Raw genomic sequence first — 65,810 nt, 5'->3', positions numbered from 1 at the left:
GAGCGTTGCCGTCTTCAAAGAACACAACATTAGCAGGCACTTCTCAAGTCAGCATGCTAACTATGCTAGCAACTTGTCTTCACAACAAAGAGAAAGGAGGGCTGCCACATGGGCTGCAAATTGACCAGCCCGCCAGAACATATTCGTCCGACAATCCACCGTTCAAGAAAACTAAACTAAGGCGAGTTACATGCTGTCTCACAAAATCGCAAAGCATAGCAAGCCTTGTTCAGAGGGTGATTTTTTTTAAGGAATGCATTGAGGAGGCTGCTAGCCTGGTCAGCCCGGACAGTAAAGCCCATTTTGAGAACACTAGTCTGTCACGGAGAACAGTTACACGGAGGGTGGAATTAATCGATCAAGATCTTAGTTCCCAGTTGGAGAGGAAAGTGACGATTTCGAGTATTTTTCACTTGACGACAGTACGGACATGAAGAACACTGCACAACTTCTTGTCTTTATCAGGGGGATAAACGAGAACTTTGAAATTACAGAGGAATTTCTTTCCATGGAATCATTAAAAGGGACACGACGACGGGACAAGACTTATTCAACAGCGTTTCTGCTTGCCTCGAACGACAGAATTTGTCATGGGACAAATTGGTACATGTCACTACCAATGGTTCTCCAAATCTTACGGGCACAAACGTGGGCCTTTTGAGGAGAATTCAGGACAAAGTGAGAGATGTTTTCGCAAAACACCGAGGTCACTTTCTTGCACTGCATGATCCGCCAAAAGGCTCTGTGTAAATCTGTACTTGGACTAGTATGGCGTTAAAATAACGCCACAGACCGGAGCATGTTCTTACGAGTGGAAACTTGGTAAACTTCGTCAGAGCTAGAGGACTCAATCGCCGTAAATTCATTCAACTGTTAGAGGACACTGATGCAGAGCATGGTGACTTACTTTATCATTCAAACGTTCGCTAAGTCAAGGATAGAGTATTTAACGTAAAACTACAGGGGAAAATGTGTTTGTGCATGAACTGTACAACCATGTGAAGGCATTCAGAGCCAAGTTGGTGTTGTCCACCAGGCAATTGAGGGACATGTCATTTATTCATTTTCCGACACTGGCTTCTGTGGAGGTGTCGCCACCCAGCGCAGTGAGATACAGCGCATACTGTCAGAGTTGCAGGCCGAGTTTACACGGGGCTTCTCTGACTTCGCCAAGATTGAAGATTCGCAGGAACTTGTGTCTCATACGATTATGAGAAAGCACCACCGAACATGAAGCTGGAGATTATTGATCTCCAGTGTGACACTTAACTCCAGGAGAAGTTTGAAACCGTCACTCTGCCTGAGTTCTGGGCCTCATTGACTGAAACACAGTTCGCTCAGATGCGACAGCTGGCTCAGAGTAGGTTGGTGCTGTTCGGCTCCACTTACATGTGTAAGCAAACCTTTTCGGTGATGAACTACAATAAATCAAATCACAGATCTCGACTTAATGATTAACACTTGTCTGCCTCTTTCAACCTTAAAATAGCACCTGACTTTGATAAGCTTTTAAAACAGGATGGGCAACTTCACTGTGCACATTGACCAGCCAGTAGATTCTGAAGGATAGTAAAGGAAAGGTCTGAGTAAATTAATGTATTTGTGAAAAATGCACTGTTAGTAATGCCAAGAATACCTTTTTCCTGATCAAATGCACTGGAAATGAAAATAGTAAATGTTACATGAAAATGTTACTGAAAGTAATAGGACAAAACTGTGATTAAGAGTATCTGGTGATAATATGTTGACTGTAACACAAATAATGTGCATTATAACTTGAGATAAGGCATTGATGTACTGTAAAATATGAAAGTTATAGCCTATGGTTCTGTACTTCTGTCTTTTGTATTTACTGATACTTATGTCATTGTTAAAAAATAAAAAAACAGGACTTTAAACAGAGGGACATTGTGTTAAAATAGGTCTCTTGAGAGCCAGTCCTTCGGAAAATAATGTGATTCACTTGAACATCAGTGCACATGCACAAATATTTTTGGTTGAATACATTTGTAATTGAGGTACATAGAGCAGTGTGTGTTGAATGCAATGTAACATCAAGTATTTTTTTTAAAAACTGAGGCCCCCCACCTTGTATTCAAGACCAAATGTGGCCCCTGAGCCAAAAAGTTTGCCCACCCCTGACATAGCCCACTGGAAAGTCCCCTTGGGTAAGACAACCAAACGTCAGTTTGACCACTGCTGCTCCACAATGGCCAATGACTTTGGGCCTGCTACCAACTTCTTTTTTTTTTAACATCTTTGGTTTCTTAATTGTTGAGTTTCTTATGTTTGGGGCCTTTCCCCTGAGTGTACTGAACAGACCACAGAGGATGTCTCAACTCAAGAGTGAATAAACACAGTGAACTGTATTAAGATTCAGGAAGAAGAGAGAGAGAGAGTGACTGTGTATGTCGTGTTTGTCCATTTGTGTGTGTGTGTGTGTGCGCGTGTGCATGCCCCAGTCCACAGCTGGGGGAGTAACCCATCACCATGAATGGCAGCATTGTGGAGGGGTCTATCTTCTCAAGAGACTTCAATAAATGGTTATGTGTTTGTGTTCCTAGGCTTTGTCCATTGTGAGGTCCACTACAAACACTCTCTCTGTTCAGGCCTCTGAGGACCTAAGGTCCTACAAGCATAAAGTGCAAGAGCTCTCCACATAATCTGAACACATCGTGCAAAGGGGATGCCTGACAAATGTGATTAAGTTAAGAGTTTATGGTTGACGGTGCAAAAATGTGAAGATGTTGCCAAAATCCAAACGCACGAGTTCGGAAACACTGCAGATCGGTGACATCTTCATTGTGGAGTTAACCCTTTGTCAACTTTCGACCCATAATCGTCCATCACATCGCTTTTTCAAGTATTGTGAGTCATTTGGTAACATCGTTGATAACATACACTGTAGCACTGTCAAAGTCAATGTTAATCCCCCCTCTGATGTGGGGCAAAGTGCTAATCTGACAACCGTTATACCTTCTTGTATATCTTCTATTAGCGTACTTTGCTGTACGTGCGCTACTGAACATTCACCTGCGTAGAAAAGGCAGCAAACAGAGTTGTTGACCTCCAACAGTCACAGAGGAACGTTAATGAGGCTGTTTATAGGGACGCATTTACAACCATGTTAACCGCTGTCATGCTTTTGATTTGATCTAGGCAGCAGTTCAGCATAGGGAGGGAGGGAGGGTGGGTGGATGAGAGACAGAGGGAGAGAAAGAGAGAGAGTGAGTCAGAGTCTGTTCCCCTAACTGGAGCTCTACATGACTCTGTGACAGGACGCCAGGCTGACTGTGGCTCTGAGCTGAGCCTCGTCAGACGGTCCGGCGTGGGGATTTCCACAGTGCTGGTTGCTCCTGGGTCGATAGATACATCCTCCTACTCACTCAGGCCCGGAGGGAGGGAGGGAGGGAGGGAGGGGAAGAGAGAGAGAGAGAGACTGCTTTAATGAGTGGAGGGGCATCAGGTGTGTTGTGTCTTAATTGTCTTTCCTGTCACCTCGTACTGGTCTCTCACATTGAGACCAACGATGGCCCGGTTACTACGGCAACATATCAGGGCCAGATATGGAGAGAGGAGAGATGGAGTGAGAGAGAAAAAGAAAGAGGGTCTAACTGGGAGACATACTGCCCGACCCCCCCCCTCCACTTCACACACAGCCTCAGGACAGTGCTAGCTGGGTACAAAAGAACAGAGAGGGGAGTGATTTTCCAGCAGACCGATTCAAATCTGCCACAGCTCAGCCATGACTAATGCCCCACTCAGCAACTGCACAGCGCTGGAATAACCACTGAAATAACTCTACATGTACATCGCTGTGTGTGTGTGTGTGTGTGTGTGTGTGTGAGAGAGAGAGTGTGTGTGTGTGTGTGTGTGTGTGTGTGTGTGTGTGTGTGTGTGTGTGTGTGCATGAGCAGCACTACAATCTACTTCCAGATCCATATGCTGTGTTTTCTGAGGGATTTAGCGCCTTACAACTGTAGAACCCGATAGGCAGCCTGGTCCAATTCCACCTTTGCCGATCTGAGGAGAAGGGCAGCAGCAGTATTGGAGATAACCATCCGTCTCTCTGTCAGTTCACCTGCCTATCGTTCTCTCCGCCCGGCCTCTGACTCCCACAGATAAGGGTTTCCCTGACATGCTTTATGGATGCTTCAGGCTACACCCTAACACAGTCCCCCCTCACCTACAGGAGTCAGGAGAGGACACACACACACACACACACACACACACACACACAGACACACACATAGACACACACGGACACACACACACACACGGACACACACACAAATAACAACAGGAGCTCCAAAAAAATAACGGAAGGCAGACTGATTTTAATGGACATGAAAAGCAGATTAAAAATGATTATGGCAGAGGGGGGGTGGGGGGGATGAAGCAGATGATTATCCCTCTTTAGTTCTGTTGCCGATTACGACTGGCTTCTGTAAACAGGCGAGCAGGAAGAAAAAAAAAAAGAAAAAAAAAAAACAGCACTTATATTTGTGGCTTGTTGTTGTTTACTCGTAGTGAAATGACCTATGAAAACAAATGGTTACGGGCACAGCAGTACAGTATGGGTGGACTACAACACCCATACAGGTTACATATCGTGCAACAGCTATGTTTTGAAGAACAGACATGCTGCTGTAAACACAAACATGACGCATGACAAGCTTTGTTCGACAACAGTGCGTGTGTACTCAAGATATTAAAAGAGGCAGTCAAGAGCTAGGCTATGTAAGTGCACACTTCATTACTTACACTATGCCCCGAAAGATTAAGCTCGTCAACAGCGGTAAATTCCTCTGGAAAACACCATGTACCAAAAATAAGTACAGTACAGCTAATGTGATTGATGGGAAAGTGGATGGATGGTACAATTTGGGAGCCAAAATAGCTTTACATTCCTGCAGACAGCTATAGTACACGGAACCATCCAGTAGTGTACCGTAGGCCGGTGGTTGTGTGGTTCAGACCCCACAGGAGGAGCAGGAAGGAGAGCAGGAGGCGGTTGGGGTTCAGAGCTGCCATGCACCACCGGTGAGGAATCACAGCAATTATGGAGATGACTAAACTGTGACCTCAGCACAATTACAAATCTGACTCACAACCAACTACAGTCATTTACTGTACCCTTCAACCATAATGACTTTTCCCACACACACCAGTTTTCGTTTTCTCTCTTTCTCTCTCTCTCTCTCCCCCACCCTCTCTCTCTCTCTCTCTCGCTCTCCCCCTCTCTCTCCCCCTCCCCAACCCTCTCTCTTTCGCTCTCCCCCCCCCCCCCCCTCTCTCTCTCCCCCAGACTTATCCTAAACACAATGTTACTACTGGGAATGATATTACTAAAAGAACATGCTTCACAATAACACGGGAACACAACCTCTACACGGGAACACAACCTCTACTGTGCCCCCCCTCCCCCCCTCCTGCCCCTCCCGCCCCAGTCTGGACCTCTGTACAATAATAACATCTGGGTGGCTGAGATATGAGAGGTTGCAGCCGCCAGCTGGTCTTGTGCTCTGCAGTCTCACCACCACCAGGTCACGTCTCCTCCTCCCCATCTCTCCATCTCTCCTCCTCTACCCTGACAACTAAACTGATAATAACACCGGTTATTCTCTTCCTCCGTCTCCACACCAACAGCCTCTGGGCAGATAGAACAGATGAGCTACTGTTGGGAGGAGGAGGGGGGGGGGCACAGCCCTAGCACCCATAAGGCACCGCGTTTGTGTGTCCCTCTTACACCCACCCAACACCAACCACTCCCACAGAGGCAGGCGCTATCCCATGACCTCACTGGCTACCTCATCTCCATCGCCCTAGGCAACCACAACCAGGTCAACGGGCTAGACCGACTCCTCTCTGTGTTCCTAGAGCAGTAGGGTTCAGTCTCACCTGACTGACGTAGTGTCACGTTCACACCACCTGAATATGACACTCTCCGTCTCACAGACCGGCATTTAGGCCAACTGTACAGGATGGCTGTCTTCTTCGGTGCATAAATAGATACGTAGAATACATGGATTGAATGAATTGAAACTTAAATGGACTGAAATGGATTGAATGAATTGAAACTTCAATGGATTCAAACGTATTCTTTGGATTGCGGTCCATTTGGGGTTTTTTTTTTATCGTTTTTTTTTTATCATCATTTCATTCCATATTCGTGACTTGTTCTTCCCACGGTGCCCTGCAACCCGAGTATTACCACCGAGTAGTAATAGAGTACAGTAGCAAAGCAGCTAACAGACAACTCTGTTATGTTACTGTCGTGATTAAGGCTTTACTCCCAAGCAATTTCAGATCCTCACACAGCTGCCCCCCCCCCCCTCCGTGCCTCCCCCCCCCCCCCCCCCTCCCCCATCCTGTCGACTCACTACGTTGGCTGGGATTACAAAGCTACTGATTAATACCCACTTCTGCATAGACTAAAACATTGGCCCCTAAACGACACTGTTGGGTGACCTCGTTTCACCGCTCGCGCCAAACTACGGTGCTTACGTCAGGCCAATTGGAGAAGCCTACTACAATATGGTGACTCGACGTAACACTGTTGATCTGGCCTTTCCTCTTAGTAACACATTCCTCAATCCTATAATACCACAATCCTATAAGACCCCCATGCCTTAAAAAAAAAAAGAAAAAACAACTCACAAACATGAAAAAATAATCAGCCCCGAAAATCCCAAAAGAGCGAGAGACAGAGAGAGAAAGAGAGAGAGAGAGAGTCACACACTCACATGTGCATACGCTTGCACACACAGGTTCAGATACACAGAGACACAGACACGGACACGGACACACACACAAAGACACACACACACACACACACACACACACACACACTTTTGACATATATGTCCTTTGTGTCTATTTGGAATGACTGCTTACAGCAAATGGCCCCTCTGGGTTCAATAAAGACCATTCTCTGCTCTACCATACAGTGCTGGCCGCTCTGGCCCGTGATCCCGCCATGATTAGGATGGGGTTGTCCTTGGTAGTAATCATAACTAATCCTGTGAGGACAGGCATTGGGTGCCCTGCCAGCGTGGTGGAGCCGTGGAAGGGCAACTGCTAGAAGAACAGCTGGTGTTTAGAGTCAGGCAGAGGACTGAATGGGGGACAGAGCGGTCAATGGGCGAGGTGGGGACCGGCCCTGTGACATGGGCGAGGTGAGGGATTGGCCCTGTGACATGGGCGAGGTGAGGGATTGGCCCTGTGACATGCCCGTGGGGACTGAGGTTAGGGATCCTGTAGCTTAGCTTAATACAACTGCTCCATCTCTGCAGCTGGAGGTGGACAGGGTCGTAGGGCTTGGCGGAGGCTAGACTTCTGCAGACATGGTTTAATCCTGGAGTGACCGGCTGGATGGGGGTTGGGGGGGGGGGCTGGTTGTTTGGGACAGAGGGTGGGGGTTACTGAGGTTGCTAATGCCACCATTGGTGTGGGTCAAGACAGAACAATGTCCACAGTTTCCTAATCCTATTATCCATAGCTATCAGGAACGACAGCTGGAGCCACACATATTATTGTGCATGAGATGCAAGCACTTCACAGGACCCCAGTGTGTGTGTGTGTGTGTGTGTGTGTGTGTGTGTGTGTGTGTCGGCATGTGTTTTTCTCTTTTTAATACACGACGCAACAGGTGTCTGGGGCTCAGTCTGGACTGACATGGTCGGGCTGTGAGTGTGGGAGGGGCTGGGTGTCTTGGACGTTGTTACAGAAATGGACCGCCGAAGCAAATGTTTCCACTCTGGAGAGTGATCAATAAAAAGCAATTTGCCAAAAAGCAGGGGGAAAAAGAAGAGGGCAATTGTTTGTAATGACTGGCTGGCTGCAGTCGCTTTACTCTTGAGTATTGACTGCTGGAGACCAGAAGACGTTAAATATTCATGGGAGGACGGCCACAGCGTGGCTCTCTAAGGACCGAGTGTTATCATCTCACTGGCAGAGCCCACATACTCAGAGGGACTTTTGCTTTACATGCACTGAAGCTGTCTGGAGAGGAGAGAGCATAAGCAAATAAACAAGCAGGAGATCAATAAATGTGAGAGCGAGAGTCAGCGGGGGGAGGGAGTTAGAGTGCATTAAGATCTACTACTTGGAAGAAGACGAAAGAGATGTGGTCTCAAAGGAAGAAAGAAATGAAGAAAGGAAGGAAAAAAGAAAGAAAGAAAGAATGAATGAATGAAAAAAAAGTGTAAGGAAGATGTTGCTGTTGCTTTGTTCATTAGTGACACCTCAGACATCCCATTTCTGGGCCCGTAGGGGGAAAGTAGAGCAATCAAGCCCCAATCACTCTGCCGTGCGTCAGTCTGCTCTGCCAGGGTCATGCCATCATCATACACCCTTGATCTCTATCAGCAATCTCTCATCTGTCTGTCTCGCCTGTCTCTCATTATCTATCTAACCACCATATCTGCTGGAGATGGAGGTGACCATTATCCCCCCCCCCCCATGTTAAAACCAGAAATTGGGTTCGCTTGCTGAATAAAACCCATGGAAGTGGCTTGGTTATGTGTACGACTGGGTGTGTACTTCTATGAGCTTAGAGGACAGTGACTTTCTCAAATATCAGTCATGCTGTATGAGGGATCTTCAGAAATCTAAAATCTCTTTGCAAGTGTGTGTAATGTCACTGTACATGAATGGTACAGACCATCGGACCAAAGGACATGATACTAATACAGAACTTCATTGTGTAATAGCCCACATGTTTTCATGTTTTCCCTGCCTCTCACCCTGTGTTGCCCACAGGTGCTGAAGTAGCCTTCCAGGAATCCCAGTGCAGTGTGCACAGCCCTCTCCTTCATGGAAATACAAACCACTAAATGTCAAGCAAGAAGAGGTCACCCCTAGTTTATTGTTAGTTAGTATGATATTAGTATGATATAGTATGATATTTATTGTTAGTTAGTATGATATTAGTATGATATAGTATTAATATGATATAGTATGATATTTATTGTTAGTTAGTATTAGTATGAGTTAGAGAGCTTTTGTAGGCTAAAAATGAACTGCAATGACTTACTGATTTTAAAGGCCTTTGCAAAGAATCAGACTGAGTTTTTTTGAAAACTCAAACAATCTACAAGGTTTGGTGACAAGACTGGAATCTTAAAACTTATTCAGTTCCAAAAACAAGTCTCTGGAGCTAAGAAAAATAGTCAGACATGAGCAGAAACACTGACAAGACCTTGTGATCTTGATACCTGAACACACATCTTGGACCATACTTAACATTAGGTTGCAAAGATAAGACTAAATGGATTTTGTTTTCATATTGCAAATATGTACACACAGTAACTACACTAGTGAGTTTTGTATACTGTACGTGAAGTTAACAGTAATCACATTCTGGTAAAGTGATTTGCGAAAAAATAGTAAATAAAAAAAAGTTGCTGGCTGCTGCTCAGTGTATTTGACTCCTGACTAGACCACTGACCCATGCCTACATTCTTACAGTCTCAACACATTGGGCTCACTGCAGCAGACTGACCAAAGAGCAATGTGCTGGGTTCTGGTTTGGGTTCCACCTATACATGCCCTTTAATGTTTTATAATTCCCTCCTGTGCAGTTCCCTGGGCTGAGGAGACACCTGTGAGACCATAATGTAACACGACCCACTTAATTAGGTTCTGTCACCCTCTACAGTGTCTCACACGACTTCACCAGAGTGGAATAACTCTCTACCATATAGCATAGGGTCCATTCCTTAGGCTTCTACTATACATCAGGTGACCGGCAACAATAAGCCTTTTGAGAGCAATGCGGGTCTAAACGGAAATGGGACTACATTTTCTTGAGGTGAAACACAAATGGTCTGATAAAATGACAACACAACATTTCTAAATGGGTAACAAGGGATGTGAAACTCATCATGACCGACAGAACTTTGAAAGAACTTGTGACGGTTTTGGTTAACCTATCCTCTCTCATATGGCTGGCTCTGTGGTTGACAGGGTAGGCAAAATGTCTCCACTAAAATGTTATGACCATCATTCCGCAATCACAAAATATTCTCTCTGACATAAAAAGTATCCATGCATGTATGTAAGTATTTGTATTGTATATCATCGAAACAAGTCATTGGACCCGCACAGACATGGCAGACTGCTTTGGGTAACAAACCCACTGTAAGCACCTGACATTATTATGCCTGTAACTATTGAAGACATGAGGGAAAACAGGCACAACACCTGAAATGTCAATAACGTAATATAGCAGGGTATTGTGATACTATCTGCATATCTGATAAGCCTACCCACCATGGGTATTGCATTTTTGGCCCATGTAGCCTACCTGTTCACCATCATCAGACACTGTCGTGCGCAATGACATGGATGGAGTCCCACTTGGCGGCAATACAATATGACATTCATGCATTTTCGAATCAGACCAGAAATCAGACACCGGCTAAATTACGTCCAATCCCAGGGGGAAAGTCCTTTGTCCTGTGATAACTTTGAAAACTTACTTGAATCAGGTCGTTGTGGTTCGCCATCTCGTCAGTTGTGTGCCACAGAGGCGAAGGGGGATTCGATGACAATGCAGTTAGGTCTTGTTTCAATGTAACGGGTTTCTCTTTGAAGTGTCAAATCATGTTGGACTGTTCAGCTCCAGTCCATCTGTATGCATTTGCAGTCATACAGCAGACCCGTTATTGACGTGAATCCTCGGCACTTTAAAATAACGCTGAAAATAGAGCGCGCGCTTGACTCTGCCCAGGTGCGCGCGAGAGCATCGAAAAAAGAAACGTTGTATCATTCTGTAGTTCCATGTTCCAGACGAGCACAAAAAGTTACACGTGTAACGGGTTCCATTTGTTCCAAGAGCTCTGTCCGCTGAATCATAGCCTGCCCCGTGTAACCGCAGATCCAAGCTGATGAAATCCTCAGTAGAATTCCGGTTTATTCCATATGTCAATTCCCCAACATCTATCTGCGTTACACCGTTTACGCGGCTAATCCTGGCGGGTTTGAGAAGGCACGGTAGCCCGCCTTTTAGAGGGACAGTCTAAACCTACCTGGGTGTTCGAATACCGTGCTAGTAAACCACTTTCATACTGATTTAGAGAAACATCATGCTGTGGTACTTCCTTAAGTCTGCGCTAAGCGAGCTGTGTTGTGCGTAGTTTCAGTCGCCACCCGACGGAATAACTGATATTGATGCCCGACGGGGGCAGCCAGCCAAACAGTGGGGCAGCAGAGCGCCCTGCACATCATGTGATCCCTATTTATTGTAATAACCTGTTGATAATCTGTCGCCCATCACCCGCCCTCATTAGCTGTTTTCATACTGACTGCTACAAAGTGCAGACAATGTTGATGTTGAATGTCACCTTGAGCCTGACAAATAGTGTCATATTTAATAATAATATATCTGATATAGATTACCTCTGCAGGTTTACTATTTGAACAATTGGATCTAAAGCCAACACTGGCTCAGCAAAATGTTGAGTGGCGTATTAGAAGCCACTAATTCAAACGGTTATTTCTTGCCACATTCTACCGTCAGTAATGTGTGTAAACTCCCATATATTATTAGAGAACCTCTGTGATATTATCAATGCTAAACTCCCGTTGATAATATAAAATGGTAAGCTCCTATTCTTTGTCCAACTACCGCTGACTGAGGCGATGGCGACGCCTAGTGGTAGGGGCTCGTACTGCCGTGTGTTTCACAGTAGAACCGAGAAGCTTATCTGGTAGCTTCATGGCATATTCATACTCATAGGCTGTGTACTTTTTTTCTGTCTGGAGCATAAATATGAAAGAGAAACATTTGTTGAAATTCATTTTATTTCAAAAGTCAGACAAATACTAATTTAGTCAATACAATAAATGTTGCTCACAAGGCTCAAATAAATGGGTAAATTCTCACAACTCAACACAAACTGACACAAATCAAATATCAACAGTTAGAAATCATTATCATCTGAAATGATAACACACCTGTAGAGTCAATGGTATAAGCTTGAACATAATATTACTGTGCATAAGAGTACAAGATGTATGTGGATGGCTGACTCCCTGCTAATTGCCCCTTGGGGTATAGTTAAGTAATACTGAATGGAACTGAGTTAAAGAGTGGTAATGATTGATGATCATTTTCAGGAATTATAATTCCTAATTATAATTATATTATATATTTATAAATATATTTATTTATTTATTATATAAATATATAATTACTAATATAATTATTAGTAAGGAGGTACTACTAATACTACTTAGATGAGTGCATGCCAAGTACAGTAGTAGTAGTAGTAGTAGCAGTAGTAGTAGTAGTAGCTCATTTTGAAAGAAAAGTGATGGGTCACTTTTGAACCACTGTATATTTCCATTTCCCTATGTTGTTCACCAATACTGCACTTAAACTGAGGTCAGTTTTCATGCACATAATCATGGGTGCAATGTTTATAATATCACCATGTGGATACATATAAATATATCCCTTTCAAATATTATAATGCACAGTATCCTAGATTGACAAACAGACATTGGTTAACATAGAAACAAAATGAAGTTGACCTACTAGTCTAAATAGATACAGAGAATAACAATAATTCTTATGCTAGATTGACATTACAATGGGTTATTTATGTACAGTAGTGCATCTCAACCACTAGATGGCAGTGGTTTTCTATCTATATTTACATATACACTGAACTCTGCAAACAAAGAGAACAATAGCATTTTCTGGATAAGTGATGCAATAGAAAGTCTACCATATTCTCTACATTATAACTGACTTGTATTAATAACGTAAATACGTATTTATTAATTGACTTATCAACGTACTAAATATGTGTCTAATAATCTAATGATATCACCAATATTGCACAAGTCACCATAATTCTGATTGCACAAAACATAGTAGATTGATATCAAATGTATAAACAATTGTTTCACATCTCATTTGGTCTCTGTCACATACTGCAGATCAGAACTGGCACAGTGGTCTGACTGTTGGTCTTGACTTGCCCCAGTTCTACTCTGTTCTCCCAGTGTGTCACCGCTTCAGACATCTCCCTTTCTGTTCCATCATGACATCATTGGTAACCTCGGAAACCCATTGTGGACAAGCGGACCCAGGAAATGAGGTTATAGCTTTGGAATGCAGGGAGAGACACCATCACCCCCACCGCCACCCCACCCCCACCCACCCAAGCCCCCACCACTGGCCTCTAACAGATACCCCCTCACCGCCACTGTGTGAAAGGCAGAAAAAGAACAAGGAGGTCCTTCTTCTCTTCCCCTCCCTCTCTCCCTCTGTGATTGACAGCCCAATTCACACTATGGTGGTGCCCTGGTCCTCACAACAGGTTCAATGCAGTCACAGTAACGTGCAGTATACCAGGGTGGAACAAGCTTGCATCACAGTACCATTGTCTCTACATGTCCACAAGCAGTTTTAGACTGAGCTCTGTCCTTGCAGTGTGTTCTCCTGACACACAAAGGATTATTCCCATTTGAAGCAGTTCATTTGGTCCAGGCAGTAGCAGCTGTATTTTGTACACGAACAGCCTCTCTAATGAGGATTTATTTAAAGCTCATGATAATCCATTGACATAACCAAACACTGTACTGACTGCAATATTACAACTTACCTGTCCAACAGTTTCATTGTTCTGTGGCCAATGTGCAATTCAACTAGTGCAATTGTCATAGCTAAACCATCAAATCAGATTTATGGTTTCACATTTTGGTTCCAAGCAATTCATACAGAAATAGGAATGTAAGTGTATACAGTCGGCTTACAATAACATGAGATGCAGTTCACTGGGAGCTGTGCACTGTGAGGGGGAAGTGGTTAGTGCTGACACAGTGTTTCTCTAAAGACAAAAGATAAAAGGTTACGGTGCATTTCTCCGCAGGTTTGAGGTTATAATGAAGAATACACCATTGCATGTAGTGTTAGAGAGAGCATGCTCTTTTGAGGCTCTGTGGTTGAATATTGTATAGTGTCTCTGCTATATTGGTCTATGGTGTACAGTATATGAATTGTAGTGAGGACTGTTCTAAATGGATTGGGTCCCTCAGTGCTGGGTCTCCAGCTCCACCACCGTCCAGTCTCCCTGCCCTGGGGAGCTGCCCTGGCTGTCCGGGGAATAGCTGCTGACGGAGGTGATGGTGGCTGAGGGGGGGCTGAGCGGGGGCAGTAGGCTGGGCCACATGCTGCTCTCCAGGGGGCTCAGGGTGCCACCGCTGCCCACGGGGAGGAGGAGGAGAGGGGGGCAGCCGCCGTCCCCAGACAACAGCAGGGTCTGGTTGATCAGCTGCTGGACGATGTCCACCTTCGTGCTCCAGGTCAGGTCCTGAGGAGGGACGGGGCGCGGCACATGCCTGCGCGAGTCCGCGACTGTCTGGCTAAAGGACGACGGCGACCTCTTCTCTTTCTCCATGTTGTTTGCGTTCATTTCCCCCTCGTCCTCCTCCTCGCTGGTCTCCATGGCCTCGTAGATGGTGCAGAGGCCCGAGGACGGGGAGAGCATGACAGCAGAAGGACTCCTCCTCAGCGGCTGCTGTTGTTGTTGTTGTTTCTGCTGCTGCCTGTGCTGCTGCTCCAGCTCGAGCTGCCACTGCAGCACCTGTCTGCGGTGCCTGTGCTCCTGTTGCTGCTGCTGGAGCTGCAGCTGGAGGAGCTCCCTGCGCTGCTTCTCCAGCTGCCTCTGCTGCTCCAGCCTCAGACGCTCCTCCTCCAGCCACTGCTTCTTCTGCCTCTCCTGCTCCTGGCGCTGCTGCAGCTCACGCAGGTGATGCTGGTGCTGCTCCAGCCTGCGTAGCTGACTGTTGGCGGCCACCGCCGCCTCCGCAGACTGAGGAGAGGCCCTGGAGGTAGAGCTGGACAAGGGGTCGCTGCGGCGTCTGTTGCCTGGGACCTCCGCCAGGTAGTGGCCGTTTGCCACGGGATGAGGAGGGAGCTGGTTCTGGTTGAGGTTCAGGTTGACTTCCTGTAGGCCCGAGGGTAGATCGTCTTCCTGCTTCTGTGGTGAACGCTGGGATTCGTCTGCCCGGGCGTCGTCGTCATCATCATCATCGCTCTTGTGCTCTCCTGCGAGACAGTCAAGATCACTTGGAGATATGCGTTAGAGACGCATGCAACGAACAGGAGGGGTGGAATAGCAACGAGGGCCAGGAACAGGGGGTGTCGAGGGGATTTATTAAAAGAAGCGGAGGGATGACAAAGCAAAAGAAGGGTGCAGATGAGGGATTGAGGCCTACGACAAAGAAAATCATGCATTCACATATCTAAACCCGACATACACGCCTACATTCTTTGTCAGATAAAAAAGCAACAGAAAAATACTGTTGAAGCCAGGCATTATCTGCATAATACCACCCCCAACGGTCCCTCCAATACCGCCATTATTCGTATTAGGCATACATTTGTGCCATCAACGGCAGAGTAGAATCTTCCTGATCAGAGATTCCTGGGGATCACATCATCTTTGTGGCCTGGCTTAACATTCCCCCAAGGCTTAGCTTGACTGGGACGAGAGGGACAGGGGCACAGTGACTAGCATGCATTCTGCCCTCATCTTGAATCAACCCTCAAACGATTACAACAGGGAGTGTCATTTTAAAAACCTCATTATTAACATTACATCAGACAAGGAAAAACACTGCGCACCACTATGACTTAATCTGATCTTTATTACGTAACCAGAACCTCTAGCTATTTTCCTTAGGGGTCAATTAAAAAAAAAAAAAAAAAAAAACATGGTTATATGATTTATGACCATTATATTCTAACTCCTAGACTCTTGATCAGAACATGTATAAATAAAACCGATTTAAGATCAGGCGGCACCAACCCACAAGGTCTCTAGCGTTGCACTAGCTTGTCTTGTGACGCTGAACCACTTCCAGCACCATTCTTACACTGAGTCAAAGAGGCGTGCAAGCTTGTTCTTGGTAATCATTTTGGCTCTGGTTCTTGCCCTCAAGAGATGCGTGTGAGCGTCAGAACAATTAGATATTGTCCCAATAAGTCTAATGCAATGTAGATAGCAATAGAGGTAATTAATCCACCCAGTCTCTCTATGGCCTGGCACCACTGCATTTCCACAGCTGAATGAGAATGAACATGCAAGACTAACAAACCAGGGTTTAAACAGACGAAGACAAAAAGCAAATACATCAAAATAATTGTGTGATGCTGTACACTCCTACATTTAACATGAATTCACCATTAAATGAATACAGGCAATTTATCTGCATGTTGGTCTTCTCATACATCTGACTGTTGTAAGCATTCTATCGGAGTCCTGACACAAACAATACCAAATGAGATTGATGAGAAACTTAACCAAGAAGTGGCGACATGGGTTTCCATAAAAAGCCATTTTGAGCAGGTGTCACCTACCTCAATATCTAACCATACCTTTCTCAAGGGAAGCCATGGTGTCCCAACACACATACATACATACATGCAACATAACATACAGTATCTTTCCCAAGGCATCAGCTTGAGACACCCACAGGGTATTCACATCACTGGGCAAAACACCAAACCTGGCATTTTGGAGGACCATACTTGTGCAGAGGGTGGGAGGAGAGGAGGAACATCTACCAACAGGAGAATCCAAGGGGGGTTTCCTTGTCTGGGATTGAATGAGCAGGAACAGGCAGGAAGGTATCAGAGGCTGGAACTGGAGAGGAGTTCTTGTCCTCCTCGGCTTGTGAAGATTCAACTCCTCCTCCAAAGGATGCATTCAGGTGGTGAATGGGTGTGAGGTTGTGTCAGTGTGTCTAATACCATGTGTGTGTATGTAAGTGTGAGTGGAGCATTCGGGAGAATACAGGCAGGTTTGAGCAGGCTTCACATCACATAGGATGAGGAGCTGTGTGTGTGTGTGTGTGTGTGTGTAAAACTTTACAGACATATAGAGGAAGAGTTGCAGGAGCCTTCCTTGGAGTCTGGTGCGTGCAGTACCACAGTTGAGTGCAGTACCACCTACTGTACCAAGGATGTGTTCAGATCTGAATTTTTTTTGTCAGTGTTGAATCCACAGAGGTTGGAGAGACACATATACATGCTGGAACACAGGGTATGGGACACCACGTGGGTCACCTCTTAACCAAAATTCCATTTTCCATCACCACCTGTTTGGACGTTATTCCCATGGGGACAGTGAATGACGTCAGGACATTCTCTTGTGAACACACTGTATAAACCTTCAACTACAACAACTGACAACCATCTAAACATGCCCCGCTAAAGGGAAATAAGAAACAGGAACAAGGTGCCTTGCAATGATGTTTAATGGAATTTTGAAAAACCTAATTAGTGTGAACCATTCATTTATGAACATCCCTAGTGTATAACGGTTGAAATTCATCAGAGTACACAATTTATTTGTTAGTCGAACATGCAAGTTACCGTGGAAATACCCAACACCCACTAAAAAGCGTTTCAGTGAGCTTCAATCTAAATGTACAGATGCAGGGGAATGCAGGGTTTTCTTCACAAATAATAGTTGTTAGTTAGCTGGTTCTGAAGCACAAATGATCAACTAAGAGAGGAATGAAACATGACCACTTAAAACCAAATGCCTCCACTCCAAACACACACTGTGCGTGTTACTTGCCATGATACTGTAATCTATGCAGTGAGACTTCCTGTAGCGTAGCGCACATTAAAACTCCACAAACTTCTATCTACAGTAACACTCCCATACCCACCTCAACAAAACTGTAAGGGGCAGAAAGCCGTGTTAAATATCTAGCCTTTATTCAACGCTAAAAATGGTAAAGTCTTGAAACAAACACTTTAAAAAAGGAGAGTAGGACTATTTCTATGGTGCAGGAACAGAACATGGAGTGTGTACATAGGGTAGAGGGAGGACCGGGTTTCAACAAAAACAAAAATAAAAACAAACAAAACAGACAAGCAAGTACAAAAAAAAAAGATTCATTGACATTTGTTCGGTAAAAACAGTAGGATAAATACACAGGTAGGTAGAGTCCATTTCATTCCATTCCATGTTTTTTTTCCTTTTCTTTTAAGAGCTCAGTCACAGCGGACCAGTCAGTCTGTACCCCTTCAGGGGCTACGGAGTATGCAGTGTTACTTAAAAAGAACATTCTAATAGAAAATGGTAGTAGCTATTGTACACAAAGGAGTTTAAGCCATACACTCATAACCATGACCATAATAGTAGTATGAAAGAGGGAGGCTTCACTTGAAATCTCTACAGTCTTTTTCATTCCCCTTGTTCTTTTTTTCCCCCCCCCTACCATGTTTTCCTAAGCCATCTATTCCAACTTGAGAGAAAAACGAACAACGACAAGTAAAGGAGGGAGGGGTGCGAGGGAGAAGGTGCATTCCAGGGGGGAGGGGCTTATACGTTACCTGCCAGAAAGCTATCAGTCTTATCGCATATGGCAGAGTAGTAGGGCGCCTGGCCGTCGCTGGCCTCCCCAGCGTGCTGAGACCCCAGACGCAGGTTGGGCTCCAGGGGGTCAACCTCCTCCAGGGCGTCTGCCCCCATCTTCCCTCCCAGCATGTAGTGGTGGTGGTTGTCCTGGTCGTCTCCCGGATGGCCCAAGGGCAGCAGGTCCACGGGTCCCCCCAGCATCAGATCCTCTGCCTGGGCAGCGGCCGCCGGCAGGGTCAGCTCCTTGATGAAGGAGGGGTCCTTGGCCTCCTCGGGCAGCTGGTCCTCGTTCTCCAGGGAGAAGATGCCGGGGCTCTTCCCGCAGCTCTCGGCCGTGGAGTGGGCGTTGGAGTTGGACGTGGTGCAGTCAAAGCCGTATGACGCCACTGAGTTGGCTGACTGGGGCGTGCCGCCACCACCGTCTTCCTCGCCCTCTCCGGCCTGAGCCTCCACCACCTCTTCGTCCTCATCCAGGGCAGGCAGGTTACGGGCTGGGGGCGGGCTGTCGTAGCCAGCGCTGCCATCCATGGTGATGGGGGCATCGGGGTCGTTGATCTGCATCTCGCCCTCTGTGTCGCTGGCCTCGTCTCCCGAGGTGGAGGGGGAAGACGGGGCCGAGGCGGGGGCGGTGGGGGGGCCTGCTCCCAGGACCTCATCCGCAGGGAGGGTCTCGGCCTCCTCCTCCTCTCCGTCCCCTCTCTCCAGGTGGATACCGAGGTCCTGCTCCAAGTCGGGCTGGACAGAGGTGGGGACGGGGGTCTGCAGCTTGTCAGAGCGTGACTCTACCCCAGAGCTGCTGTCGTAGTCACGGAGCTCCTCTGGCGTGCTGGTCTCACTGCTGCTGTGGGCGGCCAGGGCCGTGCCGCTTAGGGTGCTGGACTGGGACATGCCCACGGCAGGGGGTGCTGGGGGGGCAGAGGCCTCCACTGGGGCTGAGCTCTCCATCTCCCATTGAGCAGATTGGTGCTCATAGGGCTGCTCTGACTGGGGGACCAGGGCAGGGTTGCTGAGGTCCAGCCAGGCTTGGGCTGGGGACTGGGTGGGCGTCTCAGGGTCGGCAGCCCCGTGGTCAGAGAGGGGGCTGGAGGCGCTGTGGGTGGTGACCATGTGGGCTGGTGGTGTCCAGGGGTCGGCGAAGGGGTTGAGCTGACCGCCCCAGGCAGACACGGGTGGGATGGGAGGCTGTGGCCCACGGTTGAGGTTATCAAGGCGATCCTCCTCGTCCAAGTCATCCTCATCAACATAGCCAACGCTCTCCAGACCGCTCTCAGTCACCCCTTCACTGGGCATCTCCTCATCCTCATCCTCCTCCTCCTCCTCCTGTTGGCACACCTTACGGTGGTCCTCGGCGCGCTCCGAGCTCACGTCCATGTCGTGTTCGTCCTCTTCGTCCTCCTCTTCTTCCTCGTTGGCCAGGGTCTCCACGTTGGGGGAGTTCATGAAGTTGCCGTCTCCCTCGGAGCCCCGGAGGCTGGAGTCGACCAGGGCGTCAGAGCTCTGGGTGCCCTCCAACAGGCCAGTGTTCTGGGTGCTGCTCATCTCAGACACCCCTGGCTGGCCCCGGCTGCTGCTCATGCTGCTGACGTCCTCGGAGTCCATCCCCGACAGCAGGTCCTCTCCCTGCCAGCCGGCGCCAGCCCCACCGAACCCTGCAGGCTTGGCCTGGAACTCCTCAGAGGGCTGAGGGCTGCTCATGTTGAACAACGGCGACTGCTGCTGCTGCTTGCCCACCTTCCTCTCCTCCTCTTCCTCGTCGTAATCATCATCGTCATCCTCGTTGATCTCCTCGTCGGCCTTCTCCACTGCCTCCTCTCGCTCCTGAGAGGGAGATATCAGTGACCCTGTGGTGAAGTCGTCCATGGGGGAGGACCCCAGCAGGTTGGGCTGAGGCAGCAGGCTGAAGGGCTCCTCAGTGGCTGCTGACGGGGCTGTGGAGGTGGGAAGTTGATGATCCTCCTGCTCCTCATCCTCCTCCTCCTCCTCCTCCTCTTCCACCTTTGTCTCTTTCGTCTCCGCTTTTTCCATCTCCTTCTCCTTTTTCTCTTCTTCCTCTTCCTCCTCCTCCTCCTCTCCTGCTTGCTGGAAACTCACCTCCACTTTGGTTGGGCTCTGTGGTTCAATAGCAGAGGGTACCAGGGGCTGGGTGTGGCTCCAGGGGTCTGGCTGAACATGCATGCCCAGCAGATGGGAGGCGTTCTGGGGCTCCCTGACCGGGGACATGGGGCCTGGAGGGGAGCGTGGAGGGGAGCATGGAGGGGACATGACTGTGGTACCCAGGGGAGACACCAAGTCGTCCGCAGGCTCCCCCAGGTGGACCAGGTCGAGCTGAGCAGAGAGCTGGGGAATGGAGGCCTCTGGAGCTGCCTCCTCTGCCTGGCTGGTCTGGGTGGTAGACACCAGCTCCATCTCCTCTGCCGAGGGGGAAGCAGAGGTTGCCATGGTGACGGCAGCTGCCGTAGCAGCAGCGACCACACCGACAGCAGCAGCAGCGACAGCCGGAGCAGCAACAGCCGGCGCAGCAACAGCCGGCGCAGCTTCCTCTTTGGCCGCGGGCTCGCCAGCCGTCGTGGGTTTGGGGCCTCGCTTCACGGGCATCGGGGTGCTACTACCCACCGCCTTCTTGGGACTAGAAGCCTTCGCTGCTGGCTTGGGTTTGGGGCTAGCAGTGGCATCCTTGGAAGGCGTGGGCTTGCTCTCCTGTGTTTTAGCCTTGGTGGTCTTGGTGTCTGGGGCCTTGCTGCTGGCAGCTGGCTTCTTGACGGCAGAGTCTGACTTGGGTGCCGGGGCAGACTTGGGAGTGTCGGGTTTGGTGGTCTTGGTGGCTGTAGAGGGGCGGGTGAGAGGGGACGCTGCAGGCTTCTTGGCTGCTGGAGTAGCAGGTTTGGTAACATCTATGGAGAAAGCAGAACACAAGTGCGGTGCAGACGTTATTATGAGGAAGAAGACAAATGTCAAACAATACAGATAAAGCATCCTAACCAGGGAATATCAGGGCAAACAAAACCAAACAAATAATTGCAAACATATACCTAGATGTATAGAACATTGCATTGTCTGCAGTGGACCTAACCCTAAAATGTTGAAAATATATTGTTCTCTCTTGCATTAACTAAGGCTGTGCAAAAAAAAAAAAACTATATAGCTCAGTATCACCATATTATAAGATTATGTAGCCCTAGCTATACTACTCAATATGCAAAATGTTCAGTTACATTCGAAATTTTCAGTAAACATATGTAGAGCGTTGCAATGTATCGCCATAAGTGATGTATTGCAAAGGTATTGCATTGTGAACCATGTATTTTGATACATATTGTATCGTGAGGTCCTTGCCAATACCCAGCCCTAGTATCAACCACATCTAATGTCTTTGTTACCTTTCTTGACGGGAGTTGTGGTTTTTGCAGCTTGCGGTGTCGGGGTCCGACCAGCAGAGGGTGTTGTGGAGCTGGGTTTCGCAGCGGCAGGTTTGGGGGTGGTGGGGGTGGTTTTGGACGCGGGGGTGGCAGGCTTGGCCGTGGATGTGGAGCTCTTAGCTGTGCTGGCGGTGGCTGGGCGAGACCCTGGAGCAGTGGCAGGCCTGGGAGAGAGGGAAGGGCAGAATGGTGGGTTAAGAAGAAGAAGAATCACTAGGCAGACTCATTCACACAGTCTGACTGGATGGTCATTTTCCAAACACTACTAAACAGCACTTTCTCACGCAAAAGAAACTATTTCTCACAATCTCCCTATAGAGAAGAGACAATCAAAAACACAGGCTCATGAAACGTCTTAAATGGACACGTCTGCTAAACGCTGTACGCAAACACAAACGTAAGTAGACATGACAGGCACTGTTTAAACAGCACCATTGGCGTCTACGGGCGAACGTGAGATCTCTCATAAGCTCGACATTCCACGTCGTGCCGCCTGGTGAACCCGTGGGCTGCGGGTTTCAGAGCGGTTGTGACAGGGAGCGAGCGGACCTGTCGGCCGCGGGCACTCGTCATCCTGCTCACTGATTAGTCACTTCTACAGCCCCGCTGCGGAGGCTCAGGCCTGGCACAGGAACGCCTCAGGAACACAACACACCAGGGAGCGCGAGGGGAGAGGGAGGGAGGGAGGGAGGGAGGGAGGAGACATGAGGGGATGGAGAGAACACCACAACAACATGAAGAGGAGGGAGAGAGAGAGATTTGAGAATGAGTCAAGTCTTCTCAGGCCTTCTGTTTCCTTCTCTTCTCCCCGGCTTCACCTCGCCCAACCCCTCGCCCAACCCCTCCTTCCCCCCCCCCCCCCTTGGCACTGTCCACCTACATCGCCACAACCCCCCAGAGGGCTCTGAAGCAGAGCAGTCTGGGTAATTAGTCACACACCCACACACACCACACCCCCTCCACACACACACTTCTCTATTCACAAGGCCGGACAGAGGACAGCACACCCCTAATAATACTCATCTGCCTGGCAGGCCACTGAGTAGCTTCTATGCCTAGTAGCTTCTACATCAGGTCTGAGCTAACTAGCCTACATCCAGTGGCCCTGACGCGGCCGTGTGATCCCCTTAGCCCACGCTACACTGCCTGCCCGTCGCCCTCCCGCCTCTAAATAAAGAACTGAGTTAGCAGGCAGGGAGGGAGGGAGTTGAGGGAGGGAGGAAGGAAGAGACACAGAAAGAGGGGGGGGAAGGGAGAGAAGATCACTGGGGCCATGTTAATCTTTAATTCAGAAAGGAGAACAGAAATAACCCGTTCAAATCCCCTGTTGGAACTCTGTGGAGGGAGTTAAAAGCACATTCATTGTGCAAGTCCACCGCTGCTGTTTTTACCCTGCAAGGGAGCACAGAGTTCCTCACACACACACACGGCTGCCAAGGGTAATGGAACATTAAAAATGCAATAATGCCCCTTGCCCACTAGCAACGGGTGGCAGACTGCAGTGTCACTGGGTTGTTGGGGAGACGGTGCGGTCTGGTCACATTGAGAAAGTGTCTGTGAAAACTCGCCTGTGTCACCACATCTTCCTTCCCTAAACACGTCGCCTCGCGTTAAGTAAGCAGAGAATGAAGAGAGAGTGTGGCGTTGAGGGAAGTGCCTGATCTTGTTTGTACCGAAACAAAGACGGACTCCTATTTAGTGTGTCACGCAGAGAGATTACAACGCTTACTTGGCAGTCCAACACAAGTTAAAAGATATCGCTGTGTGAAGTCCAGTCGAGAATAAGGCTTCTTATGAAGCATTATCAACAGCCGAGGTCACGGCTCACAACAGCCCATTGTTTGCTACCCTCATATATCGGCAACGCATTGAAAACACTGGATCACTCTCTTGAATGGATGAATTGTGTGAGTGAAGGTCCAGAAGGGGGTACTTAGCTAGTCTGCCGTTGTTAATTATAGCTGAGCCCTCAACTGATTAGCTCCTGTTAGATCATGTTTGAAATTCCGGCTAGTTTCGGATCGTTCGGTGACGACTCACCAAACGCAACCGACATCAGCATCGCCGGCTAAAAAAAGCACCCCGTTAAAACCCAGTGGCTCCGAAAGCAGCGGATGAAAGAGCAGTGACTAATCAGCTGATGAGGATCGAGACAGGGGAATAAAAAAAACGACGGGATTAAAATGGAGGAGAAATTGGGGAGATTTAAAAACAGAGAAAGAGAATGAGAGATAGGGAAAGGAAGAGAATAGAGGGAGAGAATAGAGGGATAACTAGAGGGGTGCGGGAGAGAGCATTCATCTTAATCTGTGTGATGAAAGGAATATGGATAATCTAAAAGGACGGGACGACTCTATTTAGGAAGGGAAGCCGAGGCGATTAGAGGGGCCAATGAAAAAGGGAGTAGGAGAGAGAGAGAGAGAGAGGGAAGGAGAGAGAGGGAAGGAGAAAGAGCGAGAAGTAGAACTCTTAAGCACTCGTCCGATTCCACACCATTAACCTTATATCGACGTCTCTTCTCACAAGGTCTCAACGAGGTCCTCATCTCAGTGTTGTAAGGAGCCCGTGTGGCCATTGGAGAGAGGCCTAATATGGCACGGTCCAACAGCTCAACACAGAGGGATGCGTTGTAAAATTAATAGATGCTTGTCCGCGGTCTAGGCACAATGGCGACGCTAATATCGCAGCAGTGCTTGAATCGTTTTAATACCGTTTGTAATTCTGTAATTAAGATCACTGTCAGCAGAAGGACTGAGGCACTGTGCTGATCACTCTAGCCTTCGTGTTACCCACCTCCACAATGGAGTCTGATGGGTTTGGAGTGTTAATGAGGGGGGAAAGGCTGTGCATTGCTTTTCTAACTTTCCCTGCAGGCCACACAGTGTGAGGAACGACGTCACAAATTGGGGTTAAAGCAAATTCAGAGTAAAAAGGCCTCGAAAGGCACTGAAGCTGAAAAATGAGGTGACTCTTGTTGGTCGCTGCGAACGCTATCAGGCGCACACTTAAAGTTCACCACAGTCGCCTGGGGATGTGAAACAACACACACACACAAAAAAGACAGTTACATTATGCATTCCACCCAATGAGCAACTTTGCGGTGATGATTAACATAAAAAAGAAATGAAAATTAGGTCACCTGGTGTTTCCTTCTCGCGGCAGATCAAAATCATGCTATGATTAAGTCAACGACGCACACGCACACACACGCGCACGCACATGCAAAGCCAGCTAACAGGAGGAGGAAGGACCTTTTCCAAAGGAGACAACTGGCAGATTAAAGATGATGCAATTTTAATTAAGTAGAAGGGCCGGGAGAGAGTCTTCACCCTGGTTACAGAAAGGGTTGTTCTTCCTCCAGGACATCCATGGAGGGGCGGAGAACATCTACGGGAGCGTGGCAGCACCACGGGAACCTCACCATGCACTGACTCTGATCAGTGCTACCTGCCTCCTCCTAGCTGTGTTTCCCAATGGAAGACAGCAGGTAGGGAGGCAGGCACCATGAGAAGAAGAGGAGGAGGGAGCCTTGCCCTTGGGCCAGGGAGATGCCTCAACAACATACTGCTGCATCAGCAGTATTCACAGGCATAGACAGTACAGACAGGCGTTCTGGAACCTTCCCAGGGTTCCGCCCAGACTTGATAAACCAGCCACAGTTGGCTTTTTAACCGACGCATAAAAACATGAGGATCAAACAAATAAAAAACATGTGCACTTTAAAAGTACAGGTAACCAAAATAGGGCATCCGGTATCCAGTAAAATCACTGCACACATCTCCAGTCAGTGAGGACGCAAACGGAGAGAAATAAAGAGGTAGAGGCAGAGCTGATGGACCTGCATGAGAGTGTGGTCGTGCAGAGGCCCATAAACCACCGCTTTCCACAGAGTGCTCTCCAACATCCATCACATGTCACATCTGGAGCAGGGGCGGTGCGTGTGCGCACACACACACACACACACACTTTCCTGCCAGATCCATCAGATCCATTTGGTGATTAGGTCTGCGGTAGCACTTCCAATAAAACAGCGGCTATGGAAGACCGCATCAGAGAGTAAGCTGCCACACCCGCAGCAGCAGGGGAGATTTACAGTCTGCAGAACTGCACTGACTGTACCACGGCTACAGCTCTTTTACACCATGACTACTACTGTTACACCGTGACTAGGACTACACCTTGATAACTGCTGTTACACCGTGACTAGGACTACACCTTGATTACTGCTGTTACACCGTGACTAGGACTACACCTTGATTACTGCTGCTACACCTTGACTAGGACTACACCTTGATTACTGCTGTTACACCGTGACTAAGACGACACCATGTCATGGTGTAACAGCAGTAATCATGGTGTAGTCTTAGTCATGTGACAGTGCACCGTGACTAGGACTAGGTATCATTCGGGAAACCACCTGATAATCGAACAGCATCTTGCCTTCTCCGACGCATCCCCTAAATCCCCACCGTATATTAAGCTGCTTTGCCTACTCAGTATAGGTCTGCCCTACCAGCGCCATCTGTTCACCAGTGGTGTTATAGACTGGAGCCTCGCCTTTCTCCCCCCCTCATCCTTTCAGCCCCAATCTCCCACACACCTGTCTGCGTGCACACCCCCTCACACTCTGTATGCACTCTGAGCAGCGCCAGGGCTCAGCAGGAACACATGACTTATTCAGACGTGTGGATTCCATCCACCTCAGCCCTTTGTTGGTTTAGTATTCACTCTGCTGCATGCACAGACCTCGGGCCAGTAGGGAGGCTCAGGCAGCACGTGCACATGTACCGCATGTTCCACACACACACACACACACTGATATACCCACCACATTACTAAACACACAGCATGCTAATTACATACTAGCCATCCAGTGAAAGAGGATTACATGCATATTCGTGCAAACCACACATACTGTGTGCTGAATAATTTGTCTATGCTAACATGGACAATCAATGATCAATGACAAGCACAACATGACAACATATAAACACATCCAGGCTGAGTCTGACCCTCCTACACATTCACCGTCACATGCAGATCGCGCTAACACCATAACGGTATCTTCTGTTTCACATGCATGCTAATCAGACTCAGTGGTGAGCTGTCACAAGTGCTGTACCAGCAGGCAACCAGATTCAGACCAGCAGGCAGGCACATGGTGAATACAAACATACCATTGCATGCACAGTAGTACACACACACACACAATTGTTAATTTAGACAAATGTGTATACACCTCATTACACAAAACTAGTACCAAACTGGTTCTGCAAAAGCAGCGTCACATCATGCACTACTTCACACCGCAATACCAGAGCAATAGTGGCAGGTTAGGGAACGGTTTCTGTGAAGGGGGTTTGACCTTTGCAGATAGTACTGAAGACTGCATTCAATTTGTAAACTAAAGTGCATTTTTCAGCTGTTAGCCTGTTTCACAATATCATTTTTCAGAGTGAACTTTCAAATCTGAAGGAGTCTACACCCGAAAGCAGAGAGTCAGAACAGTGTGACGAAAATAGACAAGTACATTAAAACAAACACTGTTGAGCGCTGTGACAAACAGAACGCACAGTGACCTCACTAAATGTCAGGAGAAACAAAGCACCCATGCAGCTCATTATAATTAGATTTGGGGTATTTGCAGGATAATAAAAATACTATATTTGCGTTGCAATTGTTTCCAACTGATAACAAAACCCTCAGGAGAGTGAAATTGAGTAAATGGAGAGACAAAGTTAGTCTTGTGTTTGTGTGTGTGTGTGTGTGACAGGCTGTGTTTGATATGCCAGTGTATCCATCCTGCACTCAGCCACTGATCTGATACAAGCATGAATTAACAGGGGGAGCGGGAAGGAAAAAGGGAAAAAATCTAATTAAAGCAGAGATTTATGGCTCTGTCACAGCCTATCACACACAAGCTGACAGAGGCTGGTTGAACGGGTACACGGCGCTCCCTAGGGAGCCCATCAGCATTGCTTTCTACCTGTCTCTCTCTCACACTACCTGTCTCTCTCTCACACTACCTGTCTCTCTCTCTCACACTACCTGTCTCTCTCTCTCACACTACCTGTCTCTCTCTCTCACACTACCTGTCTCTCTCTCTCACACTACCTGTCTCTCTCTCTCACACTACCTGTCTCTCTCTCACACACACTAAATATAGCTAGTCGATACACTTAGCCACTAACCTACTGTACCTCACCCAAAGTCCACCGGATGACATTTCTAATGCAAAGGACTAGCGTCCCATATCCTGTATGTTAAACACACAGGGCTGTCTAGCTGTGTTCTAAGCAAACTGACTAACATGAGTTTACTGGCAAACAATCCAGTCATGTTTTCAGACTGGGTACACACCCACGGGGGGGGGGGGGGGGGGAGTGAGGCTGGGTTCAAAGAACATCCACCTCAGGACATCGTCCCTCGTCATCGTCCCCTCTCAGACAAAGGGCTCGTTGAGCCACCTCCCAGCAGCCTGTGACTCTCCCCGGAGTTACGTTAGAGAGAGACATAGACACAGACACACACAGCGTGACTCAGGTACTGAGCATAATCTGACCTGATTACGCACTCCGAAACAAAGATGCATTTCTCTCCATGGCCTGCGTCTCAAGACTTTGTTGTGGTTGTTTATTTAGAATTTCTGAGGGGCTGCGTAATTTCGTAATGCGACTTGAAAACCTCAAAAAGCGCTGCGAGGCCTGGCTTTGTCAAGTGGTAGCCTGGCCTACTTCTGAGGGCTCCTTAAAGCCCCTCTCTGTGTGGCGACATTGTCCTCGTTTCTCCGGGGTGTTTTAACCAGGCCCCCTCTGAACCTGCAGCCAAGTCGGCGCCAAAGAGCCAACCGGCTTCTCGGTCTATGAACTGGAGAGCTTCATGCCGAATTTATTCTACAATACATTGCTACTGGTTGAGAGTGCACATGTAGTGCTGCATACTGATTCTGAAGAACGGCTTGTAACAAAAGGCTGTCTTCTGCCCAGCTAGGTACAGACAGTCTTTGCCTCGAGGATGTCTGAAGAGAGGACCAATTATGAACAACAATTGCCTACACTATCTACAGATGGCTGGCCTACCTGGTTGTCTTGGAAACAGGGGGCTTGGGTGCGGCAGCAGTGCTGGGCTTGGTGGTGGCAGCGGAGGCAGGCCTGGGAGCTGCAGGGGAGAGAGGGGGATGAAGGGATGGTGAAGAAGAAGAGAGGAAAGGACAAAGGACAAAGACAAGCTTGAAGGAGAGGGCATTTGAAAGATGCAGCTGATTATTAAAAAAAACAACTTTAGTTTAAATTTCTCAGTGAGGAACTAGGGCAAACGCATTTCTATATTTGTCGCAGGCATTCGAGCATGTCATACATCCTGAACTGAATCCATCTGAATGCACAGCCTATGTATGAGAGGACACATCACATGCTCTACATACTGTTTGCAAGTGTACAAGAGAGAGACAGTTAGCATTTCATGCCATGTTGAAAAAGTGTGACATGGGCTACAAATTCATGGTTTCTAGTTGCTTACAGTGATCAAACCGGGCTACAATTTTAAGACTTTCAGTTGCCATAAGTGATTGGACAAAGAGCTTTCAGCCTCCTGTATTTGGGCCTACCTGCTGGCTTCTTAGCGGCAGTGGCGGGGGCGGTGGTGGTTTTGACACCATTAGTGGGCGCCACTGGTGTCTTCTTCGCTGCTGTCGTTGTTCCTGTCGCCGTCTTCACACCATTGGTCGCAGAGGGAGCCGAGGCAGGGCGGGTGGTTCCTGCAGGCTTCTTATCAGCCACCTTGGTGGCGGGGGCCTTAGAGGCAGGTGCTCCGGCTGTACCTACGGGCCGCTTGGCCGCGGCTGCGGTGGTGCTCTTCTTCTCTGGTGCCCCGGTGGCGGGGGTCTTCTTGGCCACTCCGTTGGTCTGGGGCTTGGCGACCCCGTTGGTCAGGCGGCTCTGGGCAGTGGTGGGCCGCGTTCCTGGTCCGGTGGCAGTCTTTGCTGTGCCGGTGGTCCCTGGCTTCGTCTTGGCGGGGGCCTTGGTGGTGGTCTTAGCTTTGGGGTCTGTGGGGGCCTTGGTGCCCCCGGTCTTGGTGGCAGCCTGCTTGGCTGGCTCTGGCTGAGGCTGGGGTTCACCCTGCCCTATCTCGCCTGGCTGGCCAATCATCGCCTCCGTCTGGGGGGCTGACGCGGGTGCCTGGTTAGGCTCCTCTCCCATGGGCACGGGCTCGTTTAAAGGATTGGCGTCCAGCGCTTCCATTGGCTCCATCGCTGCCGTGGCAACCCCATCCGGTTTCATCTCCCCTCAGTCGTGGCTGTCCGTCTCTGCAGAGGAGGGCTGGAGACTCGTAGATGCACTCAGGCGACGTAGAGACTGATCTGTAGAACAGAGCAGGGGAATATCATCAGACAATGGCAAGACTAAGTTTTCATATCGGCACAAACAGACCCAAGAGGAATCAGATAAAGGCTTACCTACCAGTAGTACAGCACACACACTACACACACACTACACACACACACACTACACACACAAGAGGAGGAGTTGTATCTAAGATTAGAGAGACTAGGGACAGGCAGAGAGAACAGAGTGTGTCATTCTGCAGAACAACCCCTGGAGTGGACTAACTCATGATGTTAGATGTGTGACATCATGGAGACGGGTGACATGACGGCTCTGAGGGGAGGAATAGAGGACAAACACGAACAGCCATGTTGACACATTATCTAATATAAATAACTATGTACAGCCATGTTGACACATTATCTAATATAAATAACTATGTACAGCCATGTTGACACATCATCTAATATAAATAACTATGAACAGCCATGTTGACACATTATCTAATATAAATAACTATGTACAGTCAGATGGCTATAGGCAGTCTCATTCTCTGACATTGAAATGCCAGAAAATACAGGAAGTGTGTATGGGTTATATATAGGCTAGGTTTATGGAGGCTACAGAAGAAGCATCACGCAGGCCCACTAGTGTGGAAGACTTGCCCTCAGGAACCGTACTCTAGGGAATTAACTGCAAAAAGCCTGGGCACTCAACAACCCAACACCACCCGGACTTCAACCAAGTCGGAACACGCAATATCTCTAAAAGTTGCTTCATCAGACCACGGAGGAGCAAAGCCATGAAAGCGCAACACAGACACAGTCAACTGAACTCAACAACAAAAGCTGTGGATGTGAAGGCTGAGGCCACTCAGGAAACTCCAAGGCACGTAGTCTATATAATGATACAAGCACTGCCAAGGAGGGAAATAAGCTGGACCATAAAGTAGCATAAACTCAAGACACTTTGGTGTCCCAAGACATGCAGCCAGGGGGTGCAGATGTGTGACCTGCCTGGCAGAGGGACATATTAACATGGAAATATTGAAAGAGTCTGTGTCAAAACTCCCAAAAATGGCCTCCTCTCCTTGCTTCCTTCCTTTCAAGAACACTGGTGCTGGAAGTAAAAAGATTGACTGTATATGGTTTCCCCCCATTTCACTCTTGTTCACCGACTCCTCTGAGATCAGTGGTCGTGAAGGAAAGGAAACAAGGAAGGGAAGCTCAATAGGACTGTTACGATGCAGCCAAAGGCCCTTTCTCAATTGTTAGGCGTGTCCTATCCCCCATCCTCCACTCACGTCTGACTCAAAAAGCATTGGAGGAGAAGATCTGGGTTCCTCCCCTTACATATACTTCTCCAATGCTTCTTGAGAACGAAGGGAGTGGAGGACGGAGGAGAGGAATCGAGTTTCTAACAATTGAAGAAAGGGCCCCGAGTTGTCAAACAGCTGAATTGGCTGTGCAGTGAGGCGAAATGAAATTGAGGCCGGCACACAGGAAGAGGCGTGGCCTAAGGAGCATGGGAACCGGAGAAGGAGAGAGGGAGACGTTGGCCGAGCCATGGGAGCTCAGTTGGACCGGAGTCCTCTGCTCTCTCTGACTCTGGACTCTATAACCCACCTAGACATCTCTGCTTCCGCTCAGCGGCCCCTCTCTCTCTCTCTCCCACGCCCACACAGCCCTGCGCTGCTCTGCTCCACGTCTTAACGGAGGAGAACTACAGTCTTTTATGCCGTCAGCTTCCTGGAACCGCTCGCCACACAGCCCTCCTTTCTCTCTGCTCTCATCCCCGATCCCTTACTCATCCTCTAAATAAAATACATTACTGTGTCTTCCTTCATTCCCCCCCCCCTCACCCTCCCATTTTCTCTGAGCCTTTTTCCTAGACTCCCCAACCCCCCCCCCCCCCTCCCTTCGCTCCCTCTGTTCTCTGTTTGCATTTGCACAGATGGCCCGAGCAGCTGAGCAAGGCCAGAGGGGAGAAGCAAGAGAGAAGAAGAGAGATGGAAGGAAAAGCCCTGGAGAGAAAATCCATACAACCATCAGATCAGAAAAAACACACAGACAGACAGAGACAGACAGACAGACACACACACACACGGAGAAGAGGGGGCCCTGCCACACCCTTCAGACAGCCAAAGCCACAGACACACAATGTGGGCAATCAGCTTAATTGAGTTACCCACCAGTCACATTTGGAATGAGGGGGGGGGGGGGGGAGTGTGACACTGTCTGTCTGTGTGCGCGCGCGCGTGTTGTGTCTGTTTGTTTGAGTGAAAGCAACCGTGTTTCACACTCACGAGTAGCATTTGAGCCTGCCTCTGTCTCACAGAGACACTCTGTTCTAGAACACCCTGCCCTCACACAAGGCGATATGGGAACACCGCAACAAGCTCTGCCTACAACAGGGCCTCTGTACTAAACACCTATATCACACCCCCAACATCAATAGGAAAATAACTGCCCCCCCCTTGTTTCCCCAAAAAACAAACATGAATGTATGTTGGACAGCAGGGGTTCGCACATAGCCCCAGCTGTGGCCCTCAAACTCCACCAGGACAAGTAAATAAAGCCCAGTTCAAAATCCATTCTGTACCTTCCTCCCAGTCCCTCCCTCCCCCTCCTCTGTTCAGTCCCCGTCCTGTTCCTGCTGTTCCAGGGCCAGAGAGCCGGCCGGCTGGACTGTGCTTTTCCCTTCTCGGCTCTGCTCAGCTGTGTGTGGTGATAAATCTCCTCCACAGCGCAGACTAAGCCAGAGGAACACTGCTTTTTCTCCTCCTCCAGCCAACAGGGAGATTACACAGCTCTGCTCTGCTCTGCCCTGCCTGTCTACTGCCCTCGCCCTGCCTGCGTCACCCAGTATGAGGAATAGGCTATGGATGCGAGTGCCCATCCCAAGTACATAGTTTCGTTTGGCAACATTTTGATCGTCTATGGGTCCAAAACCTTGTAATACTTGGGCATTAGAATACCACCGTAATATTCAATATTCAAACACTACCGTTGTCTTTGGTATAATGCTTTGGTTGTCTCTCTTAATTCCTCAGCATGCAAGACTTTATTCAATGACCTGAGAAAAAATGGCTTTAAGATTGTGTCCATACGGCACGTCTCCTGCTGATTCCTGACAGATGGTGCCGTGTCAGACGCACTCTGTTGACTGGCGTGGCGAATCAAAGGCTCCTCTGTTTCAAAATGGCCAGAGGATGATATGGGTTAATGACAGAGATGTCTGGTTAGTCAGTCTTTAGCCAGCGTTGGAGGGGCCAGAAGGTCAATCAGCTGCATGATAACATGACCCCGTGACCTGGGGGACGGCACGGCCGCGGGCAGCCGAGGGGATCTGGGAGAGAAACAACTTCCTGCCTGTGAGGAGGCTGGAGGAGTCATCAGTGTTCTAAAGTAATGAGAGCAGACTAGCAGAGGTCTCTGGGTGGTTTTTGCCATCATTTAATTACCGGGCCTATATTTATCATTTACCCAATAAAATGTCAATTTTTCTAATGCATCTTGTTTATCTTCAAATGATGAGTCACTGTCCCCCTTTGTTAAAATGTCATTTGGACACGCCTAGTCCTTCCAAATCTCCCAAAACAGCCAGGCTTCACCAAACTGCACCCCACATCACATTCTTCACAAGCCTCACCGATGAGCCACACAGCTAGAGGGAACAAAGAGGGAGGGAGGGAGCACGCGCACGCACGCACGGACACACAGCAGTCGTTTACTTCCACACAGGGTCATGTCAAGGTGAACGCAAACATAAGACTGAAGATGGAGGTCACACACACACACACACACACACACACACACACACACACCAAGCCTTACTGATTGTCTAGACAAGCGTGCGAGTCCTCGATAATCAGGTCACCAGAATATTCTAACAGTAATCTGCACTTTGACCTCTTTTCTTGAACAGTGAAAACAATCTCCCACTGTGTGGGCAATGGGCATGCCTGTACGCCGGGTTGTTCTGGGCATGGCTAAAAGGTCTGTATTTGAATATGCTCCAACACAAAAGCTAATGAGGGCAAAATTATGCAAGTTCAATCTCCTATTGGATAGACCCAGCAGGAGTGGGTGTCTGAGTTAAATGCTAACTTAATGTCAGCCCTGCTGGTGGCCTTGTGTCTGCATGTTTAATCACAGCCTCCCTTAGAGTTTGAAACAAGAGAACGAAGCGCCAAAATCGGAGTGTTCATTCTAGAGCTGTGTCGTTGAGTCAGCACTGCTCGAATCGTAGTATAGAATATATGTGTCCACAATTGTATCTCTCTGCCTGCGGGTCCCCGGGGGCCTGCTGTAAATAGCTGTCAATGGGAGGATTGTCAGGGAAGGTGGAAGCGGGTGATGAGCGAGCAGAAGAGATCAGCCTGCAAAAGTGCTTTTCCTAAGGCTCCTGTAAACCTTCCCAGAACACTCGTGGATGGTGGGGTGGATAAATCTGGCAACAAAGAGAGAGAGAGAGAGAGAGAGACAGAGACAGAGAAAGAGAAAGAGAGAGAGAGACAGAAAGAGAGAGAGACAGAGAAAGACAGAGAAACAGTTGGTGTCCTTATTTGAAGAGGGCTGTTTAACGGCATCTGACCTATAATGAACACACATTCATCACCACACACTGCAGTAGACACACTGGGATCCGGTGTCTCCTCTCCCCTGCCAGTGTTTATACGCCGCGGTGCCTGTGCTGACAGACACATCTCTCAGTGGTGTGGAGACTATGAGGCGTCTTCATCTAGAATTCTCCATTCTCCATTGCTGGGTCAATGTGAGCTCAGCTCTTGGGGGGGGGGGGGGGGGGGGGGACTCAATTGACAAACCTTGGGGGCAAGGATGATGAGAGGCTGTGTGTGTGTGTGTGTCTCCTCCTCTTTACGCATGGGGAGAATGTCAGTTATGCACATTAATGTCTGAGGCGCCATGCGGGGCAGAGGACAAGGAGCCCGCTTTCAATTACAACAACAACAACAAACGCAGCAGCAACCAAAGCTGCCACTTCATACAGACACTGGTCCACCTGAAACACATCTGAGACGCAGAGGTCTGTACACCTGGATAGCAACAAACTACACCAGACCGCAGCCGTCAATCGATGCATGTCAACGGTGGCAGCTGTACCGGTTGTTATTGATCTTCATCAACTGTCCTGCTACAGAGGTTTTTTTTTAAGGTTTTGACGAAATGACATATGTTTGGAGATATGGCAAAATAAGTAAAGTGCAAGTAGTCACATTTTGAGCCCTAAATGAAAACATTTAATTGTTTAATTTAATGACCACAGGCTTTTTGATTGTCATTGTTTGATCGTTTTCCACAAATAAAGTACTAAGCCAATTTCATGAGAACTAGTTCAACACATTATTTAGAAGTTTTACCTAATTTTAATATCTGGTGATGAAGTTAATATACATGAATAACCTAGACAAAAGCAAAATGGAAGAACTAGCAAATCAATAAAGAAAATAAGACACAATACGTGAGTCACTTGGGTGTGGTGGGTGAAATCAGAGTGACATCATCATAGTGCCCCCTATCTCCTATCCAGGTATATAGATCATTGGGTAGAACAGGTAAACGCCTACACACAACAGATTGATTACTGGCTCCCATGAACCGTTTTCATTGAATGACGCACCACGGGAGTCCACAGAGATAACAGAGAATTAAAGAGCTGAAGCCAGAGCAGACCTGAGTGGCCTGTTAGGGGCATAACATCTGCTCTAGGAACAGTCTTTCCGTGAGTAAAGGAGAGGTGAAGACCATGGCAACATTATTGGATTCTAATTGGAGCTGAGGCAGATGGTTGGGTGATAGAAAAAAGAAAAAAGGAAACATGAGTGGAGCTAGAGGGCTGGAGGCGGGGCCAGAGCCGTCCTGAAAATATACAGCAAGTCTTACTGGATGTAAAATGCCCCCCTGCCAGTGATGTGGTATAATGTATCATTTCTCAACAAACCTCTTGGCACCCAACACTGAACAGCTGCTGCGCATTACCAATATCATTACTCACTGTCACATACTATGAATACAGTGTAAAATAATCAGTGTAAAAAAAAAAAACCCCACAAATGTGAGATCCCTTGGACAAATATGAGCACTTGCATAACAGCACATAGACTAGGAGGTAATAGTGTCCCTACCATATACTAAAGATGCCCTCCGCCTCCCCATTAGGTCTCAGGCAATCATCATAAGAGCCTTGCGTAACGCAGCATCATATCCTTCACCTCAGGACCCTTTCAAAGCAACCAACTGCACACCACAACATCAGTGCACCTTCCCCCACTCAATTAGCGGTGTGCTTTCTGAGCATCGTCCCTCCCTGCTTTTACAGAACCCATTATCCAGTTCTAAGGAGGACGGTTAGCCTTAAGGCTGTAGCATCTCTATAAAGAACCCAAGAGACTGATGGAATGATTGTTAGTATTAATACAGAAGAGTACTGCCCAGCAGAAGGAAAGGAAGGGAAGGGAAGGGTCCAGGGAGTCAGAAAGCAGCAGGGTTTGGGAGGGGGTGCATCAGGCACATGACACCGTCCCCAGGTCCAGCAGAGCGAGCTGGGAGCAGCCCGTGTTGCTACTCCCTCTCTGTCACCCTGATATGAATCACTGCTTCACACACACACACACACACACATTCTCCAAAACACCCCCAGGCCCCGGCCAAAGATCAGGAGACCGCCCCGGCCCAGCACACAAACAAAGCCGACTGACTCTCCACCCCGCCACGGAATTCTCTCTCCCGAACGAGGCGTAGGAGGAGGAGGGAATGGGAATGGATTGTTGTGAGGCCTTGTCGGACAGTGACGTCAGGACATGCCCGGCTGATGAGGCCACGGACACAGACACCATTGCCCCCTCAAAGCTCTAACGACTCAAATTAGCTAGCTAGAAGTGGCTACTTCATCTGTCTACATCAAGAGTTTAAACAAAGTGATTTCCATTAAATCAATGGTCCGTCAAGTCAATAATACTCACAAGGGGCCCAGAGGAAGGGGAACTCAGGAAGACACGTTCCCTTCTTAACTTGGCTGCTGTGTTACAGCAACAGCTTGTGTGGCAGACACCTGGATCACAGAACCATGTGATGCGACTGACTGTAATCCTTGTACTCTGAGGAGGTTTAAGAGAGAGGGTTACAGTCTTTTCTGCCACAGCACAAGCAACCAGTGGACGACTTTTCTCTGTCCTATGCCCAGCAGCCCATATCACATGCCTTCGTGCCCCGGACCCATGAAGTGAGTGCGCTCTGGTCCCCCCCGTCCCCCCCCCCCCCACACACACACACGTACACACCCCAGCACCCTTACCATCGTGCGTCACCGGTCCTAGCCGCGAGAGACTCGGCCCCCTGGGGACAGGGAGATTAACACATGACAGAGCTTGTTAACTCTGGACAAAGAGAGATGCTAATCCTGTACGATCGGCCCGACTGTCCTCCACGGCGGGCCCAGAGAGCAGCCACACAGGGACAGGGATGGAGCAGGACAGAGACCCAATGTGTCCCAGAAACCAAACAATAAAAAGACTAGGGTCCATCCCAACAACAATGGAGAGAGTGGGGTCCGACAACAAACAAGGTCCTAACACTGTACAATCTAGCTACAGTGGACCGCTGAGAGAAACAGCGGGTGGGAGTGATCTTGACCGTGCGGATATTGACCGTCAGGGGGGAGAAAGTGGGGGGATGGGGACTGGCTCTACAGATGGGCAGAGGGGGTGGGTGGGAGGGAAGGCAGCATCAGCACATTAGTGGTGGCAGGCAGGGACCTGTTCCTCCCTCTGATGCAGTCCCTACCTTGGGGGATACGAGCCACTGAGAGTGGCGTGGAGGAAGAGAGGGTAATTTGTAACTTGAAGAGCTGGTCCTCGTCCATTATGGCCTGTAGACAGACACCACTCTGGGGGTAAATGAGATCAGACCAGATCTGGACCAGCTGGTGGGTTGGACGGATGACACCAGATAGGATAAGAAAGGAACAAGGCGGGCATCTGGGCCGGACGGCAAAAACACACCCTGGAGACTTCCTAGAGCGCTAGGAAAGGCACACGGACACACACACACACACACACAGACACGCAGGCGCACAAACACACTCCACTGGAAACGACTGTGGCCATAAGAGGATTATGTCCTCCTGTTTGAAGTAGAGCAGGCACGTTCCAGAAGGAATCTGATCCCTTGCAGGTCGACTAGTCAGCCACACCACACCAGAAATAACGACTAACCAACTACAACTCCTCAGCAGCACCCGACCAACACAGCCGGGTGAAAAACATAAAACTACTGACTACTATCCCCTATGGACAACATCCAAACGTACATTTCACATGGTATGGGGAGGGAGGACTGTTATGGTCAAAAGGCTTTTCCAATAACTGTAACAGGACAACGGTATTTTTCCAATGACATCAGGATGACAGACAAATATCCACCCCCCACTGTCAACTGTCATAAAAGTAGCTATCATTCTGTCATCAGTAGTGTCAGGCATGCTCGCCTGTTATCCCAGATTGGGCGATGCTTCCACGGCTCTGATATAAATCATAATAACTACGCCAGCAAGGGAAACAAATGCAACGCAAACCTCTAAAAATTTAACAGGTGGAAGCCGTGGCAACCAATATTTACAATTTTCAAGCTACAGGAGGTAGACTGATAGTGAGCTCAAACAGACAAAAAAGCCTTTCGTCTTCTAAAAGCTCATTTCGGGAGCATTTGCAATAGATGTTGAACACAAATGTTCTGCCATATCGCAGTCTTGCACACAGTGACCACAGCAATCCAGGCAAATTTCTTAAACGGGTCTGGAGGCATAGCAACAGGCTCTCTGAACCATGTCCATTACCCATCCTCCCACTGGAGGAATTCAGAGCCTCCAAACCCAGCAAATTACTGCAGCTGCTGGCAAAATATACCCTCAAAACAGCACCACCACCAACTGTCAGGACTGACAACTGGGAGACCACTGAGGCAGCCGTCTTGACGGGAGCATGGACCATAGCATTATCAGCCCTTTATCTGAAAAGTACACATTCAAAGTAGCGACCACAGCAACTTCCCATGGTTGCGTCAAACAAACAATGGAGAGACATCGCATGGAAGTCAAAGTCTGTTGTGGTAAAGATAATCTCACGACTGCAGGGAAAATTGCCATAGCTTTTTTACCCAACTCATAAAGGGGCTAATGACGATGTCACAGTTTGGGAACATCACTGAGTCAACTGCTTGTTATAGCCTGGTCTTATGCCTGAAGGCAGGCTGAAGCACACTATGACCGTAGCCATCTCCCCTCTAACTAACAGCCCATAGCCCTGGTCAAAGGAGCATAGCTCCTTGGAATGTTGTGGCATTGAATTGGAATGAAAGTGTATCTCCTTTGATCCTTCCTTTCACACTGAAGATTCTCTGTAATAATATGAAGCTGCAGCAGCATAGGCATACAACACATCAGGCCGTAACACATTTTGACTTGATCCACAATCACAGATGATGAGGGCTGAATTACACCGCAATAACAATTCCTAAGCGTAAGGCTTTAGAAGGTTATCATATCCACATGGTTGAAAGAGAGCTCTTAGTTTACAAAACCTGGAGCCTTACCAGTAGTCTAGCCAATCATAAGAAGCCATTGCTATCACAGTTGATAGGGCACAGCTACTGATACTGGAGAGACATCTAGGCCTACGCCCTTCATCAGCGCTGTTTCTACAGTGTTGCATCGACACAAGCATGCCAGTGAGCAGTGAGTGTTACATGTGTGAAATAATCAGAGTTTGTGACTATTACATAGGTTATAACAACGTAGTAATCAGACACTAGCAGGAATCTGAGTCTAAGGCGTCGAGGAAGAACCCATTTTCAGCCTATTGTCAGCATGAGGTGGGTAGGGAGGAATTTGGTCTCCCGTGCCAAGACAAATGTAACAATACATTCACATTCACAAAAGCACAATCATTGTGCTATTTTGCTAGAAACAAGCAACACATTCGAAATTGTCCTGAGAAGCAACACTTGGTACACAGAGTGAAACATTAATTTCACATGAATGCATTAGTCCCATGTCTGTGCGTGTCTGTCTCCATTTCTCTGCCTCATCCACTGGCTTTGTGTGAGTCAGCCATTCGCTCATCAATGCAGGGAGGGAGGGAGGGAGGAGGGGAGGGGGGTTGACTAGCATTTTGGAGCGTCTCCAAGCCAGACAAGGCCTCGTCTGAAAAGTGTTTTCTTTAATCGCCCCGGGACACAATTTACTCTGAGTGGCATCAATACCTCATGGCAGATCATTGCAAAATATTGACCTGCCCAAGCCACTGTAACACTACCACACTAGGGTACCACTTTTTATGGATCACAGTCAGCACGTCAGGGGCAGCTGAAGTCAGGCTGTGGGCTATTCATAAAGATTAGTTCTGAATGCATATGAATACTTTGCCAGTTTTTTTAATTAACATGTGTGTTCCTTCCCATTGTTCTATTGCAATGGGGAGTGTGGACTTGTTACATAAAACCAACAGCAAGGAACAGCTCTGAGCTGGGCAGGACTGCATCAAGCCCAGCTGATAATACTTTGTGATAAATTGGGGTTTAATAATAGCCAGTACTTTTCACGCTCACAATATTACAATGATGCAGACTCCTCGTCCTGGTAAAGTAGGCTAGTACTGTAGCATATGGGCCTATCAATTTCAGCAAGCATACATATAACGAAAGTATTTCAACAGACTGTGATGCAAATGGGGTGGGCAGCAGAATTATTAGCGCTAAATTACCGAACATTTCGCCTGGGGCATTCAATGAAACTATTCTCACTAGAGACCAATTGGCCTCAGTCACAGAACAATAGGCGTCCGCGATGGAGGATGAAGCGGGGGGATGGAAAGTTTATGTAGGAAAGAGCATACTTCGACTTGGTTTTGAAAAGGCGAATCAACCAAAATGGTTACACAAAGCATGTCACAAAGACTGTGCTCATGATTTGTTCCCGTTCATCCGTAGGTTGGCTAAATAGCTGATGATCAATTTCAGCCACCACGCAGCCAGCCTGCCACCGCCCCATCACCCCCCCCCCCCCTCCTCCTCCTTTGCATTGCAATCGAATCCAGAATCAAGCCTCCGATGGCTGGCCCACACCGTGCAGAAAGAAAGCTAAAACAAAGTCTGTATAGTCTGATCTAGTCTAGGAGGCGCTGACGATAGCATTTAACTTCACGTTAATAACCGAATAACATGCACAATTGTTTGCAAGCTAATAAAGTAGTCTTTGTATTTCCTTTTTGTTTCCTTTCTGTTCTCGGCGAGATGTTGAGCCACCCAGCAGCACCCGCGAATAGTTCAAGTATTTGGAGCTTATGGCGCCGTATCCAATAATTCCTCATGAATTAGTTTTTGTCGACACACATTCATCAGTTAGTTAACAAAATGATTAAAGATATTATTCAACCACTTATCCTACATTGACAAGCGCAAGAAATAGTCTGCAAATAACAATAAAACATGATTAGGGAAAAACATGCAATGTTTATTAGCATGACATGGTATAAACCTCACAAAATATACAAATCAGGAGCATCAAATTGGCTAGACAGCTAGCTAGCTAATCACTAGCTAGCATGCTACTTGTTAGAGCTCAAGCAATCTCCTTACCAATGCCGTGTGTAGCTAGCTTATCCTCTCCAGCTACGCCCAGTGTTTGCCAATATCCGTCTGTCTCCTTTCAGAATCCTCGAAAACAAAGTGTAACAAATTGTAAAATGAAACCGAACAAGACGAGAAAAGAGGAGAAAGTAGAGCAGCCAGTAACTTCTATGTCGACCGCCGTTTTCAGAAGTGATGCACGTTCCCTGCCAAAGAAAGGAACAGCGCTTTGCAGTCCACGCACACACACATACACACACACACACTCCCTAGTCCGTCGGACGGATGGACAGGCGGAGAGGGTTTTACCACGACGTAGCGCGGGGGTGAAATTGAAAGGGATGAATAGCCAAGGAACTCCAGTATCTCCAGCTCAGGACCAATCACTGCCTACGCTGGGGTTTATTCAAATGAGGAATGATGTCATGCCTCAAGTCACCCTACTTTCTTTCTCCCCCATCCTTCTCAAGTTCCTCCGGTAGTCGCCCCCTTCCCGTATCCCTCCACCCGTTTTTCCCGCGCCCACACCCCTCTCTCCATGCCCGAGTGCACGATGCTGCGCACACCTCCCGCGGTTTCTTTCAACGGTGCATTCACTCCACACAATGGTGGCATGGAAGGGTCCTACATGGTTCTGCATCACTGTCTTGCAGAGATTCAGCCAAAAAAATGTAACACTTACAGTAGGATAGTCGTGCTCTTTGGCGTTATCTTTGTTGCTATCGTATATTATTGTATATCAATGTGTATGTAACAACAACACGATGTAGAAGCGACGAAACTACGAGTGGAATTGGTTGATGAGTCTGACATGGGACAAACAGCCCTGCTTGTCATTAACATACTGTGCAATCAGTGGCCAGAATGTATAGAGTGTGATAAAGATCTTTGCACACAAGTGGATTAAATCAATTCCCATATATAGCTTCAATCAATATATTTACAGATATAGTGATTACAATGGTTTTCTTTGCTATGGCACATTATTTTATTGGGCAGCTCAGGATCTAACAAAAACCAATATGTTGCTTATGGAGCTAGCTAGTCTGTACTAGAGGATGCATGAGAATCACAATGCCAGTGTCTTGAGATACACCGATATTCCTCTACTGCACAATATTCTGCATGCAAATAAGACTCATAAACATGGCGGAATTGAGACATCGATTTAAGTATAAGTAAAAAATAAAATGAATACAGTAGAAGACGCTGCTGGTTGTCCAGCATTTTTCCCCTGGACAGAATTGGAGTTCCCTCCACTATTGTTGGGCGTTGTTTCACAGGCTTTTGTCTGTGTGTGCCGCTCCTAACACCAGGCTTTCTGAGACAGTCTGGGTGGGCATGCTGCCTGTCTGTCTGCTCTGCTGCTGTTCAGCTCTCCCTGCAGCAGCCTGTGCTGTGTACATGAGCCAGGCCTTTGTGCCGGGGTCTGCACTGGCAGAGCTGCATTGTGTAGTACGCCTCAGTCTCCCTATTCAAAATAGTGGAGTGTCCCTAACCTTGGTGTAGCAGTTCATCATAACACACACACACACACACGCACGCACGCACACACACACACACACACACACACACACACACACACTTAGCACATACACACACATAAACACTCTTTGTCACAAACACACACACACACACACACTCACACTCAAAATGTAGATTTCCCGAGGATGTTTACCAGTGAACTGTTGCTCAGCGGTGCACTGGCTTGTAGCCCACTGTCTTGTTGTGGTTACATTGTAACTACGGTGTTCCAGGCAATGCACAGTAGCTTGGTGCTGTTATGCCTTTGTTGATATCATTCTGAGCCTCTTTGTGATCTGTCATACGATGACCTCACCTCTCACAACTCCAGCTCTTCTCTCACTAAATCACCAGCGTGTGAAGGTCACTACTCTGGCCCACAGCCATTCACTCTGACATCATGTACTCCATTACAACCCAGTCCCACACACTTCTACTCAAACAGACATGAACAAAGAACAAAAATAGTGTAAGTCGATGCATCACGCTGAGAGGCAACAACAATAGGCAGTAGCCCACATGCAGATCCGAACCCGGAGCAAAGAGAGAGACACAGGGGAAAAGGAGAGAGAGTAGGTGGGAGATTGGGGGGTCCTACTCGTGTTGGCCTGATGCTGATAGACGTATTGGCACGGTCACCCGGGTACAACAAAGAGAGGAAGTTTTTTTCACACAGGCAGTGATGTGCGGCAGTGGAGACAGGAAGGGGCAGGGCAGTGTACCCGCCACACAGTTCCCCTGTTATTTATCTCATTGTTTTTTCCCCCCGGCCCGCAGCCCAGCTGGGGTAACGCAGCACAAAAGGACTGGCTCATACTCAAGCCCGGCAAGGCCGCTGGATATTGGGCTCCTACCTTTGAAGACACACACACACACACACACACACACACACACACACACACACACACACACACCCACGCACACACACACACACACACACACACACACACACACACACACACATACACACACACACACACACCCACCCACACACACACACACACACACACACACACACACACACACACAGGTCTAAGTGCTGCAATACAGGCTCTGTTCCGCTGTCAGCCCAGCAACACAAAGAGAGAAACAGGCTTTGTAGGAGAGAGAAGGCGTAGTAGAGACACACCCATCGTATCAAATAGTCGCCATCTTCAGTGGATATACACACAGAGATGTCTGAGAAATAGATGAACACAGGTATTTTATATGGCAGTGATTCCAACACGGCACATTGTATGCCTACATGTGGAGTCCGAGCGTCACGAGAGGACTGTGAATACCAGGCTCACACAGGTTAACACACGCTAGTGCAGCTGCTGCCGCTCCTCTGTGTGCGCAGCATGGTGTCTCCGGAGAACAGAGCATGCCAAGACAGCATATCATTAACATGCTGCATGCTAACACACTGCCAAACACAGGCTATGTCCCACTTGAAGAACACACATGATGCAACACACATAGCCGTGTTGATGTGTACAATATTTTCAACAGAGCCTAATAGCATTGCAACATACTAACTGGAGACATCGTGTTTTTGCATAACATAACTATAAACATTTGGATGATATACATTTGAAATTAAAAGCATATTGGTCATGAACTAGTCATTCAGAATGCAGTAATAACGCCTCACTGTCTTTATGCATCATACAGTGCAACTCATGCTCACCTCAAAGTCTCACTTCAGGCCTGCAGAGAAGAGGCCTTATGTCCCATGTTGTTGTTGCTAGCTTTAGGGCGACTCTGTTTAATTGGCATCACCCTGAAACCTGATGATGTCCAGGCTAATTCCTGGCTGTTGGTGGAGTGTAAGTGCTTCCCCAACCCTGGCTGCATCCTGCTGTAAATAATGCATGCTGGTACTAAGGGTATTGGACAGCAGCTCTCTCCTACCGTACCACTCAGACATGGCTGCATTAAGAGTACTGAGTGTGCAGATCTCTGCCCTGATCTTTCCCCTCCTGTACTCTCTCATCCTATTAACCATTTGTTTGTTCGTGTCTTCAATTATGTGCATTTATCTGTGCTTGCTGGGTAGTGCTTATCTCGAGGTCGAGTGTGGTGGAGTGTAACATGGTCAACTGTAGAAGCAAGCTGCTGAACGTTCATGGTCTTGGCATTGTTCTGCTGTTTTGTGTTTTCTTTTGTCTGTTTTTTTTTTGTTCTCTCCATGTAAACTGTTTCCCGTCTCACCCCTCTCTCCCCTCCCTGTGTTTCTGTTACCCCTCCTTTCTTTATATTGCCTCTTAGGCAGTTATTGATTTCCTATGACTGGCTGGCTGGTGGTGCTGGTGGCGGATGCAGACAGAGGCTACTCTCTCCCCCTAGTGGTGCCATGATACCACCACAGTCCTCGAACACAGACGGACAGGCCAACGCCTGAGGTGAGGACCAATACTGATGATCTGAACTGGTACAATGAATTCACAGAGAATCTCACTATCTGTACATGTACTGTACATGCATAACCATGTACAACTCTGTGATGATGCAATAGGTGTGGCCCTGTAAATTCATAACAAGTCAAGCATTAAACCACTGAAACTGCTTACAGGAGGAAGTGGTTGTTCTGCCTCAGTGATCAAGAAGAAGATGAGAAGACATTGACAGCAGGCTAAAAAGTAGTGACTTGGATCCACCTCACCAGCATATGAGCCTGGGTTACTAATCTCAGTTGGGCACTGGTGGAAATAAAGAGCAAACTTGACACCATTTCAACAATCTTTTTTTTAAATGTTTATTGGAGGGGGTTATAAATAGCCATGCTCATCCTGTTAAGGCATTGATATACATTTAACATCAGTCTAGTCTAATATAGGGGTAGTTCAAGAGGTAAAACAAAAAACAGCATCATGATAAATTAACATGTTAGCAAAGTATACAAACACGTAGTAAAAAATACAGTACTAGGTGCCGACTAAAATCATCCTTTGAGAGACAACATCTCTTCTCGGGGACTACTGACATGTCCCTTACACAGTGCCCTACTCCTTCTGAATGTCCCATACACATCATATTTTACATCACTTCAAGCTTTGTCAGACTGTTTGTCCCTCATGTCAATCTCAAGCAAGATCTAAATGAGGTAAACATATTCATAAATCATTTTTTTCCTTCTTGTCAAAGATTGCTGATTTATTCAAGTAAACTGCATCAGAACAGTGCATTCTGGGTAGGCATCAATGAGTTCTTTCTTCATTTTGTCTCGCCAATTTCACCCTTCATTATAGCATCTTGACAACTCTCTCCGTTTCCTTTGATCCCTGTAGGAATCTTGTGTCGTGAAAAAGTAATTTTTCCTGTCTAATAAACACAACTACTAAACCCTGTCATACAGTAGAATTAGATAATCCCTTCAGTAGGTTTCTCAGTTGGAACAGATAAAATAACATAATTCAACCATGTTTAGTCAGCAAATGAAGAATTGGACCACACCGTTGTTTTTGTAGAACAAATCAAGTCACAGATTAAATAAACAAATCGCTTCCCTTCAGTGCATTGGCTTCAATGTCACTCTCACTGACAATGTCAAGACAAGGTCATGTAAAAATACAGACTGAAACATCTGTCACAGCATCTGGCACAATGGTCAGCCTATACAAATATTCATACAGATGAGTTAAAAAACAACATTGAAGAATGTTAAAATGTTTTACATATTTTACAATATGCAGTCTGTACAGTGCACTTAGGACCCACTAAAGGGCCCAGTCTCTCAGTGCATTAGTGTGCAGGCCTGGGTCACCTGGGTCTTTACTGCATAGGCTTCATACATATTGATGACTGACTATATGGCTTCAGGGCCTGTCCTTCTCCATGCACTCATCTCATCCACAGGAAGATAAGAACAAAGGGAATACGACTGAGGAGTGAGGGGAGAAACAGGGAGCAGCTTCCACTGAAAATGCTGCAGTTGCTAATGCATATATACATCTTATTGGTTTGTATGTTCTAGCCAGTTTGTCTGTCTGCTTTTGTGTGTGTATGTGTCAACTTGGAGATTCAGAGGACACACATGGAGTCCAGGAGGACCATAACACACAGACCATCACCCAGGAGTTTGCACAATTATTACAAATAAAGTCCTATTCAGTTAGACATAGTAGGACATGTGTGTGAAATCAAAATCATCTCAGAAAAAAGGAGCTATTGTGCAATGTAAAACTACTATATAACTACTATATGATTATCAACTGGCATGTACTGTACTCGCCCTCTGACTATGAATATTTCTTGTTAGCATAAAAAACCCAATGGACTGGCATTTTAAATATATTAGTTAATAAATCATTCATGTGGAATCTGACAAGGGTAGAAGCTGGCTTGTACCGTAGGTTGTGCTGTACCAGTGTGAATTAAAATGCAGCACTGTGCCCGAACCAACAGAAGACAGTGTATTCCTCCAAGGTCAGTTCATCCACAAGGCAGCATTCTCCCATTGGTGGATCTGAAAAAACAGAATTACCATTCAATGTCACTGAAATGGAGATTACTACAAAGACAGAAACATCAGTCCCTGACTGACACACACACTCTAACACACTCTCCCGCTCCCTTTGGCATACGCTTTCCCTCTCGCCCCTCTCTTTCCCATCCTCCATCCCTCCCTCCCTCCCTCCCTCTCACCCATTCTCTCTCCCTCCCTCCCTCCCTCTCTCCCTCCCACCCATTCTCTCTCCCTCCCTCCCTCTCTCCCTCCCACCCATTCTCTCTCCCTCCCTCCCTCTCTCCCTCCCACCCATTCTCTCTCCCTCCCTCTCTCCCTCCCTCTCTCCCTCCCACCCATTCTCTCTCCCTCCCTCCCTCCCTCCCTCTCTCCCTCCCACCCATTCTCTCTCCCTCCCTCCCTCTCTCCCTCCCACCCATTCTCTCTCCCTCCCTCTCTCCCTCCTTCTCTGCTCTCCTCTCCTCCTTACCAGTCACAGCAGCAGAAGAATGAGCAGGATGACGCCTCTGGACCCTGGAACTTTCCGGAGCTGGGTGTGTCTGTACACTCCGCTATGAAGGCATGCAGGTCTGTGATGTGCACCTGCTCCTGGGTTTGTGCCTACAGATAGACAAACAGTGCTTTAATGAGACTAGTGTGTCACATCAAAGATCCTGGTCCACCATCTATTGTACCATCTCACCCATCTTTCTCCATTCAAGTCTGTATCACTAGCTCCACCAGCTCCATCTCTCAACATATTGCTTCTCTCTTCTAATTCTCCACCTTTACATTTCTCTGCTATGTATTCATCCATCCTCCCGCTTTCCTTTACCTACTCTCAGTTCATTCCACCCTCCATTCCCCTCCATCTTCTCTCTATTCCCCATCCCTCCCCCTGCCTCATCGCCCTCCCTCCCTCCCTCCCCCCGTCTCACCCCCCTCCCACCACCCCCCCTCCCTCCAACCCCCACCCCCCTCCGTACCATGATGGTGTCGTAGGCTCCGGTGATGAGTGCGATGAAGAGCGACAGCACCATGTAGATGAAGAGGGAGATGAAGGTGTAGAGGTACACCTGGCTGAACACCCACACTAGCGTGCCGCTCCGCTGCTGCATCTCAGCAAACGTCACAAACATGTCGTCACCGTTGATCAGAGAGAACAGGCACTCAGACACCTTGGACAGAGAACGGAACTGAAGGGAGGGAGAGAGAAGGGCCAATGCGTTAGAAGATGTATTCTTATTATCATAGGTTCAGTCATTGACAATATTAGACAAACAGGATACGCTGAAGGACAAATTCAGCCGTTGCCAGTTGCTCTCGAGGCTTTTAGGAGATCGCTCAGTGGCTCGGAAGAGAGTGCAGTTAACTGCTGTTTGAATTTGTGTGTGTGTGTGTGTGTGTGTGTGTTACCATGTACCTTGGCATGATAGGGCCCTAGCACAATCCATCCACAGAAGCAGTAGCCCAGGTAGATGGCAGCTACACAGCAAATGAAGCGGATCACGTTGGGGAACGCAGCCCGCAGTGTCACAATTAAGATCTATGAGATAAAGAGGGAGGGAGCGGGATGGAGAGGGGAAGAGAGAGAGAGAGAGAGAGAGAGAGAAAGAGAGAGAGAGAGAGAACACGTCAGACTAATTTACACATGAAAGAGAAAAGAGGTGGGAAGTGATGCAAAGCTGAGTGAGAAAGCCATTAAACTAAATTGCCAGTGTGTACTTTTGTGTGACTGTATGTGATTATGTATGTATGTATGTATGTATGTATGTATGTATGTATGTATGTATGTATGTGTGTGTGTATGTGTGTGTGTGTGTGTGTGTGTGTATGTGTGTGTGTGTGTATGTATATGTATGTGTGTGTGTATGTATGTGTGTGTGTGTGTATGTATGTGTGTGTGTTACTCACATTGTACTTTTGGAAAAAACTGAGGTAGCGAATGACTCCCACCCACACCAGTAGAGTAGAGGTTCCGAGCAGGATCCCACACACGTCATACGACGACAAGTTCTAGAACACAGAGTCAATCAAATCATTTGTAATTACATTATTCATGCTCATCTTTCAGGATTGGAAGAGGCATGGAAAGCAAGATGGTCAAAATTAGGGCTGTCAGTTGATTAAAACAATTGCCAACAGTTGATCAATTTTTTCCAATTAGGTGATTCATTTACTGATTGGGGGTGTGGATTAAGTAAATCTGGTAAATTTCTGTGCGTTTAGCAAAATCAGCATCATGTGTGTAACAGTAGCCTCACAACAGGAATGCATAGAAATGATCATGGAGATTGCATCATCATCCTCATCATCATCCTCATCTGCAGGTGTTATGTTTGTGTTATGTTTTTAATGACTGGCATTTGACCTTTTCCTAACCCTCCTCCAGCCGGTGCCATAGGGCGCCTAGGGGTGAGCAAAACAATTAGATCACGTACAGTAAAGTGATGAAATGAATCAGATTAAAGCCGATCCATTTTTTAAATTAAATTAGTTCAACTTACTAAAGCAATAGTTGATGAATCGGTCCGATGAATCTAATATACTTTATAGTCATTATTGTTCTGTTTTACCTTGGACTCTATGCCAATCTTGATGAAGCTGCCCGTGATGGTGAACATGTCACTGATGATGAGCAGGATGTACCAGCCGTTGATGAACTCCATCCTGTCTCCCCAACACACACACCGACTCAGCCTCTGTCTGAAGAACTGCACATACTCCTGTCAGACAGACAGACAGACAGACAGACACACAGACAGACACAGACAGACAGACACACAGACAGACAGAGAGACAGACAGGAAAGACATACGAACAAAGAAAACAAAGAGGAAGCGAACATGTCATGGGATTTCAATGTGGTGTCTGTACATCCATGCCCCCACTCTTTACTCTGATCTCTCTATCCTTTAATCCTCTTTTCTCTTACATGTTGTAGAACGAGTCCTCTGAGGATGGAGCGACCACAAAGCAGCAGAGACAGCAGACACACAATGGCCACCAGCATGTCAAAAGCCTCCCTTGCATAGTTCTCCGCTAGGGGGAGAGGAGAGGGGGGAGAGACGACAGACGAGAAAGAGTGGGTGTTGATTGGGTCCAAAAGGGAAGATTAAAAGGGAAGATTAATCGCAAAAGAATAGAAGATTAATCACAACTTTTGCCCCACAATAAATATGTCTGCCCTTCCATCTTATCCATCCATCCCTCTCTCACCATGTCCGGACACATTGGGGTCTTTACACTCCTTGATGGAGGCCTGGTTGTGCAGACTGACCTTCACTCTGCCGCTGTGAGCCTTGTTATCCATCACAATCTGACAACAGACAGAGACAAGATGTTTGGTAAACTCTGACTCAGACCTTCATGTATGGAACTGCACACTCACTCAGTGAGGCAAATTCTTATCTCTGGGCTTATCTTCAAATACATATATTTATCTCTCTTCTCTCTCTCATATATATATATATTACTGAAGAAATGGCCATTTCACAGTTCATCAAATGTGACATTTTTCCAAAAGTTGTCTGGTACAGTTTTAGTGTGTAAGAAAAAAATTGAGAAGATGATCTAATTTCATCATTGATTATCTCTGTCCTCTCATCAAGTTGTGTCTGATCCCATGACCTTATAACAGAGCTGTGTATCTATCTATAAGATCATATAAGATACAGTGATATTATCTATAAAATACAGTGCACAGTATGGGGCTGTTCAGCAGCTAACTGACCGTGATGGCGAAGGTGTAGCAGTCAGGGATCTCATTGTTGATGATGGTCTGGAGGTTGATGGCCTTCAGCTGGAACTGAATGGTTATGTTAATCAGCCTGGGGACCAGCAAAGAGGGGATGGCAGAACCAACATCCAGTTAGACAAATGTATTCATTCAATACAATTTTAAATATCAGTTATTGAGACTGATACCAACCGATGTTAATGTTACATAATGAAAAAAACTCTTGAATGGGCAATCATAAGGAATTGAAACTAATTAGTCTAAAATACCCATGAGTGAGAGAGTGAGCAGGACTACTAGGAAGAGTGAGTGGCAGAAATGCACAGAGAGAGAGATAATTGTGTATCTCACTTGTGAAACTTGAGTGTGAAATTTTTGTAGTCACTGTGTGCAGGAGAAGGGGGGTCTGGAAGGGGGTTCACTCCAATGCAATCTACAAGGGACCGAAGCATGACATTAGAGGACGGTGAGAGAGAGGAACAAAAGCTGAAAGTCATTAGAATTTCCAAAGCCACTTTATGTCACATTTAAAAGCATGTGAGACTTTCCAGCTGTTGGAAAAGTATTACCTTATTTTCCCATGAATTCCAAAAATATAATTCCTAACGTCCTTTCAACCTTAAGTTTTAAGACAGAGAGAAATGTCTGTCTAGTTTCCAACCATGGTCTGTCTGCTACAGACAAGATTTTGCACAAGCATGCATGGCCAAACCACATTTAACTATATGTACAACTAAACAGCCATTTTTTTTTTTTAAATCAGCAGATGTATCCAATGCCAACTCTCTTCATGTTTTGGTTGGCCTATATTGGTGGAAAGGGGAAACATGACTTCTATGGTGTGGTTTTTTACAGAAACTATTCTCATCTCTGAAAGTAGGGCACAGTTACTGGGCACCTCCTGACATATATGGAGCAGGAGCCCTGAATCACTGTCACAGTCACTTCCTCATAGGCCCAAGGAGGACTAATAGGCCGCCATTTTTTGATGCTAAATACCTGGAGGGGGAATTTGATGGACAACTTAATGACAGGGGAGAAAAATATGCATGGGAGAATGAAGCCATCGTACCGGTGACAATGTGGGGGTCGATGTCAAAGGTGTCGTTAACTGGGTCGATGCTGCCCCTCTTGTAGTACCGCTGGCACAAGGAGAGGGCACTTCCATTCACACCCTCCCCCAACACATACGCATACTGCCCTACTGATGTCTGGGGTAGAGCCAGGTACTGAGAAAGAGCAGTAAGTATGTATTATACAGCTCCATATATAACATAAAACCATAAGATAGAATGTGGACCTAAAATTAAGACAGTATAACAACAACAAATTCACAAGATGTAAATGTTATGTCCTGTAGGTGTTTGAGTGGTACTGCAGAATAAGTACCTGTTCTATGGCATAATAGATGTGGCTGTAGAGTTCACCCTGTGTGTGGACAGCCCGTGAGGAGTCCTCCTGGTATTTGAGGAAAAGGTGTTTGAAGGACGCTGTGTTCTCGTCCTTGAATGTCACCACCATCTGGTTACTCAGTCCAAACAGCACCAACTAGGACAGGGACGGACAGGTGGATTGAGGTTCAGCAACACACAAAAGCAATGGACAAATCCCTTCAGAGATAATACTTCAAATTCTACATCAAACAATAAGGTTAGAGCTTGTGTGTGCGTACAGTATGTCTCCTATGTATGTACTGGGCAACTCATGCTCAATGTAACTCTTAATTAGAACGGCAGGATGTTTTGTCATTTGTGTAAATGCACAGTGATGACACATTTCCATCCTCAGATGGGCAATAAAGGTCTATTCTACTCTGTTCAGTCTTTTAAAACCCACTAAGAGTGCAGTGCCCACCTGCACAGTGACGATGATGATCTTGAGCAACTGCAGGCCCAGTTTGAAGGGCTTGCGGCCCTTGGCGTGGTACTTGTCACAGGGGCTCATGAAGAAGTACTTAAGCTTCCTCCGCAGTGCCTCCTCGTCCTGCTGCTGCTGCCGGAACTCCGACCCCACCAGGCCCATGAGACGAGGGTTACCACTGATACCACTGATGAGGTCATGGGAGCCAAAGCCACTCACAGACGACAACAGCCTGTCCTTCTCTGAAAGACACAATGAGAAAGGCATACTGAGGTGTGTTGCTCTTGCCATTGAATATGGCATATCTGACAGGACATTCATGTAGCTGATATTGTATACATAGCCTCAGATTCTGGGTTCCAAGGTCAGTAATACTGGGTCAGTGAACATAACCCCTATCTAAAGGATGTGTATGTGGCAATGGAAGCATCATTGCTGTAATAACCAATTAATCTATTATTAAAATCTTTATGTCAAAATGACAATAATTTGTCCAATTAAATTGTTTATCGTTTAAATATAGCCCATGCTGAACTATGAATGAATACACCCTTGCCATTTGACATAGGTAGTGTTGACCGCATTAATGACAGTTCCCTCTAGACAATGCAATAGTACATCTCTTATGTTAATTGCCAAAAAAACATGCATCATATGATACATATAAATAAACATGTTTTTAAAGAGAACATTCAGGATGCGCTAATAAACTAACCTGTGCCGTCTTGGATACAAGTGTAACTCGAAGATGCCATGGTAATCCTTCAGTGAATTAGTTCATAAAAATAACATTGAGGCCATCAACTGAAACCATTCATATTGGTGACCGAAATAAACATCGAGGGCAAAAAAGACAACAGTCCCAAGGATGCTGATAAAAGACACCGAACCGTAAATAAACAATGATCTCAGCTTCCTATATGATCACGTGACCATGACCATGTGACAGTGTACCCGTGTGAATGTTATGATGGTAAATCCAGTTAATTCAGCCCGGATGAGTTGAATATGTGCTTTACTGTCAAGTTATCATGTATAGAATTATCAAATTACTGAATACAACGCGTTGGCACTCCAAGTGGAAAGAAAGACTTTATTCATAGCTGCATAATGAGCACGCAACCTCCCACTAGCTGCATTTGTCCCATAGAATTGATTAATCTTTATTTCAGTTATTTTATTTCAATTCACAATTTTCACAGAGATAAACAACACTATTCCAAACACGTCTGAATAGTGACACATACAGAGAGCACAGTTGCAATCCAATAACTTATACCAACCTGTCAAACAGGCTTTCGAAGAGGAGAGACTAAGCAGGCCACCATGGCCCACATAAATGTTGCTCTATGAAAATAACATTTCTTATCATTTAAACAACATTTGAGTATATAATGGCAGTGTTTAATTGGTTGCACTGTGTTATTATTGTCACTCCAAGGTGGAGATTCAACCATGTATAGACAGTACTTCTATGCTTTTACACCAAGAGGTGGGTGGATGTGACACATCGTCTTACGTGGGTTGATCCGATGTCATTCAGAGATGCTTTCACTACACACAGTATCACAAATAAAAGAGATGACATTGATGTAATTTCCATGAAGCATCTTGAGAGCTGGTTTGAAATACACAATGTGTCAGGATGTCTTGTGTGTGTGTGAAGGAGTCTTCGACTTCAGAGTTGACTGACAGAAGATTCACTGGAAGACACACATTTCCACAACTTAATTGGAGGCTCAAATTGACAATTCTTGGTCCAAATGTGGCTCAGTATTGGACTCAACACACTAATCACTCGCATTAATTCACTCAGGCATTGAGATACTAACTCAGTCTATTTAACTGCTCAATGCCGTTGCCTCATTTCATTCAGCAGTAAGTTCTGTCATCAAATCGCCAAAACATTCTGTAGATTCATAACTCCAAAATCCTTACATTCAGACACAAACCATAGAGCACTCAATCAGTCAGTCCTCACCTCTCATTACTGTACCAGAGCAAAAGGAGAACACATTAGTGAATACATGACCATCCTATTCTATCTAACATTCTCTCCAGTCTCTCCTATCTGCCGTCAAGTGCCTTGTCTCGGGCGATCACAGACTCGTCAAACTTGATCATGAGCGTGGTGCCTTTGTGCCAGTGGGCAGTGACTTTGGCAGGGAAGCCGCTGTGTGTCAAGATGGCCTCCACAATGCCAGCGGTGAAGGCAGCACAGTTCAGGGTACTGTTCTCCTTGGGGACAGAGATGAAAGCGTTGATGAGGGGATCCTTTTCGATGATATAGTAGGTCTTGTCATCGTCGTTGGCCTGCTCCAGCTTGTCAGCCTCCTTACCGAACAGGGCTTTCCACACAGACACCTATGGTATGAATAAGATAAGACAGACAATAAGACATTGCTCCAGCATTCTGACAGTGATAGCTCGACTATAGACAAAAGCCAATGTCACACACGTTATCATCTACCTTGCTTGAACCCATGCAATTATACATACCTTGACGAAGAGCAGTATGTTGAGCACCTTGGTCTCCCTCTTCCCATTCTTTTCCCGCAGCACCAGTACATCCAGCATACTCGCCCCGACACTCTGTCCCATGTCCGCCAGGCGGGTCTGCAGCTCGGACACAGAGTACACATGGCTCTGGCAGTACTGCACAATCTCTGAGAACAACAGTGCGAAGGCATTCACACTGACTTCGGTCTTGGGTCGGGTTAGGGGCCGCTCCAGAATGTTTGATTTCCCACTCGGGAATCGAGTATCCATTTTCTGAATGGGAGAAAAGGCAACATCAACAAACACTAGTGATAGCCGATGATACTAGCTAGCTAGTTCGACAAATACAGCAACGCAGTAAATAATCAATCAAATACATGGCTAGTTAGTTTGAACCAATGGGAAATAATTTCATTGGTCATTCAAATATAAAATGTCACAACAATATCCCCCGTACCGTTTTTCAATTGTTTTTAGCTTGCCGATGAGCTGTGAAGGACGAACTTCCTTTTCTGGTCACGTGTTTTGCTGGGAATAAGCTTGCTCCTCGTCCAATGCACTGATCTACGGTCAGTTTTCCGTGCAAACATAATATGACAAGATGGTGCTGAAAGGCAGCTCACTAGTGTCACCTACTGTTCAACTTGAAACCAGATACACTTGAGACCAGACAAACAGGCTCGACCATGGGCTCAAACAGAGAACCTGGCTCTACACACGAATCTAGAATCGAGACTACTATGGTTCTAAACCATGTCTGTTGTTATCATGAACATTGACATTGATAAGACAAGATGCTTCCTAAGGGGATTTGAGGGTGCTTTACAAAGTGGACAGGACTGAGTAGGCTACTTAACAGAAGGTGGTTACTTAAAGGTTACTTAAATTGGTATTCCATGTCACCATTTAAAAGTTTCTTACTTTTGGGCAAACATTCACACCTTGGGTTGTGTACTTTTATAATGGTCATGGAATCAAGCATCCACATTGACAGACAATGTAATCCATTGTTTAATTACATTGTTATATTGAGTATGGCAGTCATTCTTTTACTACAGAATGTTCATAATGATACAAGAACATCAGCTAATACTCATGATGCAAATGTTTTATTTTTGGTTGATGCTGATGTGGTGGGTTATTGAGCGGAAGCTCAGGAATCCGATCCCTGTTTGCCTGGTAGACTTGTGGTAGGTAGAGATTCTCCCTGAGCTCCCTGTCTCCCATGATGGAGACCCCTAAATCTCATCCTGGGGGTCTTGGTTCCCCTCACCTTCATCACTAGAATCATAAGTAACATGGAGGACTAAGACACAGTGTGTGCACTACATATGTCTGCTGTAAACACACAATAATTGCAGATCATGGGGATACTCTTTAACTTTTGTGAACATTTTGAAAACTAGGCTTGATTTCGTTATACATTGTTAACAAAAGTTACCCAGACGACTCATTGATGAAATTTGTCAAATGCCTCTCATGTGAGTGTGAATTAGAGCCATATGAAGTACCTGCGGACATAGAATAAGATGTAGGCAGTTGGTGCCCTGCCCCTCAGCACAGTGACCTCATCAGTCCTCCGCACCGTCGAGTCACTGAGACTGAGCCACCGACTGCCTTGGTCCACAGACACATCACTCACATAGTGGCCTGTGGAACAAGGGAAATAGAATGTTGCACTCATGGTTTGGTGTGTGTGTGTGTGTGTGTGTGTGTGTGTGTGTGTGTGTGTGTGTGTGTGTGTGTGTATGTGTGTGTGTGTGTGTGTGTGTGTGTGTGTGACATAGAATAGTTACCTGAATTCACAGTTTTCCCCAGATGAGAAACCACACTTGAGAGCTTGTAAGTGTGCTGGCCTCTCTGTAATGAAACATATTCAATGATAGGATTGCTATTTCTGCTGAAGAATAGGCCTCATACAGTGTTATAAACTTTTCAGATCAGGCCACCATCTGTCCACCAACTGTCTCATCTAATTCTAATTCTGATCTCCTGTTTCTTGTCTCTCTCTCTCTCTCTCTCTCTCTCTCTCTCTCTCTCTCTCTCTCTCTCTCTTTCTCTCTCTCTCTCTCTCTCTATTCCTCCTCACCAAAGCGTCTCTCTTGTGACCTCTCTTTCTGTCCCCTGGGCTGATCGAGGCTGAGGGGTCAAATATGAATACAAATAAAACAACAGGTGAAATGGAAAACCTGCTGGTTCATGTACTCTCTTTCAACTTCAGCTTCCTTTTCAAATGCTCTTCCATAACAGTCCTCTGTCATGAGTGGGTGATGTGTGGAGTGTCTGTGATGTAATACAATGTTTTTTTGATTGGTACAAATTCCTACCATGACTGAAGCGGGTCCGTCCTGGGGAGGATGGGGGTGTGTCCTCATGTCCTCTCTCTGAGCTAGCCCTGTGTGAATAATAGCATTGAAAAATAACCCAACAATTTAGACAATTTGTGAGTCTTTGTGTTTGTACTGTATGATTGATTTGTAAACCCACATTGATATATGAAGCTCTGGTGCTGGGAGCGTCAACTCAGCTGGAATGGACATGGCATCCCTCAACTTTTTGAATTCCCCATATTCATTCATGGAGAATCTCTTCACGTGAAGCACAAGAATACTGCTTGAAGAGAGAGAGACTCAGTAGGGAAACTCACAGCAGCGACACATACACATGAACTCTTTTAAAGCAAAAATAATCCTGTTTCTTGACTTAGAGCAGGGCTCTGAAATGTAATCAGTGGAGATGAAGGGGGAACTTGCCGGGGTAGTGTGAGGAAGCTCATGGCCACGCTAGCCTTGCGACCTGAGCATACGCCACAGGTACACTCTAATTCAGATGGCTGGAAGACAAACCACAGCATTAACTGATGATATAGAATACTATCACAGTAATCAAAGCTATTGTCTCTTGTCTGTTGTCTCTCTGACCTTAAAATAGAGGTCCAGGCTCTGCTTCAGCCCAGGTGCTAGGTCCAGGGAGAGCTGGTTGAAATCCTCCTCCCTGTGCACTTCAGATTGACAGCTTCATGGGGGCAAAAAGTAGGGACAGAAATACATCAGCTTTCACATGGGCAAAATCAGACTGACACTCCATCGATTTTGTACACAGTGGTCACCATGTGGAAAAAAAAGATCTCATAAACATTACACAGATGTGAGCTGAGCTATTACCTGCTGCAGGTGCGGGTGCTCAACAGTTTAAACTCCAAGATGGCCACGGGGCAGGTGTAGGCCCCCATTGGCCTCTTCACACTTTCTCCCTCCATCTTGAGCAGGCTCAGGATGTGCAGGAGGAATTCCTGGGCGTCCTAGCAGCACAATAGGAGAGAAACAGGGAAAGTCCTTTACTTCTTCAAAAACAAACAAAGACAAGCTGTCACAGGTTCATTGAGCAGCTGGAACATACAGTAGCTTGCCTGCCTTGTACCTTACCTGCTGGTAATTCCCAGCGAATTCCTCATTATAGAGTGAGACACAGCCCTTGACGGACTGGAGGATCTTCCTCTTGACCCTCTCTGCACTGCCAGAAACCCTGGCCTTGTGCAGGTCAGCAAAGCACCTGTAGAGGGAGACAAAGAGCATGCAATCAGGTATCACTCACATTTTGTCCACAGGTTAGGCCAGTTGCCAGTGATCCATTGATACAGGTGTCAGATGTTTTTGATTCCTTTGAATGGTTGAGGTGAGGATTGAGGGGATTGAGTATCCTGAGCCTACTGTGTACGAACAAAGGCAGCTTCTACCTGGAGCTGATTGGGCAGTGTGTGTGTGCAGGTAGGTGGTGAGAAGTTCTGTACCCAAGCAGTGTGGAGGATGAGCTGTGCTTCCAGTGGACCTCCTGCTGGACTATGTCCATGCAGAAGCTGGAGAGCCCAAGGAGACACTGGAGAGTGGAGTTCATATAACACGAATTGCCGATGTTTGGCAACCTGTGGGAGGAAAGTCATCGGTAACACACCATATCCTGATTCTACACTCAGTGATTTAAAAAACAGGGTGAATATATGCATTTTCATGGCATTGTCAGTCAGAGAGTGTTTTACCCGAGCAGCTTTGGATCGTGGCTCTGTACCGACACCCGACCTCTACACCTGCTGAAGAGGCTGCTGATACCACCCTGAACAGCCAGGTGACTGGAGGAAGGAGAGACCCATGTTAGAGATCCTCCCAGCAGCAGAAACTCCACTTTACTATTAGTCTTAACCTCTCAAAACACACAGCTTAGGCTCGATGCACAAAGATTCAAATATTCCTCATGATAACAATATAGTTTGACCAAGTAGGCTGAAATAAAGGTGGCTATTGCCTACGTACCTGTCCAGGGACACAGATGAGGCCCTGGCAGGAACAGAGGGCTCTAAGGAGAGGCACACAGAGAAACACAGTAATGAGAGGGCAGCTTCATAGAAGGTCAACTCAGTATGATACCTGTACATCTATTTACAAACCTTCTACAGCAGTTCTGTGGGACACAACTCTGTGGTCCTGTGTCTGTGGGGCTGCCAGCCCCTGCTGGATCTCAGGGCTCTTGAGATCTCTGAGGAGATATATGCACATACACAATGATGATACAAAACATTTGATATGTGAGAGAAATACAGTCAGAGAATTATAATTAGTTTCAATCCAATTCACAGCTGTTGGCATGCACCCTGTACCTGATGGCCTCGATCTCTTTGTTCTCTCCATGGTGATCCAGGAGGGTAGGGGTAGAGAGATGGGAGGAGGCAACAGAGAGGAAGCCGCAGGAGATGGTGACCGAGGAGAATGAATAGGAAGTGAGAGGTTGGGGGGGAGAGGGGAGGATGATGTGGGCCAGGGAAGAAGGGTGGGTAGAAGAGGAGGGGGAGCAAGCAGAGGAGGACACTTGCAAAGGGCTGGGGGCGGTTTGGGAAGGGCAGACTAACTGAGAGGGGGTTTGGGAAGCAGGAGATCCAGGGTGGGACACAGGGAGGGATCCAACAAGAACAGCTGGAGATTCAGGGCGGGAGAGGGGAACAGGGGAAGAGCATCGGGATTGAGTAGAGTGGGAGGTCTGTGGTAGAGTTGAGGTCTTGGGTAGGGTTGAGGTCTTGGGGAGGGTGGAGGTGTTAGGGAGGGTTGAGGTCTTGGGGAGGGTTGAGGTCTGTGGGAGGGTTGAGGTCGTGGGGAGGGTTGAGGTCTGTGGGAGGGTTGAGGTCTTGCGTAGGGTTGAGGTGTATGGGAAGGTTGAGGCTTGGCTGGGTTCGGCTGGTAAGCCAGGGGTAGAGGGCGACAGAGAGCGGGAGGGTGGGGATGGGGGTGAGGAAGGAGAAGGAGAGGGGGATCGGGAGGAGAAATAGATGTGGGTAGATAAGGAGATGGGTGCGTGGCGAGAAACCGAAGGTACAGGACGGTGGTAAGAAGGGGTAACAAAGAAAGGATCAAAACTCCTGGGCTTGACTCTTTTGATCTGTTGCTCCCCACCCGATGAGGCAAATATGGTGGTGCCGTCAGCTCTCTGGTAGAGCAGGATGGGCGCAGGGGACGACCTGCCCCATCTGCATTTTTTCCTACTCTGTTCAGATAAACAAAACCAAAACAGTGTTCAATTAAGGTGAAAGCAACTCTAAAGCACTGTAGACTCGGGTGTAGAGGCTGGTATTGGGGAGTCAGCTTGATAATAGCCACATAAAGAAGTGCCATATAGAGAGTAACCACACAATTGTGAACACTTGTCAAGAATGAAACATACTGAAAAAACATCAGAAGTAGAAGAATGAATAAAATGACAGAATGATAAACCTACATAAATCTCACAAACACATACCTTTTTCCAACAACATAGGCATCCCATTTCAATGTTGTCTGAACACTGACAATTATTGGGCACAACACTGGTAAATTGCCTGTTATAGCGTTATGATGTCATCAATGTCATTGTGATGTCACCCTAAGCCACATCTTGGACTAGAGGGCTGCATTGGGATTGGGTCCCGCCGAACGCAAATCTCGCGGGAGCGGGCGGTTTGAACTTTGCTGCGGGCGGGAACGGGCGGCTAAAAAAACCACTGCGGGATCGGGATGTAGTCTAGGCTAGCGACAATGGAGATCACTGTTCATGATGTGGAAAAGAAACTCAAGCAAGGCATTTACAAAAAAAAACTAAAACAAGGCAAGTCAGATATTTATAGATATATATCAGATATAGCCTATAAAATTACGTGTTTTCTCCTGCGGAACGGGAGAAGACACAAAATCAATGCATCTCTATTATTGTGCGGGCAGAAATTCTCAGAGTTTTGCGGACACGGGCGGGAGTGGACATACACACTGCGGTCGCGGGCGGGAGTGTAACACGCACCCTGCGGTCGCGGGCGGTAATGGTCAGAAATTCAGTGAGAGCGGGCGGGAGCGGGAAGAAGAAAACAGTCCCGCGCAGGGCTCTACCTTGGACTTTCAGACTGCACAGTAGATCCTGCCTCCACAAGCATAGTCCAAGTTCTCAGTGTTGAATAAGTGTGATTCAAGTTAATGTGGACAGATTTGACCAAAAGTAATTCAAATAGGGATTCATATCCCAACATACTCCCTGTCAGATTTCCACTTAGTTTTAGTGATATCATTTGACAAGCTGGGCATCTGCATTTAGTCCTAGAGCTAAATTCTAGCCTACATAGCCTAACCAAAGCCTCTTTAAAGGTTTACACAATCTCTGTTCTATCTATAAACCTGGATCATAAATGGAAATAACAAAACGTCTAAACGTAGTGCTTTCCATGCTGAAGTTCCAGTATAGGACTAATTCTGTCAGTATGGCTAAACCAAGAGACATTGAGAAAACAATACTTCGACGACTACAACACTCTTCTTGCAGGAGAGGAGGCACAGTAAAAAACAACAACATACAAATTCACTCAATTTGATGTCAGTAACTTGGGAACATGGCAAAATCATTGGGCTACAGTTTTCACGATGGAGAGAAAACTGAGAGACATTGATATTCTGCCCATACAGAAACTCCGTTGCTATGTTACAAGACTGGAGGTCCCTTTCCCTTCGCTGGCAACTTCACAACGGTTGTCTGTGTAAAACTAGGCGCAAAAATCTCTGCATACACCGTCCTCACCGTTTTAACGACAGATAAAGTGCGTAACCTACAATTCAAATCAATGTTTACAATCAGCGAAACAACAAGAAGTTACATTAATAAAAACAAAAGCTTAGGCCTAGCCTTGAATCGGAAGAGTTGCAGTTGGATAGCCTAGCTCGCTAGCTAGCATAAAAAGCATTCCTCTGTGACTGAACAAAAAAATAATGTTACAAAAATAGCTAGCTCTCTCTCGCTCGGTTTCTGCTCCTTCTCTTATATGTTGAAGAATTTAATTTGTATTTCTGTCTCTCAATATATATCTCTATCTCTCCAGAATTTTGCGCCAGAAAGACCTACACACAGATAGTGAACTAGCGATCCTATATGATTTGGATGGACAGTCAGGACGTGAGGTTGCCATATTTGGTCTGAGAACCATCTTCGGCAGTTGCTCATTTTACATCGAAAATGCGAATTGAAAAAATAAAAACACAATGAATGGGCCTTTACAGAGCCTCGAAATGTTGTGTCCTTTAATACAATTCAGCCTGCAGTTACCATGTTCAACCATTTGGGACCACTGTTGACACTACTTCTATCTGAGACGATATTTTTGGTTTGTGTGAGTTGTTTTATTTTTGTTTGATGCTGATGTGGTGGGTTATTGAGCGGAAGCTCAGGAATCCGATCCCTGTTTGCCTGGTAGACTAGTGGTAGGTAGAGATTCTCCCTGAGCTCCCTGTCTCCCATGATGGAGACCCCTAAATCTCATCCTGGGGGTCTTGGTTCCCCTCACCTTCATCACTAGAATCATAAGTAACATGGAGGACTAAGACACAGTGTGTGCACTACATATGTCTGCTGTAAACACACAATAATTGCAGATCATGGGGATACTCTTTAACTTTTGTGAACATTTTGAAAACTAGGCTTGATTTCTTTATACATTGTTAACAAAAGTTACCCAGACGAGTCATTGATGAAATTTGTCAAATGCCTCTCATGTGAGTGTGAATTAGAGCCATATGAAGTACCTGCGGACATAGAATAAGATGTAGGCAGTTGGTGCCCTGCCCCTCAGCACAGTGACCTCATCAGTCCTCCGCACCGTCGAGTCACTGAGACTGAGCCACCGACTGCCTTGGTCCACAGACACATCACTCACATAGTGGCCTGTGGAACAAGGGAAATAGAATGTTGCACTCATGGTTTGGTGTGTGTGTGTGTGTGTGTGTGTGTGTGTGTGAGACATAGAATAGTTACCTGAATTCACAGTTTTCCCCAGATGAGAAACCACACTTGAGAGCTTGTAAGTGTGCTGGCCTCTCTGTAATGAAACATATTCAATGATAGGATTGCTATTTCTGCTGAAGAATAGGCCTCATACAGTATTATAAACTTTTCAGATCAGGCCACCATCTGTCCACCAACTGTCTCATCTAATTCTAATTCTGATCTCCTGTTTCTTGTCTCTCTCTCTCTCTCTCTCTCTCTCTCTCTCTCTCTCTCTCTCTCTCTCTCTCTCTCTCTCTCTCTCTCTCTCTCTCTCTCTCTCTTTCTCTCTCTCTCTCTCTCTCTCTCTCTCTCTATTCCTCCTCACCAAAGCGTCTCTCTTGTGACCTCTCTTTCTGTCCCCTGGGCTGATCGAGGCTGAGGGGTCAAATATGAATACAAATAAAACAACAGGTGAAATGGAAAACCTGCTGGTTCATGTACTCTCTTTCAACTTCAGCTTCCTTTTCAAATGCTCTTCCATAACAGTCCTCTGTCATGAGTGGGTGATGTGTGGAGTGTCTGTGATGTAATACAATGTTTTTTTGATTGGTACAAATTCCTACCATGACTGGAGCAGGTCCGTCCTGGGGAGGATGGGGGTGTGTCCTCATGTCCTCTCTCTGAGCTAGCCCTGTGTGAATAATAGCATTGAAAAATAACCCAACAATTTAGACAATTTGTGAGTCTTTGTGTTTGTACTGTATGATTGATTTGTAAACCCACATTGATATATGAAGCTCTGGTGCTGGGAGCGTCAACTCAGCTGGAATGGACATGGCATCCCTCAACTTTTTGAATTCCCCATATTCATTCATGGAGAATCTCTTCACGTGAAGCACAAGAATACTGCTTGAAGAGAGAGAGACTCAGTAGGGAAACTCACAGCAGCGACACATACACATGAACTCTTTTAAAGCAAAAATAATCCTGTTTCTTGACTTAGAGCAGGGCTCTGAAATGTAATCAGTGGAGATGAAGGGGGAACTTGCCGGGGTAGTGTGAGGAAGCTCATGGCCACGCTAGCCTTGCGACCTGAGCATACGCCACAGGTACACTCTAATTCAGATGGCTGGAAGACAAACCACGGCATTAACTGATGATATAGAATACTATCACAGTAATCAAAGCTATTGTCTCTTGTCTGTTGTCTCTCTGACCTTAAAATAGAGGTCCAGGCTCTGCTTCAGCCCAGGTGCTAGGTCCAGGGAGAGCTGGTTGAAATCTTCCTCCCTGTGCACTTCAGATTGACAGCTTCATGGGGGCAAAAAGTAGGGACAGAAATACATCAGCTTTCACATGGGCAAAATCAGACTGACACTCCATCGATTTTGTACACAGTGGTCACCATGTGGGAAAAAAAGATCTCATAAACATTACACAGATGTGAGCTGAGCTACTACCTGCTGCAGGTACGGGTGCTCAACAGCTTAAACTCCAAGATGGCCACGGGGCAGGTGTAGGCCCCCATTGGCCTCTTCACACTTTCTCCCTCCATCTTGAGCAGGCTCAGGATGTGCAGGAGGAATTCCTGGGCGTCCTAGCAGCACAATAGGAGAGAAACAGGGAAAGTCCTTTACCTCTTCAAAAACAAACAAAGACAAGCTGTCACAGGTTCATTGAGCAGCTGGAACATACAGTAGCTTGCCTGCCTTGTACCTTACCT

At 46.9% G+C, this 65,810-nt stretch overlaps 3 protein-coding genes across 4 annotated transcripts; all 3 read right to left on the bottom strand.

Annotated features, from left to right (window-relative positions):
- Positions 1 to 17,259: 17,259 nt before the first annotated feature.
- prr36b (proline rich 36b) lies at positions 17,260 to 42,020 on the bottom strand. The gene is made up of 5 exons (XM_083676941.1): positions 41,787 to 42,020; positions 29,415 to 30,167; positions 28,888 to 28,966; positions 21,770 to 21,972; positions 17,260 to 21,283 (listed from the first exon to the last, which is right to left on the bottom strand). Exons 2-5 carry the CDS (start codon positions 30,085 to 30,087, stop codon positions 18,357 to 18,359), a joined length of 3,882 nt encoding a protein of 1,293 aa, XP_083533067.1. The 5' UTR covers positions 30,088 to 30,167; positions 41,787 to 42,020; the 3' UTR covers positions 17,260 to 18,356.
- A 6,196-nt stretch (positions 42,021 to 48,216) lies between these two features.
- Positions 48,217 to 54,196, bottom strand: mcoln1b (mucolipin TRP cation channel 1b; the record flags this gene model as incomplete). The annotated part of the gene is made up of 13 exons (XM_083676663.1): positions 54,045 to 54,196; positions 53,324 to 53,571; positions 52,859 to 53,017; positions 52,542 to 52,698; positions 51,821 to 51,902; positions 51,464 to 51,560; positions 50,950 to 51,049; positions 50,666 to 50,772; positions 50,307 to 50,456; positions 49,645 to 49,746; positions 49,154 to 49,276; positions 48,717 to 48,926; positions 48,217 to 48,351 (listed from the first exon to the last, which is right to left on the bottom strand). Exons 1-13 carry the CDS (start codon positions 54,082 to 54,084, stop codon positions 48,217 to 48,219), a joined length of 1,710 nt encoding a protein of 569 aa, XP_083532789.1. The 5' UTR covers positions 54,085 to 54,196.
- A 206-nt stretch (positions 54,197 to 54,402) lies between these two features.
- LOC310810306 (trafficking protein particle complex subunit 5-like) lies at positions 54,403 to 56,359 on the bottom strand. Of its 2 annotated transcripts, XR_014554425.1 has the most exons (4): positions 56,286 to 56,359; positions 55,829 to 56,101; positions 54,837 to 55,693; positions 54,403 to 54,798 (listed from the first exon to the last, which is right to left on the bottom strand). XR_014554425.1 is itself a non-coding variant. In XM_083678005.1 (3 exons), exons 2-3 carry the CDS (start codon positions 56,096 to 56,098, stop codon positions 55,397 to 55,399), a joined length of 567 nt encoding a protein of 188 aa, XP_083534131.1. In that variant the 5' UTR covers positions 56,099 to 56,101; positions 56,286 to 56,359; the 3' UTR covers positions 54,403 to 55,396. The 2 variants fall into 2 exon arrangements, 1 of the variants encoding a protein (XP_083534131.1); XM_083678005.1 differs by having other exon boundaries at positions 54,403 to 55,693.
- Between the last annotated feature and the right edge of the window lie 9,451 nt (positions 56,360 to 65,810).

This window comes from Argentina silus, assembly GCF_951799395.1.
Source record: "Argentina silus genome assembly, chromosome: 9".
Classification (NCBI taxonomy): Eukaryota; Metazoa; Chordata; class Actinopteri; order Argentiniformes; family Argentinidae; genus Argentina; species Argentina silus.
This window is presented reverse-complemented; position numbering and strand designations above follow the sequence as displayed.

What these genes read in the sequence shown, in the direction of transcription:
- prr36b (XM_083676941.1), bottom strand. Translation starts at nt 30,087, where the DNA reads ATGAAACCGGATGGGGTTGCCACGGCAGCGATGGAGCCAATGGAAGCG. An exon ending in TGCCGCTAAGAAGCCAGCAG is followed by an intron (nt 28,967 to 29,414) that starts GTAGGCCCAAAT and finishes TCTCCCCTGCAG; the next exon opens with CTCCCAGGCCTGCCTCCGCT. An exon ending in CACAACTCCCGTCAAGAAAG is followed by an intron (nt 21,284 to 21,769) that starts GTAACAAAGACA and finishes CTTTCTCCATAG; the next exon opens with ATGTTACCAAACCTGCTACT.
- LOC310810306 (XM_083678005.1), bottom strand. Translation starts at nt 56,098, where the DNA reads ATGGATACTCGATTCCCGAGTGGGAAATCAAACATTCTGGAGCGGCCC. An exon ending in ACATACTGCTCTTCGTCAAG is followed by an intron (nt 55,694 to 55,828) that starts GTATGTATAATT and finishes TTCATACCATAG; the next exon opens with GTGTCTGTGTGGAAAGCCCT.